This window comes from Bubalus kerabau, chromosome 21, assembly GCF_029407905.1.
Source record: "Bubalus kerabau isolate K-KA32 ecotype Philippines breed swamp buffalo chromosome 21, PCC_UOA_SB_1v2, whole genome shotgun sequence".
In the NCBI taxonomy this organism is placed as follows: domain Eukaryota; kingdom Metazoa; phylum Chordata; class Mammalia; order Artiodactyla; family Bovidae; genus Bubalus; species Bubalus kerabau.
Window position 1 is genome coordinate 10,243,210 of NC_073644.1, and position 72,089 is coordinate 10,315,298.

The following is a 72,089-nucleotide window of genomic DNA, read 5'->3' on the forward strand; positions in this document are numbered from 1 at the left end:
GAGGTGGCAAGAACAAAATAAAAGCAAATTAATAACAGGATGTTTTCCATCCAGAGCTAATTCATCTACTGACAATGAAAGGGTTGGAAAAAGTTCTCTTGGTTATGGGTTGGGTTGGCCCAGAACTTTTAAACAACCAAAAACACTGCTACAAATCATATGTGCTATGAGAAGCACTGTTACAACTAAACATTTAACTAAATGGAAAAAAAAGTTCTGCCCTTTAGGCAATGCTAAGTTCTTAACCTTGTTATAATAAAAGTTGTCCCTTTAAATAATTCAATAAAACAAAAGCTTTTCTTTATTTCCATAAATGGGTCAAAGGTATATGCAGGAACTGATAACGTTCTATATATAGAGTAAACGCTCTGAGCACAGCAGAGTCTTCATACCCCTGCAAACAATTCTTTTAGGGAAAAAAAAGAAAACAAAAAATAGAAATAATGTAGAAAATTTCATTCTAAGGGAATCTTGTATCTATTCTGCAGCTAATATACCTAAAAATTATTAGTTATCAAATGATTGTCAATCAGAATTATTTTTAATTCAGTTCAGTTCAGTTCAGTCACTCAGTCATGTCCAACTCTTTGCGACCCCATGGACTGCAGCATGCTAGGCTTCCCTGTCCATCACCAACTCCTGGGGCTTGCTCAAACTCATGTCCATTGAGTCGGTGATGCCATCCAGCCATCTCATCCTCTATTGTCCCCTCCTCCTCCTGCCTTCAATTTTTCCCAGCATCAGGGTTTTTTCCAATGAGTCAGATCTTCACATCAGGTGGCCAAAGTACTGGAGTTTCAGCTTCAGCATCAGTGCTTCCAATGAATATTCAGGACTGATTCCCTTTAGGATGGACTGGTTGGATCTCCTTGCAGTCCAAGGGACTCTCAAGAGTCCTCCAACACCACAGTTCAAAAGCATCAATTCTCCTGCACTCAGCTTTCTTTATAGTCCAAACATCACATCCATACCTGACTACTGGAAAAACCTTAGCTTTGACCAGACGGACCTTTGTTGGCAAAGTAATGTCTCTGCTTTTTAATATGCTGTGTAGGTTGGTCGTAACTTTTCTTCCAAGGAGTAAGCATCTTTCATTAATTATTTTTAATTAAGATACTTCAAATTTTTTTTAATGTTTTAGTTTAGGCAATATTTATTAAAGTCAAAATATAGAAAAATCAGAAGTGAAATTCAAATAACCTCCTCTCTGTTCCTCATTTTAATGAGATGACTTTATTCTAAGAGGATTTTCACTTTTCTTTGATCTCTATCAAAACTCAACATAAACTGACTGATGTCGGTAGACTTACAAGGTTCATAAATGGTAGCTGGAGAAAACTAACAAAAGAATTTCTGACTAGCGGAGGGAATCTCTTAGAGTGAGCAGAAACTTTTCAGTCAATGAAGTTCATCTGCCACTAATGGGTCAATAATTGTGTGCACTTAGTCATTTCAGTCATGTCCGACTCTTTGTGACCCCATGGACTATAGCCCTCCAGGCTCCACTGTCCGTGGGATTCTCCAGGCAAGAATACTGGAGTGGGTTGCCATTTCTTTCTCCAGGGGATCTTCCTGACCCTAGGATCAAACCCATGTCTCTTACGTCTCCTCCATTGGCAGACGGTTCTTCACTAGTGAAACCTATGGAGTGATAGTTGCTCAGTCATGCCTGACTCTTTATAATCCCATGGACTGTAGCCTGCCACACTCCTCTGTCCATGGACTTCTCCAGGCAAGATTACTGGAGTGGGTTGCCATTTCCTTCTCCAGTGAAACCTATTAGAGGTTGTTTATTTTTAATTATAATACAAGGCACTGAAAAGATTTCAAATGTTTTCACATAATTTTCCAAGAAATGATCAACACTGGTATACTGTCCCACATCTATGCCTTCTAGATACTTTATTATCTGATGGGGACGAGTTAGCCAGGTAATCTCACTGTTCTACAAAATAAATAAATAAATCTAATCATGCCTACAGTAGGTAATCCTACCTGATTACCTCATAAAATAGAATGTGAAAGATGTACATTAAAATGTGCTTAATTAAAAGTGATCATATTTAACACACAGCTAACATCCTTATGGCAGAAAGTGAAGAGGAACTAAAACCCCTCCTGATGAACGTGAAAGTGGAGAGTGAAAAAGTTGGCTTAAAGCTCAACATTCAGAATACTAAGATCATGGCATCCAGTCCCATCACTTCATGGAAATAGATGGGGAAACAGTGGAAACAGTGTCAGACTTTATTTTTGGGGGCTCCAAAATCACTGCAGATGGTGACTGCAGCCATGAAATTAAAAGACGCTTACTCCTCGGAAGGAAAGTTATGACCAACCTAGATAGCATATTCAAAAGCAGAGACATTACTTTGCCAACAAAGGCCCGTCTAGTCAAGACTATGGTTTTTCCTGTGGTCATGTATGGATGTGAGAGTTGGACTGTGAAGAAGGCTGAGCGCCGAAGAATTGATGCTTTTGAACTGTGGTGTTGGAGAAGACTCTTGCAGAAGACTGCAAGGAGATCCAACCAGTCCATTCTGAAGGAGATCAGCCCTGGGATTTCTTTGGAAGGAATGATGCTAAAGCTGAAACTCCAGTACTTCGGCCACCTCATGCGAAGAGTTGACTCATTGGAAAAGACTCTGATGCTGGGAGGGATTGGGGGCAGGAGGAGAAGGGGACGACAGAGGATGAGATGGCTGGATGGCATCACTGACTCGATGGACGTGAGTTTGAGTGGACTCCGGGAGTTGGTGATGGACAGGGAGGCCTGGCGTGCTGCGATTCATGGGGTCGCAAAGAGTCGGACACAACTGAGTGACTGAACTGAACTGATTCATGGGAAAGTGCTCACATTTTTATACATATTGAACTATTTTGATTTCATTAGCACATTTTTTGGTTCATTAACATAGTGAAACATTAGGTACCACCTTCCCCTCTGTAAGCAAGAAGGGGCAGGTCCTATTGGAACAGACTCCTGTCTTCCCACCGTGGAGTAGCCATGTGACCCCGCTGGACGTATCTGAGAATTTTATTATTCTGGCCACAGAGATTGGTTCAAGAAGGAATATATGATCCAGTTTAAGCAATTTGGAGTCTTGGCTAGCATCTCTCTGCTGTACCTGAGAGGAAAGAAACACCTTTTCTCCACTGATTACAAAACTATAACAATGTGTCTCGAGGGCTACCAGCAATCAGGCCCCTCATCATATGGAAAGCTTGAGAACAGAGCTGACAGCCAGAGACGACAGGCAAAATGAAAAGGTCAGGATGGCATGGAATCCCTGGTTCGAGTTCTGGGAGCGAGCCACCCACCAAACCATGAAGTTATCATCTATGGTTTGGGGGAGTAAAGGCATTGCCTATTTAAAGATGGAATAAACCATCTTCAGTTCCTTGATAATCACCTCCCTCAAGATTACATTAGGTCTTACTGAACCCTACCTTTCTATGACAACTCATCTCACTTATAATTACTTTTGCAGTTTGGACACATAATAGAAGCTCAAGAAATACTTTCGGAATCAATGAGTGAACCAATGACTAAAGAAATTCATTAGCAGTGGAACACGAAAAGTGTGAAAGTGTTAGTTGCTCAGTTGTGTCCGACTCTTTGCAACCCCATAGACTATAGCCCACCAGGCTCCTCTGTCCACAGAATTCTCCAGGCAAGAATAGTGGGGTGTTTAGCCATTCCCTTCTCCAGGGGATCTTCCTGACCCAGGGATTGAAGCTGCATCTCCTGCATTCTAGGCAGGTTCTTTACCTCTAAGCCACGGGGGAGCCCATAAAGCAGGTATAAATTGTTATTTCCCAGAAATGTGGAGGGGAATATCCCTTAGATTGATCACAGCATTTATCATATGAACAGGTGGTACATTTTTCTACCCATTTAAGTCCAGGCAGAGAAGCTAAAGACAGGGTTTAAGTATAGCTAGAACTTCTTCTGTAAAGAAGTTCTTGCTCAGGGTGTGGAAAGAGAATTGGCTGAGCACGGGTAAAGGAAATGAAAAAGGTGGACAACCAAGGCTACTAGTACAATAGGGCAATGTCATTATTTATTAGCAAAAAAAAAAAAAAAAAAAACAGAATTAACGCTTTTCTTTATGCACCAAACATGTGGAGAAGTCCTCCCAAGAGTTCATCTTCACTGAATCTTGTTCCTATGTTAGTATATTAGGTAGTTAAAAGAAAACTTGATGAGGCCGTACAAAGGACAGCAGTGGTCACCTCCCCCAGTAATAGAAGATAAAGTCCCCCAGATACACCACCAGCCAGGCCTCTGTCACAGAGTTTTTCTGCCATGGCTTAGACAAGAGTATTTTTTGTTTAAGCGACAGAGTAATCCCCTAGAGAAGATAGTAGGTCATTCATTTACTTATGCTACAGTTCTTTCCCAGACAATCACAGATAGAAATGCTCCAAATAATAGAAAGCCCTGAAGAAAGGAAGGAAGTATATCCTACTGGCTTCGAACATAGATTTTCGGAGCCAGACCGTGTGACTTTAAAACTGGTGTTTTTGGTGTTTTGTTTTTTTTTTTTTGGTATGTGTGTGTGGCTATGGGAAGGTTCACCTCTGTGCTTCACTTTCATTTTTGATAACCCTCAGGTGTCTGCCTTGCATAGGGCCTAGGAAATGCGAAATAAACGTCAAGCATTAGAAGTATTAGGTATTAGAAGTATGACTTAGCGGACACGACTTAGTGACTGAACAACACTGAAGCCCAATTCATTTGCTATTATAATTGAGAAATGGTGTAAAATCCAGCTCTCGTTTCATCCACTGATTCCATTAACTGCATTCTGGGAGAACTCCCATTTTTTCTTTTTTGCAGAGTAATGGATTCTTCTGCCTTTAAAGATATATCAATGCATCTATTGATGTTCTAGGCAAGTGTCACACCCCATAGTCACAGTTAGGCTTGTAATTCTCAGTCAGTGCCAAATGGGGCTAACGATTTGCCAGCCACAAGAAAAAAGGTGCCAAAGACTACAGTGAGAAACGGGCTGCAGTAAAGCCCATTTAGGTGAGCAGGAGGCTTCACAGTACACTTCTCAGCGGAGAGGACCAGAGACTCTGCGTCCTGAAGCTGTTAGACGTGCACTGGGGACAGAGGACGGATTATTTACACAAGGAGGAGAAGTTCTCTTTAATGAGACTCTAGGATGGAATCCCATATACTTTAAGAGAACATTTTATGGGCTTCCCAGGTGGCACCAGTGGTAAAGAAAAAGAATCTGCCTGCCAGTGCAGGGGATGCAAGAGACAAAGCAAGGAGACGCAAGCCAATGGCAGGAGAAGCAAGGGTTCGATCTCTGGGTCGGGAAGAGCCTCTGGAGTGGGAAATGGCCACCCACTCCAGTATCCTTGCCTGGAAAATTCTATGGACAGAGGAGCTTAGCAAGCTACAGTCCATAGGGTTGCAGAGTCGGACACGACTGAGCACACACACACACGACTTATGACCTAAGGTGTTATCAAAATCTAGCGTGTATTAGACTTCCATAGGGTCGCAGAGAGTTGGACATGACTGAAGTGACTTAACACACACACATACATTAGACTTACAGAACAGAGACCAGAAAAGGCTAGCTTCCTAAAAGAATCTGTGCTTCCTAAAAACTTCCTTGGTGTGAAATCCATGGCTTGTGATCGGAGTCTCTTTCCAGCTTGAGATGTACCTTTATTTGCAAGCCAGTTACCAAGGACAGAATTTGACAGCCCCAAATGACCTCTACGCAAAGGCAACTGGCCCTGTTCATAAACCCTGTAAAAATATTGATAATCCCTGCTCTGGTCAGCCTCCCCTGAGCTTTTACAATCTGGAGGAGCCTCTCCTAAGAGGAGACTCCTCTAATTCTTCTGGAAGAGGTGGGAGGCTACCTGGTATGAAGTAGGGAAAATGCAATTCAAAACAAAACTCCAGGAGTCTAATGACTACAAATTCAGCTGTGCTCAGAAATGGATTTAATGTAGATGCCGCTGCTACTGGGCTCTTTGTCAGTGTCAGGCTCTGGTGCTATCAGGAGGCCCTGGATTCAGGGGAGGTAGCTTGGTGAAGGGGGATGGGCAAGGCAGATAAGGCAAAAACATCTATTCATAAGTCATGCAAAAACAGCAGGAAAAACAGAAGTCAAAAAATTTTAAGATGTTACAGGTTAGGAAGCCCTTAAAACTGGAAACTGGAATACAAATACACTAAAAGAATTAAAGGATTTTTTTTTAATGACGTTTAAATGAAACTAAAGAGTTGAAAAAAGATTGGAGATTAAAATAGCAGACAATAAGGACTAAATTCAAGTGAAATAAAAGTTAAAATATTTTTGATTCAGAAAAGTTGAAAAGCTTAAGTAAAACCTGTGGGGTTAAAAAAAAAAAGAAGAATTTAAAGATGAGGTGGCAGTGAGTTCTGTCTGCATGACCATCAAGTAGGAGCTTCATCTATATTATTTCATCTGATTGATGACTGTCATTTATCACTTTACAGATACTTCTGTCTCGGGTATTCTTTTGGAAAAGGTGTACGGATTCATTACATATTCTAATGTATTGTCTATAGATTATAAGATAAAGTCAAGCATGTATCTGCTGATACTTTTTAAGTTGACCTGTCTTTATACTTAGAAATGTCTCTTAATAGTAAGCTTCCCTGGTGGCTCAGATGGTGAAGAATCTGCCTGCAATGCAAGAGACCCATGTTCTTCTATCCGTGGCTCAGAAAGATCCCCTGGAGAAGGAAAGGGCAACCCACTCTAGCATTTTTGCCTGGAGAATCCCATGGATAAAGGAGACTGGCAGCTCCAGTCCAGGGGGTCGCAGAGTCAGATATGACTGAGCGACTCTCTCTACTGTAGTAACAGGTCTGCTGTTTGAATGAGAGTCTATGGGCTAGGCTGTTAAGCCTGTCAAGTCTAAACTTCTACATAGTTCTTGAGGCCTGACCATCTCTTTTCCTTAATTTCCCATTTCACTAGCACCACCATCAGCAAAGTCTGACACTGGAATCAGTGCTGTCAATTGATACCAGTTCTAGAAAATGTGGTTACAACAAGACATTATTTGCATTCTATGAAAGTCAAAATTTGTGATATATTCTCAACCAGGTCATTTAAAAATTTATCTTTCTATTAGCCAGGATAAAAGACCTGTTAAAACGTAACTGAACGACAAATTTTCAAGTGAACATTCAACCCGATATGGTGTTTTAAGAACTTCAAAACATATAAGGCAACTCAGTGGCTATTAGATATCATTGTCTATGAAAGGATTTTTAAGTAACTCCTACAGAAAGATCAGCTGATTCTACTGAATACCATGAAGTAATAAGGGGCATATTTTTTAAATGTCAAAATCCAAACATTTTTTATCATTTGGCCTAACATTCTGTTAAGAGAAGTTTTATTATTACTGTGTTCATTTTAATTAGTCTTTGTTTTGCAATGTTCTGCCAACTGGCTCCAGCCTTTGTGCTGAAGGCTTTAGGGTATTAGCAACACTGGCTGTCTCCCCGTCACCATTTCACTTTTCCTGTTTTACTAAAACTTGTTGGTCCCTACCTCCAGTCTCTGCCCAGTTTATGGGACATCCAGAAATAATCTAGTTAGCCCTATACTGATTACAAGTCAAACTCTGCATTTGATTATTAAATAGACCACAAGGCAGATCTTGTGAACGAAATTTTTATTTACATGTTGTATCTAGAAGCAGATACATAAATTCTTTATACGATTAATCTCCAAAAATGTGCAAGAAATTACTATAGTTTGTTTACAAACCAAAACACGTATTAAAATCAATGGACTTTGGATAATTCATTCTGTGGTGTTCTCAGTACAAATGGTACACACCTGATTCGAAACATACAGAAAAAGTGTAAACTACAGCAATCTGGATTGCAAGTATTAATTCCATGGCACTCTGACGACTAAAAAATTTCTTTAACCCAACATGTATACTTATTACAAAATTCTATAAGAATTTTTCATCATCTCTGGAAGTAGAGCTTGGATCACTTTTCAGAAACAGCAACTACACATTCGCCATGTTATGACTGATTAATAAAAAGGATGTTTATAAAAAATCTTTACAGGATTAAAAAAGTATTAAACCGAATTTGTGATTACTAGCGTACCAATACTTTGTTTTAGAATTTTAAAGTTACTTATGGAACTGGCAAGTGTTCCTTATTAGAGTTTTCAACGAAACTGTCTATTGCTGGTAGTGTGATTTCAAATTAAGACTTCACATTGGATGAAAAGCCATGAAGATTTAAAACGGATTATTTTGAATCATTCATAAAGCAAATCTCTCTCATATACAATGTGAACTGTACAATGATCAAAATTGGCATTTCTGAAAGCATTGTTAAGAAAGAGATTCGGACTGGTAGCACTAGCAGGGACACTGAATATAACCTACTGAAGATTTCAGTAACTTTTATCCTGTTTTAGTAATACTGGCTCAGAAATTATCCTGTATACTGTACTTGGGTTTTATTTCCTATATTCCAATGGTTTAGCCTTTTGGCACGATTTCTTTTAACAGCAAGATGGTTGCCCTGTGTAGCCGGTTTCCTTAAAAACTATTTTAAATTCTGTGATTGTTTCCTGTGACATTTTTTGACCTTCTAAAATTTTCAGATTATTGCACCAAAATGGGGCACAGTTTTCCTTAGAGAAAGGAGACTTCTTCAAGTACTTTCTATGCTTTCTTATTATTTGTAAAAAAAAATTTTTTAAAGCACAATAGTGTTCTAGGAAGCCTGGAAATATCTTCTGGCTTCCATCATGTTTCTGGGATGAGATATTTGATAAAAAGCAACTCTGATTCATTTCGTACGGCAGAAGGATACAGCTTTCCTGTGGTCTTTCTCTTGCCTTGAGCTCAGATTTTCAGAAGCAAACATTTAAGAAATCACTTACAAGCAGCACCCATGTCATCTAAGCCACCATTCAGCGGAATTCAGAAATTCACCCAAATGCTACCTGCACAAAAACTACAGGATCAAGACTTCTCTTTTTCTCCTTTCCACTTTTAACCAGACCGTTTTACTAGCCTATAAAGCCAATTGCTCACATTATGTTGTGCTGCCTCAGCCAAATGGTTCCCTAAACAAAAGCAAAAAACTTTGTGATATTCCTCTGTTTGTAAATGATTTCTTTGCAAACACTTTTATTTTTATTGATACACTATCAGACTCTAGAAATCTGAAATTGGATTAGAATAGGGCATTTTACTTAAAGGAATTTTATATTATGAACATACAGAAGCACACTACGAATTGGCTTTCTGAATTAGAACAGTATCAAGACTTGCCCTCCATAAAAACACAAAATACAATTTTCAAGACATTTATATGGAAATCAGGATGATCTTAACTTGAAACCAAATGGCTCAATCTTAAACACATGGTTATCATGAAGAAGGTGTGGGGAACAGGCTATGCCCACATAAGACAGGGTTCAGGGCAGTCCAAAGACCTCTGTGCACCACGGTCTCACAAAGAGTACATGTCAATGCTTCTAGAAACACGGAGAAGCCATCTCAACACTTATTATTAATACACAGTGACTCTGTGACAATACCTGCCATCTAATATAGATGCACAGGGACTTTTAACTCACCCTAGATATATTTTAAATTGTTTAAAAATAAATAGTTTTGCAAAAAAATAGTTTAAATGTCTTGCATTAATTTGATAACAAGTTTACAACTCTGTAATAGTTCTTAATCCAAATAGCTTATAATGAACACTTAAATTATATTATTACAGTATACTCCATATTCAATCTTATTAGGTGAAAACATATCAGAAAATGAAAGAGGAGTCTTTGCAACAAGGTACAATCAAACATTCCACCAAAATTAAGTACCTTTTCCCCTTTAAGTCAAATACCATAACACAGGTATTAATACACTGGGCCTTTTCTTGGTAATTCTCAGCTGACTCTTAAAAAAAAAAAAAAAAAAAAAAAAACAGAAAAAAAAATGGGGATACTGATATGTCTGGATGACAAAGCTATTAAATTTGACCTAAGACCTTTACTCTGTTTTTTTTAATGAGGATAAGAGATAGGAAAAGGAAGAAATGTCTTAAATTACATGTTTCATTGGAAGGGGAAACATTTCCTTTAAAGTTATGTAGCTAGAAACATCTTCTGGATGGAACAATTTCAAAACACTAAAGAATCTGCAGTGAATAAGCACTGCATTTCAAAATAACTAAAAAGTATTGGATATAACATACTACCCCCACCCCGCAAAGGACTGGATCAAAAGAAATGAAAAAACTAATGATGCTAATTTACTTAAGACTTAGCTAAATTAAAAATAGAAACCCTATGGATAAATGGCAGTATATATGGTAGGTAAATGCACACACCTGATTCGGTATTAACACTTTTGTTACACTGTACGCCACAATTTCCACAATTTTTAAACTAAAGTCACTGGGATTTTTTGGTTTTGTTGCTTTTCTTTTTTTTTTGGTGGGGGAAGGAAGTGTTAAATCTAGCACATTTTAATGGTGAATACATAAAAGAAAAATATAAACCCAACTTTAAAACATTTTCTTTCTCTTCAGATCAATTTAAAACTCTATATAGACTTTAATGTTGCAAGAGGATCTAGTCCATTTATGAAAAGCATTTCTACATCAAGTTCACCCAAGAAAATGTTGTCTAAGCTAAAGAAATCACAGATAAAACATTTTACCAGAGGAAAGTATAGATAACAAAAAATTGCTTATCACAGGAAACTAAGGTCATCTAATAATTTCTTTAATAGTTCTAGTTCCATAGGTCTTTATACGTTATGCCAATTTGTACCAGAGTTCAATGACAGAAAAGGCAACAATTTTTAAATTGGTGGTATACATTTCTTTACAACTTTTTAATGTAAGGCCATTTATTAAAAACAGACAAACCACAAGATGAAAATGAAGGCAACAGAAAAATCCAGCTTCTCAGAACCAAAAGACAGCACAACCTCAAACATAATTTAGAAACAAATGTGGCAGAAAGATATGTCGCAGACCTGCCTTCCATTACCCAAGGTTATGTCAGTTCACAATTCTAAATAAATCTTTGTAGAGCATGAAATTAAAAATCATTTTCAGTGTAGGTGTAAACTCTTGTGATTAATCACACAGCTATGCTGACTCAACACTATCTTTGAAGATGGGCCATTGAAAGAGAGACATAACAGGTTCATTCTGCAAGTTTCATTCAACTTTACTCAGGATTGGATACACATGAAATGTGCTTTTAATGCATAAAATCACAGTGGATAGCAGCAAAGGACTGGGGGTGGGTGGGTAAGGAGAATCTGATCATTCACATTGTGATTATTCTGCACGCTGATGGAAGAGACTTCACACCTCCTCAAACCTCCAGACTTCCCTTTTGTAAAGAACGAAAATGAACCCGACACCTCGCGGACGGTTCCCCACCCCTAAACGGACTGGACACTCTTTTACACATAAAACTGAAATAAAGAATATGGCAGCAAAAGATTCTGATGGCGATGAAGAGTCTGTAAACTGTATCTCAGTCTCTCTCTCTCTCTCACTCCCAAAGTGCACGATGCCGGGCTGCGGTCCTGTCAGTAGTGCTTCTCCTGTAGGTAATCCTTCATTTTGTTGGGCAGGGGCAGCTTCTGGATCAGGTCTATCCGGGTGTACTGGCGGATGACGAAGCGGCACAGGTACTGCAGCGAGCGCACCTGCATGAAGCGCGACACTGGGTTGGTGAGCCGCACCGGGTAGGTGGCGGAGCCCGGCAGGCGCGAGCGCGAGTAGCAGAAGGCGCCGTTCTCTGAGTCCCTGATGGAGTGCTCGATGAGGTCCACAATGGACGTGTGCCCCTCTACGTCCGGCTGCTCGTAGAAGCTGAACCGGCCGTTCGAGTGCTCGATCCGGGTGTGCAGGGTCTTGCCGTGCGAGCGGAAGCTCAGGCTGAGCAGGTAGCGGTCGTCCGAGCTGTCCCGCACCAGGAAAGAGCCGTCGGGCACGTTGGCCAGCTTGCCCTCCGCCTCCCAGCGCGTGATGGGCCCCCAGTACCAGCCCTGCTTGGCCAGCTTCTTGAGCTCCTCCGTCAGGCTGGTCACCGCCAGGGGGCCGCTGCTCTGCACCGAGTCGTACACCCTGGCCACCCCGGGAGCCGAGGTGGGGTCAAAATTCAAGTGGCAGCGCACGCTGTCGGCCGCGTGGGCATCCGGGCCGGCCAGCCCGGCGAAGGTCCTTTGGCTCGGGTCGGTCTGCAGCGGAGGTAGCAGCGGGGAGAGGGGGGGCCCGTCGTCGGGGCCTGCCCGAGGGCTCGGCAGCACCCCCGCCGCGGGGCCCGCCAGCAGGCCGCCCACCGGCGGGTCGCCGAAGAGCTCGGGCGCTGGGCGCCCGGCGTCCTCGTCGCGGCGGGCGGGGCAGGGGCCCCCAGCGGACGGGGGCGGCGGGACGGCCGAGACCTCCATCGGGGAGGAGCCGTCCAAAGGCACGGTGTACGGGAGGTAGTCCTGAGGCAGCAGGCCCAGGACCACAGGCACGTGCTCGCCCAGACGCAGGCGCAGGTCCCCGGCCGCGGGCGCCGGGCTCCCGGGCGCGGCGGGTGGCTCCGGGCACGGGCAGGCGGGCTCGGCCGCCGGGCGGAGCTCGCCGAAGTCCTTGCGCACGCCGTTGAGAGCCGGGCCCGTGCCGGGCGAGTGCACCAGCGCCTTTACCCGCACCTCCATCCGGATGCACGTCTCCTCCGAGGCGGTGGGCCGCAGCGGCCAGGGCGTGGGGCTGTAGTGGTGGCTGCGCAGCGACGTGGAGCGCATGGGCCGCGGCGCCCGCGCGTCCTTAAACACCAGCGGCGCCGACGACGACGAGAAGGTGTCCTCATCCGCCGCGCCCCCCGCCGCCGCGCCACCCTTGCCCTTGGCCTTCTGCTTGGCGCTCAGCCGCCTCTTCAGCGTGCCCATGAGGCTCTCGCTCTTGGCCCGGTTCTTGCCGCCGCCTTTTTCGTCCTCGCCGTGCAGCTCGCAGCCGGCCATCTCCTTCCCGTAGCAGCTCCCGAACAAGGACTCCTCTTTGCCAAAGTCGCCGGCTAGTGCTGGCTGTTGTACGACCATGAATTCCGCGTCTTCTTTGCTCTTACTCAAATTGAAAGATTTCCGGAAGGTCTTAAGGCTGATCTTCTTCATTCTGACGAGCTACCTGATCCGAGGGGCTCAATTTCTCTCGGGGAGATTATCCGCGAACATCTGGGCAGGCTGCAGGCGAGGCTGCATCCATGCGTTTTTCCAGCTTCATTCCCCTCTAGAGTCACTGTCTAAAAAAAAAAAAAAAAAAAATTTAAAAGGTCACATTAAATAATGTCTCCACAAGTCTTAGTTTTAATTCTTCAGCTTCTGAACAAGGATGCCTAAGTATAAGAAGGTAAGCTCCATTTGGACAGATTTTTTTTCCCCGTTTCACGCGGCACAGTAGATCACTGCCTATTTGACCAACATGTGATAATGCTTCAGGAACAAACCCTAATCCTTTTCTCCCTGCACCTCGCTTTGATTTAACCCTAATTATGGTCCACGTGCCTGTCCTTCCTGAGTCAGTCGCCCTTTTCACAATGACCCACACCGTCCCAGCCACCAGCCTGTGTCCTGCAGACAGCCAACACTCAGCAAACAAGGCACCACGTCCATAACAAGCCCAACCGATTCTTGAACAACCTAGGTGTATTTTTAAATCTTTAAACAGCTGTAAAAATGAATTAAAGGAAGTCCATAATCTGTGACAAGTTATCTGGGGAAAGCCTAGACATGCCCTCCATAGCCACGAGTCTACTGAGAACAGGGTCTGTCCACCTGCATGATCCCAGAGCCTGGCCAGCCCAGACCTCCCAAGACAGGCACTTTCACCTGCAGGGGACACCAGTAACAACAAGTACAGTTCTTCACAGTAGGAGAAACTGCATTATTAGTCTTAACAGGCAGAAAATGGTGATGTGAAAACTAATAAAAACCTCCCTGTGTTAAGTGATCATTTTCTGGCTCACTAGCAACAAATCCAATTTTGTCCACCAAAAAAACCGACCATCAATTTACAGAGATTAAGAAAACTTAATTACCAATATCCATAAAACTAGAGGCCGTGAATACAAGGAGAAAACAAACATGTTTAGCCCCCAAAACAGGAATGCTGTAAAGAAAGTACCGTTTATAATAATAACTGAAAATCAGCAAATTCTTGATAAACTAGATCAATGGCTCAGTATCCAAAATGGATTATGTCTGGTGTGTCTGGAGTGTTACCCCAATATCTCCCAAACCCAAGCAGGTAAACCCACTACACTTAAAGCTTGACCTAGTGGGTCAGGCCCCATCGGCTTTCTATGAATGGTATAAAATGTTAGTTCAGCCCTCTATTATTAAAAAAAAGCAAATCAAAACTACAACGAGGTACCAGGTCAAACTCCTCAGACTGGCCATCATTAAAACCTCTACAAATAACAGGTGCTAGAGAGGATGTGCGGAGAAGGCAATGGCACCCCACTCCAGTATTCTTGCCTGGAAAATCCTATGGACGGAGGAGCCTGGTAGGCTGCAGTCCATGGGGTCGCTAAGAGTCCGATATGACTGAGCGACTTCACTTTCACTTTTCACTTTCATGCATTGGAGAAGGAACTGGTAACCCACTCCAGTGTTCTTGCCTGGAGAATCCCAGGGACGGGGGAACCTGGTGGGCTGCTGTCTTGGGGGTCGCACAGAGTCGGACACGACTGAAGCGACTTAGCAGCAGCAGCAGCAGCAGCAGCAGAGAGGATGCGAAGAAAAGGGAACCCTCTCCTACACCACTGGTGGGAATGCAAATTGGTACAGCCACTATGGAAAACAGTATGGAGGTTCCTTAGAAAACTAAAAATAGAATTACCATATGATCCAGCAATCCCACTCCTGGGCACATATCCAGAGAAAACTCTAATTCAAAAAGATACACGCACCCCTATGTTTATAGCAGCACTATTCATAACAGCCAAGACATAGAAATAACCTAAATGTTCATCAACAGATGAATGGATGAAGAAGATGAGGTTTATAAACACAATGGAATACTACTCAGCCATTAAAGAAGAAAAAAATAACACCATTTTTGGCAACATGAATGCAACTGGAGATTATCATACTAAGTGAAGTAAATCAGAAGTAGAAAGACAAATACCGTATGATATCACGCATACATGGAATCTAAAATATGACAGAAATGAACCTATCTGTGGAACAGAAAGACTCACAGACACAGAGAACAGACCTGTGGTTGCCTGTGGATGGAGGGTGGGGAGGCACAGACTGGGAGGCTGGAGTTGGCAGATGTCAACCGTTACATACATAACGGATAAACAAGGCCCTACTGTGTAGCACAGAGCACAGGGAACCAGTCAATATCCTCTGCCAAGCCATAATGGAAAACTGACTCATTTGAAAAACAGATGAACCGTTTCTGAATAAAATGTAAGATATTAAAATGTTAAAAACAATCGCCTGGAGTCATTTGGAGTGCTCAGGGAGGGCTATCCAAGCTTCCCCAGCAGGCCATGTTGCCTCTAAAATTTTCTAACAATGGATGGGCAGGGAGAGCTCGAGTTCAACATATAAGCACTGGAGAGACTCAAATGTGAGTCAATTGCATATAGAGGTTTTATTCACAGCTAACTTCCATTTGCAAGTAATTCTTCATAAGGTCCCAATTTTGTGACATAATTTTAGTGACATTAAGTAACATTCAGCCTCAGTTCTGGCAGGAAACAGCTGCAGTTGCAACCCTTCTAGGTCCACCAGTTACGGACATACTAATCACTAGAAATGGGTGTGTGCAGACACAGTTAATGATCGAGGAACACACACAGACTCGTCCCAGGGCTGGAGGGAAAACACCCACGGCACGTGCCACATGCTGTAAGTCCAAGCTTCAGAGATGAATAAGGAGGTTAAGTCCTGAAAAGCAAGTCCAGAAGATGAAGAAAGATCCAGAACACGATGCAGAAAGAAGGCCTGACTAGGAGAGAATCTGCGGCAGGATCTGGACTGCCTGATCCTGCCTACAGGCACTCCGGTCTCCCCCATATCCTGCCTGCCCCGCTGCAAGACGACAACAACCTGAAACAGCTTCTCAGCTCCCTCAGTGAAGGACAACAGGGGCTGAGGCTCCTGTCCTCACCCCGTTCCTCCCGGGCTCTCTTCACTCGCCTCCCGGTGCTCTGAGAACACTGTAAACACGCTGCCACTGAGGGTCTGGGAGCTGGCTGCAAACGTCATACAACCACCCCCTGCCCCCAGCTTCGGTCAAGTCTTCCCGATGTCACTGTCTCGATGAGACCTGCCCTGATCATGCCATTCAGGCTACACCACAAACGTTCTTACCCAGGACAACAGAAGTGTCTTGCTTTAACAGGCTCTCTGTCACCCTCGCCTCTTCCACTCACTGATGTGTCCCAGGCATCCAGGACTGTGGCAGGGGCCCAGGAGGTATGGTGATCAGACACCCCACCCACCTCCACTTCCCTCACACCTCACCTCAAGAGGTAATTCATCATCATAGGGAAAGGTTACACAGCTCCTTAACACAGTCAATAAAGTTCTACACAGTTTGGCTGTCCTGGGTGATTTCTGCTCCATTCATATTCACCATATTCTCACTCAACACAGAACTTTTTAACATACTGCTCCTTGGACCTGAACTGTTTGTGTTTTCCTTCTCCTCTTTGACTGATTCCTTTGAACCTCAGCTCATCTGTCAATTCCTCAGGGAATATAAACTGCTCTTCCTGATTAGGTGAAATCCTCCAATTAGGGGATCTGAGGACACTGCACACCTCTCCAGCTTCGAATTTCCATCTGGGATGTATGCTTACATCCATTTGTATAATTACTTGATTAATACCTATGACCCCAGAAGGCTATAACTGACACAAAAGCAGAGACTAGTGTCCATTTTTTCCTCAGTGTGTTATCCCAGCACCCATCATGGATCTGGCCCAAAGAAGGCACGCCACAGATAACTGCTGAATAAACAACAAAGTAAAATGAGTGAGAGCCCTCAAAGGAAAGGTCCACAGTGACAGACGACTTGATGCTGATGTATTCAACTGCCTCAGCAGCAGAATCAGTAACTGACTCGGATGTGCGGATGTGCAAGTATCGTTTTTAACTCTGGTCTGGCTTCTCTCGGAGCTCAGATGGTAAAGAATCTGCCTGCAGTGTAGGAAACCCGGGTTCGATCCCTGGGTCAGGAAGTTCCCCTAGAGAAGGAAATGGCAACCCACTCCAGTATCCCTGCCTGGAAAATCCCATGGACAGAAGAGCCTGGTGGGCTGCGGTCCATGGGGTCACAAACAGTCGGGTACAACTGAGCAACTAACGCTAACCACCAGGTCTGTGGTTCAAATGTCTCTGCTTCCCACTGTTGCATCCATTTCACTGAAAACAAGACTGATAACTACAGTAAAATTACTTGGTAATTATCCACTTGATGACAATTCCTTTTTTCAACTATAAATCCATATGCAACTTAATAACAACATTCAATAAACAAAATTCAATCCTAAACATGAGAAACTACACAAAGTTCTATCAGGCCATATGGTCTTTTATCTTTTCCTTTCATTTTCTAGGCAAAGATTACTCTGGAATTTTTAAGAGTATCTGTTTTTCTGTTTGCACTTCCAAAAATATATGCCATCTTTTTATAGGACTACCATCTGTCTCATCATGCCTAAGTAAATGTTCTGAATTAGTTTCACTGCTTTTCTAATTGTAAAATTTTAAGTTTACACATGTATTGGCTTGGCCAAAAAGTTCACTCGGGTTTTCCCATAAGTGCTCTCAAGAAAACCTGAACAAACTTTTTGGCCAACCCAAAATGTGAATAAAGGTTCACATTGAAAATGTGCATAAAGGTTCAAGGGGAAGTTTTAGATGTGAATACGCCACCCAGGCAGAAGATAACATCTTCAAATAATTTCACAGTCTCTTTTTAAAGAAATGAGTGGTGGTAGTCATGCTTGGCATTTTAACACCTAATGAAAAAACTTTTAAAAGACAACATCAAAACAACTACCTAAACCTTCAACGAACACAACAGCTTTATTACTGTCAATTTTTACAAGTAAGGAAACTAGAGAGATAATATTTGCCCCAACAGATTAGATAACATGCCTCTAGGAAAAACAGCAGATGCAGACCTTAAAGCCAGCTGCTGGCGCCAAAACACACACTTTCCCCTCTGGCAGCGGCCCTGCTGGTCGTGCTAGCGCTTAAGTCAGTGGTTCCCAAACTTTCGGGTCTTGGGACCTCTCTGCCCTCTTAAACATTACTGAAGATTACAAAAAGCTCTTGTCTATGAAGGTTATACAGAAATCATTTCTTAATAGTCAGTTGCTCTGGGAAATCTGAAAGCTTTTTTTTAACCCTATTACATTCAATTCCTATTAGAAATTAAAACTGAGATTTAAAAATATTAATTCATTTAAAATGACAATGTACTCATTACACGATAACATAAACCACTTTTCAAGAAAAATAGATACGTTTTCCCAAAGAACTAAAATTCAGAGAGAAGAGGCACTGTTTTACATGATTGTAAATCTTTTCCTGTCTGACTTTATTAAGACAACTGGACTCTCATTGGTGTTTGCATTGAATGTGTTACAATATGTTGTCTTAAATTAGAAGAAGAAAACCCAATCTCTGATAGAAGCAGAACTGGAAAGGCAGGGTACTTTAATAACCTTCCGTGTAACTGTGGGTGGTCTTCTTGTGCTAACAGAACAAAGTCAAGGGATAGTTTCTTAAAAGTCAGTATTGCTGAGAAATCTACAGCCATATCACTTTTTTTACTCTATTACATTTAAATCTATTGGTCTAGGTTACACTTTGAATGAATCTTTTATACATTCCCAAGTTCTTAACATCATGTATTAGTTATTTCATCATACAATATGAAAAAATTACTATCACCACTGATATAATAAGCAAAGTCTTTAAGTATTGCGAAGCTGCGAAGCCAAGAGTGGTAGGTAGAAGAAGTTCTGCAGTTGATTTTTGCTTGACAGCTTGAATTTAACGTGGGCAACAACACTGTCAGTGAAGTGAAAGGCTGTACTTTGACCATTTATGAGAAACCGTCTACTAAACACTCAAGATGATTAAGCATATCTGTCGATTGTTCTTTTAGGTAAAAGCAGCGCATCATGACAAAGCAGCTAGTTAAGCCAATTGCTCACACACGGCTTCCCTGTGGACACCTTCTCTAGTAGGCGGTAAAAGTGTTTTCTACACACTTCCAATTCATCATAAGCATTTTAAAAAGATGTGTACTCAGGGTCAAAATTTGATAAAATTAATAATTTTTATAGCTACATCAATGACATTCTTAAATGTAACTGGAATCTTCTTACCACAAGTGCTTGGAGGTGAAGAACATATGGCCATCATGAAAGTTTAATACTATCACAGTTGGTGCCCCAGCCTTGTTTGTGAACAGGCACCATCATTTTTATTCACGGCACTTTTGCACCCTCAGCAGAAATGGCAAAAACAGTGGAAAAGGCAAATAATGTTTTAGCATTATGATGAAAGGAGATCCACAGACCATATTTTGAGGATTGATAAGTTAAAACTATCTGTGAAGACAGTTTAAAAGAGAAAGACTTTAAATGTAGGCAAAGCATCCACATAAAAAGTCTGCAAGACAGGAGGCTGGTTCACCGTTGTAAATGTCTCTCTGCAGGTCAACACCCAGCCGGTGTTCCCGCATGCTATGGCTCATGCCCGTCCAGGTCAGTGCTCCCACTCCCTGCTCCTGAATCTGTCAGCTCACTACCTGTCATCACCTTTATCTAAAAAAAGGGAAAATAAACACCAGATACTAAAGCCTTTCCATGAAGGGAGAAACAGAAATGAGAGAAAGGAACAGACCAATAAAAAAGAAAAGAAGGGTAATGGCCAATGTAAATGAGATGCCATGGAATTTAGGGCCCAGTGCTTGTTGCAACAATAAATATGAAGGGGATACACCCAACTATAAGAAGAAAACGACTTTCAGAGCTGCTTTTTAAAACTCCAGTCATGTTATATTTTTTTATCGGTTGCATTATATCTGCTCATTTACTGCTTTACATCTGGAGCACTATCACTTGGTCACTAGTTGGACCCCAATACCTGAAAAACTTCGTGGGCACTGCTGACAGTCATCCAAACTTTACTAAACTTAAGACTCTTTTTTTTTTTAAAGTTCTTTTTATTAAAAAAAAAAAAAAAGTTAATTGATTTGTAAACACTAAATAAATGCAGACAGCTAAAATGTTTTTCTGTGGAATTAGATGTAAACAAAACCACTCTAAAGAACTATGAAAACAGTACCTTAAAAAAAAAAAAAGAAAAAAAATCTAGGCCTTTGTATGAAGACTGCTTTGCAAATGTGATTAACTTCTAATTTTACTTAAAAGTTAAGTGCCAAACTGGAAAATCATAGATGACGCATTATGTAAAGCCAGAGATGACATAATTCAAACCAACTTTAGTCACTGAATATTTAAAGAAAGACATTGGTCCTACACTTGGAAACAAAGAGTGCATATTTACTTCTTTTAATTTAAAATAAAATGTTTAAAAGTACAAGAGTACATGCTTTCAGGCAGTTTTTCAATGAACTAGTAAATATCAATACTAATTATTTTCGGAAAAGATCCTCTAACAGAAAAGAACTTTTGAAAAAAGGCATATGGTAATAACAACTGGCTGTGAGTATCAGGAAAAAGGGGAAAATGGATTTACACAAAATAGAAATGCAAAGAGCTGCTGCTGCTGCTAAGTCGCTTCAGTCGTGTCCGACTCTGTGCAACCCCATAGATGGCAGCCCACCAGGCTCCCCCGTCCCTGGGATTCTCCAGGCAAGAACGCTGGAGTAGGTTGCCATTTCCTTCTCCAATGTGTGAAAGTGAAGTCACTCAGTCGTGTTAGACTCTTAGCGACCCCATGAACTGCAGCCCACCAGGCTCCTCCGTCCATGGGATTTTCCAGGCAGGAGTACTGGAGTAGGTTGCCATTGCCTTCTCCGAATGGAAAGAGCAGTTAACAATAAATCTATATGAAATCAAAATATGTAAAAGTATGTGGAGATGCTATGAAAATTAAGCTGAAACTCAGATGAAATGGAAAATTTTATGGCTAATATATATTATTATACCAAAATTCTATCAGAGGAGGCAGGAACCCAAAAGAGGCTGACAGCTGTGAAAGAACTTGAGCGAGTGCCCATGAACCACCAAGGCCTTCTCTTCCCGAGGAGAAAAAGTGGCGAGTCAGTGACGACATACGTCCAATATTCCAATACTAAACCATGTCCAATACTCACTAAACTACTTCAGGGCAGAGAGGGAAAAGAATGGCTCCCAAATTTATTTTTGAAGTCAAAAGAACATTGATACCATAACTGGACTAAGACAACAACAACAAAAAAAACCAAACAACACCCAAAACACCAAATCTAACTTATGAATACCAAAATAGAACTCTTAAATATCAGCAAACATTGAGAGTGGTGGGGGGAAACAACTCAATACGATACATCTGAGGTTTGCTGGTATGACTGTGTATTTGTAAATCTACTAATATAATCTACCATAGATCAAGAAGAAATATTATGATCACAGCTGTAAATAACAAGAAAGATTTGAAAAAAATAACATTAATTCTTGATTCACCTCAAAAGTAGTCTTTGCAGAATAGAAACAGATGGACATTTAACACAATAACTATAACAAAATTATGAACCATAATGAATAAATGCTGACAGGCGACAACAAGGACGCCAATTATCAATACTATTAATTAGCATTATTTTAACTGAGTAGCCAGTTAATCTGTCAACAGTAAGAAGCATAAATATTGGAAAGGAGGAAACAAGTTGTCATTATTTACAAATGACATGATTGAATGAATACTTGGAAACACAACAGATGCAGCTGAAAAACTATTGCGGGGGGAAGAAAATTCAGTCAAGTAACTACTTAAAAAATGTATACATAAAAATCAGTAGTAATTCTATATTTTTTAAAAAGCTGATAAGAAAATATAATAAAAGACTAGATTCTACTTATAATGGTTTTTAAAAGATGGAGGGTCAGGATGGGGAACACATGTACACCCATGGGAAAAAAAAAAGATGAAATTAATTTTTTAAATGTCCCAAACTTTATGAAAAAAATTCTCAAACTCCTCAGAAGGGACCATAAAAGACCTAAAGACACATTATGTTCTTCAATAAAACAGTTAAATCCTGTCAAAATACTAGGTTCAAGACCCCATGAAAACATCAATGATGTTTTTGCAAGAAACCTGACAAGATGATGTTGAGCTCAGATGCACAAATGATGAAAAGAGAACCAAGACAGATGCTACAGGACAAATGAAAGGGATGAGCTGCACAGGATCACCATGCACTGCTGGGGCTCAGACCCGACGGAGGACTGCCAAGTCAAGAGACAGACACGGCACACGGAAGGATTTGGTGACAAGGAGGACAGCTTGAACTACTGGACGGAAGGCGGGCTACTAAGAAAGCGATGAGAGAAGGCTGGAAAACCACTTGAGCATGGTGGGGAAAGCAAGACTTTGACTTCATTCCTTATGCAACTATAAATCTCAGAAGGATCAGATTTGCAAACAAAACAGATAAATGAATGAAAGTTGAAAGAACCCTTAAAAAACTTAAGACGGCAAGTTTCTATGCATAACATAAAACCCTGACTCCATAAAGGAAAAGATCAACAAACATTAACAATGAAAATGTACGGCACAAATAAACCCAAAAAACAAGCTGGAGGAAAACTGCGAACACATATGTTGCTGTCATTTAGTCTCTAAGTCATACCTGACTTTTTTGTGACCTCCGTGGACTGGAGGCCACCAGGCTCCTCTGTCCATGGGATTTCCCAGGCAAGAATACTGGAGTGGGTTGCCATTCCCTTCTCCAGGGGATCTTCCTGACCCAGGGATCAAACCTGAGTTGGCAGGCAGGTTTTTGGGTTTTTTTCTTTATAAAACACACTAAGCTATCAGAGAAGCCTGTAAACACACGTGACCAAGGATGAATTTCTGTCACATAGACCATGCTCTTAGCAATCAGCAAGACAAAGGTATACAGTTCTAGAAGCAAATGAGCAAAATATAAATGAAAATGAAAAATTGACACAGAAAGGACAGAAGGAAAGTAAAAAAACAAGCAAGAGAGAAATCAAGCAAGCAAGAGAAGGAGACAAATTCAAGTGGCCAGTTAACACCCTAGAAGATTCTCAACTCATCTACCACAAAGACATTAAACGAATTTGGGCAAGATGGAACTCTACTGATACACTGAGATTGTGGTGGTAGCTACATGACTGAATGTATTTGTATAAACTCAACAGATTGTACACTATAAAGGATGAGTTTCACTGTATGTAAACTATTAAAGAGATGGGAATACCAAACCACCTTACCTGCCTCCTGAGAAATCTTCATGCAGGTCAAGAAGCAACAATTAGAACTGGACATGGAACAACGGACTGGTTCCAAATCAGAAAAAGACTACGTCAAGGCTGCATCTTGTCACCCTGCTTATTTAACTTATAATGCAGAGTACATCATGCGAAATACTGGGCTGGATGAAGCACATGCTGAAATCAAGACTGCTGGGAGAAATATCAATAACCTCAGATAGGCAGATGATGCCACCCTTATGGCAGAAAGTGAAGAAGAACTAAAGAGCCTCTTGATGAAAGTTAAAGAGGAGAGTGAAAAAGCTGGCTTAAAACTCAACATTCCAAAAACGAAGATCACAGCATCCAGTCCCATCACTTCATGGCAAATAAGATGGGGAAATAGTAAGAGACTTTATTTTCTTGGGCTCCAAAATCACTGCAGATGGTGACTGAAGCCATGAAATTAAAAGACACTTGGCTCCTTGAAAGAAAAGCTATGACCAACCTAGACAGGATATTAAAAAAGTAAAGACATTACTTTGCCAACAAAGGTCCATCTAGTCAAGGCTATGGTTTTTCCAGTAGTCATGTATGGATGTAAGAGTTGGACTATGAAGAAAGCTGAGCATAGAAGAATTGATGCTTTTGAACTGTGGTGCTGGAGACGACTCTTGAGAGTTCTTGGACAGCAAGGAGAAAAACCAGTCAGTCCTAAAAGAAATCAGTCCTGAATATGCATTGGAAGGACAGATGCTGAAGCTCCAATACTTTGGCTACCTGATGTGAAGAACTGACTCATTTGAAAAGACCCTGATGCTGGGAAAGACTGAGGGCAGGAGTAGAAGGGGATGACTGAGGATGAGATGGTCGGATGGCATCACCAACTCGATGGATATGAGTTTGAGCAAGCTCTGGGAGTTGGTGATGGACAGGGAAGCCTGGCATGCTGCAGTCCATAGGGTCGCAGAGTCGGACTGATTGAAACTGTATGCTAACTTTAAAAATTCACTAACAAGAAAATTCAAAACAAAACAAGATAATATCCTTCACTGGTGAGTTTGAAAAAACTAAATAAAAAACAACGCTGGCAAGGGTATGGGGAACTGCTGCTGCTAAGTCACTTCAATCATGTCCGACTCTGTGCGACCCCATAGACGGCAACCTACCAGGCTCCCCCATCCCTGGGCTTCTCCAGGCAAGAACACTAGAGTGGGTTGCCATTTCCTTCTCCAATGCATGAAAGTGAAAAGTGAAAGGAAGTCGCTCAGTCATGTCTGACTCTAAGCGACCCCATGGACTGCAGCCTACCAGGCTCCTCCGCCCATGGGGTTTTCCAGGCAAAAGTACTGGAGTGGGGTGCCATTGCCTTCTCCATGGGGAACTAGCCCTGACCATTAACTAACTGCTCAAGTGTAAACTGGTACAACTTGTGGAGGATTACTTGAAAATATTTATCAAAATTGTAGAATTCACATATGCTTGAGCCAAGTAATTATGCTATTAGGAATTTGTCTTTTAGATATATATACATGCCAAAAACAGGGACATATGGAAAATGATGTGCTGAAGAGAATTAAAAAAAAAACAAAAACAAAAACAGGAACTAATACTACTTCATCATTTGCCTAGTAATGACCTACATGTGGGCGTGCTTAGTCGCTTCAGTCATGTCTGACTCTGTGACCCCATGAACCATGGCCTGCCAGGCTCCTGTGTCCATGGGATTCTTCAAGTGAGAATACTGGAGTGGGTTTCCATTTCCATCTCCAATGACCTACTATTAGCAAATATAGGCCACATATTGGCCTTATGTGCCGAGCCTTGGAATATACTGCATCTCATTTAATCCTCATAACCCAGTGAGTTTAGTTCTAGGCATAAGGAGTACCGAGTCTGACACAGCAGGAAGCACTCACCTGGAGCTAGACTGCTCCGGGTCCCCTGCATCCCAGCTCCAACTTCATCAGCTGTGTCATCTTAGAGGTATCGGTGTCCATCACACAAGTTAGCGGTGAGGTTTCAAAGTGCTCATAAATGTGATGTCCTTAAAAATGCCGCCCACAGATTAAGCTACACAGGTGCTTGAGGCTAAAGGCGGCAAGACCAAGAGTAACGCCCGCTCGGCACGAGTGGGGAAGCTGAGGCAGGAATCACAGCACTGGCCTCCGATCACACCGATTCTGCAGGATGATCCACTTAATCTAAACTTCGCGAGACTTCTGCTGCATAATGCATTCTGGTCAAAATGTAGAATGGATCTGGATATCAGGGAGCAACAGTGAAAACACATGTCAAAAGCTAGTGAACTGGCACAGTAAGTTATAGTCCATCCACATGATGGGGTATTATATGCATAAAGAAAGGGGTCCAGGAGACACTGGAAAAGGCAAGCTACAAAAGAAAAGGCAAATATGATCCCATGTGTGTATTTATATGGCTAAATATATACAGTAAAAGTCTCCGGGTATCAGTGACCACACATCCAGAGGCGGAGGACACGGGATCAGGAAGCCACACCTGCAAGGAGACGTACGTCTCCCACAGAGGACCTTGCAGGGACCATTGAGCAGGTTTTACTTTACACAGAGCCACCACCAGTCCCCCCTCCCCTCGGGCTAGGTAAACAAGTGTCTGTCTGTGTGTTTTCGCCACCTGGGGTCACAAAAGCAGGACGCTGATGCCCTCGGGGTCAAAGGTCTCAACAGCTTTCCTGAATCACCCATCTCTGTGGACCCTCTTGAACTGCTTCCAATCCTCCCCAGCTTCCAAACTCCTGATGTACCTGCCCCCCGACCCCAGGCCTGGCCTGGTCTCGCCCCCGGTACCTCAGTCTTCCGCTTCCCACTGAGACTCACCCGGGCCTCCACTCCTATAAACACCCGACCGAGGAAAGCCCTGGCGCCTAACAACCCCAGGACCTGAGCTCACCCCGGACAAGGCCTCCTCACCACTCACTACCGTTCTGTAAGCTCCTTAACTGCACTCACCTCTTTGCCTCCCTCTCCTACGGTATTATCACTCCAGCTCACACACATGTCTTCACACTGATAAAACACTGCACTTCCTCCACCAGTGTGAGGAGAGAGCTGCAAACCAGAGTTGGAAGATAAAGTCCTGACCCTCCAGGGCCTTCAATCCTAGTGCTGAATGTAAGTAAGCAAACATGTGCAGAAGGATTGTAAAAGACACACATTTACAGCCCAAATGACGCTCTCATCCTTGAGAGGAGAGACCTTGCTCACTCCAGGAGGCAGAGGCTTCTTGTCACCCACTGTGATCACTTCTGCTGGTAGACTTACTTCCACCGCCACTGCAACCACCAACCCCAGGGGGATTACTGTGCATAAAAAAAATGCACACTAATCTTCCTGAATCCTCACAATAACCCTATTTTCAAGGTTCCAGCTTTACTTCTATTTTATAGAAGAGTAAACTAAACCTTAGAATGTTTAACAGTTGGCCTGAAGTTGCAAAGGAATTTGCCAAGCGACAGACACAAGAGCTGACCGTTGGCAGTTTCCGATGACATGTCATTTTATCTGACTGCGTTAACCCTGTATGGAGCTGGGAGGACAAAGCCTTGTGGTTCTGAGCAAGACTCTGCAGTCACCACTGCCTAATGACCCTGGGCACTATGCCTCAGTTTCCTCATCTGAAAATGAGAATTTAAAAGTATGTACCAAGGGGGATCCACTTCTGGCATGATGGAAAGGGAGACTGATAAATCTTCTCTGTAAAAAGCAGAGGAAAACTCTACAAAAACTATAAAGTTTTTTCTCTGTAAAAACTATAAAGCTGGGCCAAACTGTCAAGAGCAACCATTTCAGCACTTCAGAGATAAACTAACTGCATACAACCGAGAACTTACTCATAAAAACCACTAAGCACTGGGATTTCATGAAAATTAAAAATTTCCGTGCTCCAAAATGCATCATTAAGAGAAAAGAGAAGCTACAGATTGGGAGGAAATACTTGCTTACTGTGTGTCTGACAAAGGATTTGTAGCCACAACAAATATATAAAGAACTCTTAAAACTGAATGATAAAACAACCTGTTCTTAAGTGGGCAAAAGATTTAAATAAGACCTTTTACCAAAGACATACAAATGGCTAGTAAGCACATGAAAACGTGCTGGACACTACTGGTGGTGAGGAAAATGTAAGTGAAAACCTCAATGGGGGACCACAACCCACCCCAAGACGGGCAAGACCTAGAGTCAGCAAGAAGGGAGAGAAAGTGGAACCCTCCCACATTGCTGGTGGCAACGTAAAATGGGCTGGCTTTTAAACATTCTTCTTTTTTTCCTTATTATATGGAAAATGATTAAAATGCATAACTAGATGTGCACACCACAAAGACTTATGACAAGGCGGGTGCATTTCAGACCCCCAGGAATCACCCCGTGTCAGTTTATACAGATCGTCTCCTTTCTTTTTTCTACACTGTATAGCACTTGTGTCTTGACCTTCTCCTCTTCTTGTGGTGTCCTGAGGAGCTGAAGCTTCTCAACGTATTTCAGTCGAATCTGTAAGTTTTCTTTTATTGTCCGCTGCTTCTATTGTCTTAAGAAACACTTTCAACACAGAAAGCATGGTATCTCCTGTTATTTCCTATAGAAAAGTATTAAACGGTTTGCCTCTCACAGGTAAGTCCTTGGTTAATACTTGGTTAGTACTGACTCATGTGTGAGGAAGGGATTAATTCATATTTTTGCACAGGGATAACCAATTGGCTCGACATATTCAGAGAAAAATATTGACCCTCTAAGAATCCAAAGAAATGCAAATTAAAATAGCAGTGATTTTTCACAAGCCAAATCAGCAAAGATTCTTCTAAATAATGATATTCATTAGTTGAAAACATCTTAATATAGTTGTAAAACATCACTTGGATATACGCAACTCTTAAAAAACATACTCTTTGACCCAATAATGCTATTTTTATAAATCCTGAATATGAAAACAAAGCATAATAACATCCCCTGCATTTATAATGTAGTGAAAAGATAAATTTAAATTTAAAAAATCAGAAACATTCTAATTTCCAACATTATGAGAACTGTAAACAAAATTCTTGCACATCTACACAATAGAACTTTAGGGAACCACTAAAACTGATATTTATACAGAGTTATAAATAACATGGGGGAAAAGTTCATATTGTTCATTTGTTACGTGCAAAAACACAGGAAATGAAATCTTATGTAAAGTGTGGCCTCGATTATGTAGAAAGAATAGGGAGGAAAATCAGACCAGAAAGAAATACAACATAACTGTCAAATGGATAACAGAAGACTTTGTAAGTATTATTTCCAGTACCTTATTTTCAAAATATTCTACAAAAAACATGGAGTGTTTTCTTCAGAACAAGGTCTGTAGGCTTGTTTGTTGGTAAGGCACTGTTTAGAAGGGGATGGCTGAGTAAATCCATCAAGTCAAAGCAGAGTGCAAAGCCTTTCCTCGCTTTTCAGGCACAGCATGACCACCAAACAAAAAAGCAGGTCAACAGGTAAAAACACAATATTTTTGCTGTATTAAGAACCTATACAGCCTCCTCCTTCTCCTCAGTCCACTTAAAATAACTTTTTGCCAATCTGACATTACATTTTATTTAGTGTATATGTAGTCTGGACTGAAATATTCCAAGTTTAAACGTTAAGAGTAATAACCCCACCAGCTCTTCAGTGGCTTGTATTCCACGGTTAATCACCGTCATTCCATAGAACATTCCTTCAATTCCCTTTCCCCATTCTCACTCGGAAAAACTCTCCTGGTGGAACCACAACCCTGGGGACACCTGCCTGCACCCTCCCCGGGAACGTGGCTGGAGAAACACCGGCCGTCTGGCTGGTTTCAGTCTGCAGTCGTCTCCGCGAGCCGCAGGGGCAGCCTGAACGCAGCCTGTAAGTCACGTTCCATCCCCTGGTCCACTCAGCTCTCCCCTTCCTCGCCAAGCATGTCTCGTCTTCCCTCAGACCTCCTACATCTCCCCCAACTTCAATCTCAGCTGAAGGCCCGGCTTCCTACTTCCCGGAGACAATCGAGACCTTCAGAAGCAAACGTGACACTGCAGCGCCGCGGCAGCCCACGCCCACCCGGTTACCATAAACCACCGACCTTTCCTCGGGCCGCTCCGCTTGTGCGCCCGTCTCCTCCACCTGCCAACGAGTCCCCTAAGCTGGGTCACTCCTCAAAGATACAAACCAACCTCCCCCACCCCCACCTATGCTTCTCTCTCTTGCAGCCTAACACCTTGGAGGAACCACGCGTGTATGTGAGGACCCCCTTGCCCCCATTTTTCTTAAACTCCCACCCGAGACCTTCTCCCCCGCGGTTACAGGGACCGCTCTTGCCAAGGTCACTAAGGCTGGCTGTGCTGCGCTGACCTCTCACGGACCAGCAGCGCCCCCAGGCACGCTCGGCCGGCACTCAGACTCCAGTCACTTCTCCGTCTGCATTCACCTCCCTCATTCTCACGCAGGAGATAACACTGATGTGCAGCCCCCTCCCGAACCGCGCCTCTGTGCAGTCCAGTTCCAGCCAGTTCCTCTCTGGACTCTGCCGCTGCGCTGTCTTATGGATACCTGAGACTCAAGCACTTTCAAAATGAAAATCTGCATTTTTTTTTCCTCCCCATCCCAGCCCTAAACCTGCTCAAGCTGCACTCTTTCCCACTTTTATTCATGGCTACTCCATTCTTCCAGTTGCTCAGATCAAAACCTTCAGCACCATCCAGGGCTCTCCTCTTTCTCTCACTCCACATCCAATCTCAATCCCTATCTTCAAACCATAGGCAGAGCCCTCTCACCTGTGGGTCCCATCACCACACTGGCCATCCGCATCCCTGCCGCAGCCTCCCCACTGCTTTCCTGCTCCATCTCCACCCCACCCCCCACCCCCACATCTTCTCTCAATATGGCACCGGTGCTCAGGGAACTGGCAACAGATGCCTGTTACTATCCTGAGTAATAAAGTCCTGTATCTCTGACCCAGGAGTCTCATGTCTTCTGGCAGCAGCAATGGAGCTGTTTTTGGTTAACTTGGTAGCTTGCAAGTAGCATAAAATCTCTGACTCACTAAATAAGTGAAATGTAGTAAACATAATAGAATCGCTTTGACTTCTTTTAGAGTCTCTGATCTTTGCACAATAAGCTTTAAGAAGTCATATGAATATTTGCATGGCTATAAAGGTAGATAAGTGGGTTTCCCAGGTGGCTCAGTAGAAAAGAATCACCTGCTAATACAGGAGATGGGGGTTCAATCCCTGGGTCGGGAAGATCCCCTGGAGAAGGAAACGGCAATGCACTCCAGTATTCTTGCCTGGAGAATCCCATGGATAGAGGAGCCTGGCAGGCGACGGTCCATGGAGTTGCAGAGTCAGACACAACTGAGCATGCAACACACTGTGTTGACTTAAGTCGCTCAGTGGTATCGGATAATCAAGTTAAGACGAATGGACTTAAGTTGCCATATAATTTAAAATTAAGAATGATGTTTATGAGTACAACAAAAGCTCTAATAAATTTTCAAGTTCCAACTCCCACTTTGTGGGCTAGATACAAAACCATACCGTGGCACGAAGTTTTCTATGTGACACAGGGCATCTCCAGAGTCTCAAACTCCCCATATGCAATGAAGACGCTGATCTCTAAAACACATGAAGCTCTAAAATTATCCGATTCAACGAGAACAAAAATATGCAGAGACTTAGAAATTTAACCTGTAGAAAACTTTTATGTGAGCATTTCTAAATACATTTTCCTATTACCGTGTCCAAAACATTCCTATTAAATTGAATATAGAAAAATTCATAAATTCAGTCATTTAAACCATCAATGGAGCTAGTTTATAAGATTTAATTACTTAAATAAACTCGCTCCTCGATTTTTTAACTGAGATTTTAACACGTTGGATTTGAAAAGTGTGTGTGCGCTCAGTTGCTCAGTTGTGTCCAACTCTTAGCAACCCCATGGACTGTAGCCTGCCAAGCTTCTCTGTCCATGGCATTTTCCAGGCAAGAATACTGGAGTGGGTTGCCATTTCCTATTCCAGGGGATCTTCAGAACCCAGGGATTAAACCCGTATCTCCTGCACTGACAGGCAGATTCTTTACCACTGCACCACCAGTTACCCATTAAAAAGTAGTATACCTATTACCAATTCATTACTGTCTCTATATACAGGCTAATTTTTAAAGTATTTATTTTTATCATTTATTTTCAAATTAATGATATTCTATTTATTTTTAAACTGTTTATGGTGCTGATTCTCTGTTGCTGCTCGGGCTTTCTCGCTAGCTGAGGACAGGGGCTCCTCCCCAGCTGTGGTGTGTGGGCTTCTCGCTGTGGTGGTGTCTCCTGTTGCTCTACAGCACAAGCTCAGGAGCTGGGGCGCGTGGGCTTCACTGCTCCACAGCACGTGGGATCTTCCCGAACCAGGGATCGAGCCTGTGTCCTGCACTGGAAGGCAGATTCTTTACAACTGAGCACCAGAGGAGGCTGATCATTTTCTAAATGTATACATTTCTATACCTTTCCAGGCACTTACCAATGTTTTAGCTAAAAAACAGCAACTTCCCAAATAATCTCACCACTTTCACTGCCTACAAGGAAGTATTAAACTATTGGTTAAACTACCAAGTAGGTAAGATCCTTTGAGAATTTTTGACCAACTGTTGACAATTAAGCAGGGCCCAAGTATCTGTCTGTCATTTACTTTCATTCAGGGGCAGGGGTGCTGTACCAAACAGTGTAATGATTGAAGTTCTTTCACTACCTTTCATTTTTCAAGATTTGTTTATACACAAGGTCTCTTAAATATACTGAACTACTAAAGCAAAAATTTTTAACTCCTAGTGGCAACATGCACATAAAAATAACTGAAAAGTAAAGCAACTGCTTTGACTGCTTTCAGCCTTTAGGTCTTAACACAAAGCTCCAATTTAAAAGGCAATTTGTCAATTATGTGTGCAAATTATCTGTGCAAATGCTTTTGCACAGAACATTTAAGTTTTTCATTTGATTTGCATTAAAGAATAAGAGTTTTTAGCTATAACAATCTTTTCCTCATTTTATGTAAGTATACACAAATAAAGAATAGCACATTTGGGATACAAAAAGTAATCCACGTAAGATTTACTAGATGTATATTAAGAGTGAATGCAAACTTCATTCATTGATAATTAGCAATAAAGGAGATCCCGTAGAGCAATAATTATTCAAATGAATGATACAGCCCTATTAAGCAAATATAAATATCTTATAAAATGGAAAAGGTCATACACATTGTAAAATGATAACTTAATTGTCAAAAGTAATCACTAATTCAAGGCTGCCAAACAGGGGACCTCTAATACTTGTAAAATGATCCAAGTGAAAACAATTCATGTTGCCCACTGCAGATCAGCAGGTATTTCGTAAATTAAGTTCCACCAAGTTCAGTGGCATGGGTGTGGCTTCATGACAGCACTGACTGAAAACACAATGAAAATCTTTATTTAAAGAAAAATCAGACTCGGGTTTCCCCCAAAGTAAAAGACTTTATTATTCCCTGATGCGGGCAAAACAAACACTTTGGACAAGCTTCTGATGAAACATACACTTCTTTATCACCACAAAAAAACCCACAAGGAATGTGGAATTTCCTGGCGGTCCAGTGGTTAGGACCCTGAACTTCCACTGCAGGGGGCCTTGGTTCAATCCCACCAGCCACTCAGCCAAAACATTAAAAAATTTTTAAATAAAATAAATAAATAAAAACACGAGGACAATGAAAACTGGAATGCAAACAACAGCAGATGACAACAGTGTTAACCAGCTCAGACAAATGAAAGAAAGCTGAAATTTAAGCCTGCTACAAGGGCAGGCAACAAAAACAAACCTAAGAAAAAATATCACAAATCTGAAACAAGAGTCAGATGCTAGCCATTAAAAAGTGGGAGTGGAAAACATAAAACAAAAACTCTTACAGCCAAAATTTAAATTCAATAGAAGAAAAACTGAGAAAATCCTCCCCCCCAAAAAAACCCCCAAAATAAACCGACTTAAATATTTGAGAAAAAGCTAAAAAAAAAAAAAAATTAATACATCAATCTAGGAGACCCAACACCCAACAAAGAAGAGCTTTCATCAGGAAAAGAAAGCAAATGAAGGGGGGAAAAGAAATTATCAAAGAAAATTTTAAACTTTTCCCCAAACTGAAGAACGCAGTTTACACACTCAAAGACCATGGAATGCTCAGTACACACACCCAAGAAAATAAATAATAATCAGGCACATCGTGGTGAAATTTTAAAATTTAGGTGATAATAGAAAAGATATTATAAAGCTTCCCGAAAGAGAAGAAAAAAAAAAAAAAATCACGCACACATGACAGGGAAAGAGATGGCAGCTGACACAGTGGTAACACTGAAAGCTGGAAGTCAGCCTTCAACTTCAGGAGGAAACCCGCTTCCAGTGCGGCCCACGTGCACATCAACAACTCTGCCTGAGCACAGCCCCCGCACCGCACCCGCACCGCCATGTGACGGCTTCCAGCCAACGGACTTCCAGCAACAAGGACGCGAGTCACTTCTGGGCGGGACATCTCGTGCTAACTTATCAGCGTACCTGCTGGGGTAACCTGGGGCCACCAGGTGATGCGACGGGGAACTGCAGGAAGACGCCAGGGGAGCCCCCGGCAATGGACTTGGTGAAAGAGAGCAAGAAGCATCATTTACACACTGAGGTTTCAGACATTTATCTGCCATTGCAGCGTAACTATCCTGTGCCGACCAACACAGGGCCCTTGTGATTCTCCAGGCAAGAACACTGGCGTGGGTTGCTGTGCCCTCCTCCCGGGGATCTTCCAGACCCAGAGACCCTGGTCTCCTGCACTGCTGGCAGATTCTTTACTGTCTGAGCCACCTAGGAAGCCTGAACACAGCCAGACAACAAATCAAATATTTAGAACACGGACATTTTCTGACATATAAGATCTCACACTCCATCACCTTTCTAGGAAGTTATGAGGATGAGCTCCGTCAAATCAAGGAGGTAAACCAAGAAACAGAGACCAGGCAAGTCACCTGGAGAGAGGAGAAAGCAGCCTCTAGGTTGGCAGCTCCCGCCGCTCAGCCTGTCTTCGATATTGTCCTTGCACCGACAGCCCTGCCGACTGCTGTCCCAGAGTCAGCGCAACAGTGACATCCTCCCTGAAGACACAGTCCACGTTCCCTGGCTACCAGAAGTAATACACCCTGCATCGACAGCCAGGGGAGCTGCATTCTGAAATCTGCCAGCAACGTGGTAAGCGACTCAGGCACGTTACATAAGCACTCTTAGCTGCCTCCTCATCGTCTGCATGAGGATAAGGTTATCAGAAGGTGCCCTCTAATTCGAGAAAGGCAGTAATTCTTCAAATGAACAAAAGCACTAAAATCCTAATATAATTCTTTTGTTTGGTATACGTTTATACACTCTGACAGTCAGCGATACTTGCTAGTAATGTTATTCCCTAAATATATATACCTATATTTTTATGTTAAAAGCAATGTGAATAGACAGAAATGACTTTAATCAGAGGGATGATACCTTCTTTAAAACCAAAAACACTTTCATTATTATTATAAACATCAAAACAAAAGGGAAATCACATGAAGTGACAAGTCTACCAGTAAAAAATTCATCCTCCGTTTTTTAAGAGTATTTATTAACCCTGCTGCCCCCACCACCCAACGTGTTGCTGATGTGGCCAGAATACCTCCACATAAGAACAACAGCAGGCAGCACCAAATGACAATCTGCAGCACCTGCTGCATACACCTTTTCCAAATAGTTCTAAAGAGTAACATTAAACTGGTTTTGCCAGAACTGTTATCTAAGAGCAGCTATATATTGCATTGCCTTCTTGGAAGAGACACTTTACAAACAAGTGTGTACATAATCTCACGCTGCCACTAAACCACTCCAGACAGACAGACGTCTCTTCACACAACCAGACTCACCTGGTGGCAGACTTCAGGATGGCATGGTGACGCCGGCAGGGGTTTTCTGACGCTCGGACAGCTTCGGCTTCCAGGCCTGCAGAGATTTGGTCTCGTCTTCTGCGTTCCTTGTTCTCTACTACGCAAGAGTCGGCTCCCCGGGACAATGGAATAGCCACCGCTCCCCAAACATAGTCTCCAAGTGTGATGTCCTTTTAATAATTTTAAGAAAAAATTTCAGTGGGATGGCTGTTAAGAGTGATAACACAATATTAAAACACACAGTAGGAGAACAAGTGCCAGGGACCTTGCGGGTGGCCGTGTGCGGTATGTTCCTGCTCAAGATTTCCCACCAACCGACCACGATGACCTGGGGCCAGTTAGCCCACCACTGCTCACACTATCAAAGTGTCAGTTGCCCAGTCGTGTCTGACTCTTTGCGACCCCATGGACTGTAGCCTCTGTCCATGGAATTCTCCAGGCAAGAATATTGGAGCGGTTGCCATTCCCCTCTCCATGGGATCTTCCCGACCCAGGGATCGAACCCAGGTCTCCTGCATTGCAGGCAGGTTCTTTACCAGCTGCGCCACCAGGGAAGGCCCACTGCAGCCATGTGTAATCCTCAAATTCTAGTAGCTGTACCAGCGGCACTTCTGTAGACTCCCATTCCCCTTCCTCTTTCATCTCCATTTTTCTCTTCTTCGTTTCACACCCTTTCCCCACAGAAGGCTTCTTCAGCAAGAAAAACCAAGTCTTATGCAAATACTGCAGGTTAATCAGAATACTTCTTTTAACTAATCACAGTATAAGTGAAGTGAAGTCGCTCAGTCATGTCCGACTCTTTGCAACCCCATGGACTGTAGCCTACCAGGCTCCTCCATCCATGGGATTCTCCAGGAAAGAGCACTGGAGTAGTTGCCATGCCCTTCTCCGGGGATCTGCCCAACCCAGGGATCAAACCCAAGCCTCCTGCATTGCTGGTGGACCATCTGAGCCACCAGGGAAGCCCCTTACATGCATTATCTCACTTAATTTTTACACTGATGTGGAGGAAGGCACACTATTATTATTTTACAAGAAGATAAATAAGATTTTTATTTTATTTAAAAAATCACTGCCCTATAAAATCACAGAGCTGAAATTTAGGCCTCGATCTGCAGCCCTATGAGAGCGTGCCTTCACCAGCTATGCTAAGAGTCACCTAGGTCTCTGGCTGGTCTAATTCCAAATGAGTTCTTCCTTCTTGCTGCATCCTGAGGGTGCCAGAGGTTCCAGACAACTGAAGTCTCATCCCACCAAGTTCTGTAAGGCGACTTCAAGGGAAACGTGTCCTGGGGCGGATCTGTGATTCCAGATGAGATGGATCAGCCAGCCAGGTGTGTGAGTGAATTCAGACAAACACCTTGGCCCGACAGGTAGAGGTGACTCTCCCTACGTGCAGCTATGTAGGCCATGGAGTTTCAAGAACTCAGGCCTTATTAGTGCTATGATTTATCCAGCTGAGCAGATCAGCATAGCCAGGGGTAAAGAAGAGAAACACAAAAACCAACAGACGTCCAAGACCCAGGCAGCACACCTCTGCCTTTACTGTGTGGACAACCACGTAGAAACCACAGGAACTTTCTGCACCCCACGGCCCCACTCAGTGGACAGGAAGTATGATGAGTGTGAGGAGGGCAGAGGAGAAAGACCACAGCCCCGGCACTCCCCAAGGAATTCAGTGATGAACCTTAGATCAGAAACACACGAACTGATAAATGGGGTTCCTGAAGGAGCTATGAGGAAGTGGAGCCAGGGAAGGCTTCCCTGAGACGGTGACCCTGGCATTACGATCCGAGGAAGAACCAACCCCAGGAGGAGCCACTGAAGAGCAGCCCTGTTCAAGGTGAGGACTGAGACGCAGCCTGGAATGCCGAGGAAGAGAAGGGCTGGACCATGACCGTGCTGAGGCAGAGGGAAGATTCTTCAAGACCAACTGAGGAGTCGGGCAGAAGTCACATTTGTAACAATGGTAAACAGCTTGGATGTCACTTTACACAAAACATCTGCGAACTCACAGTAACTCTGTCAGATGGATTATTACCCCCATCTTAGCCCCAAATGAGGAATAAAACTCCGAGGGGATATACAGTGTATTCAAGGTCACAAGCTAGCAACCTACAAGCCCTACTAAAGACTTAACACCTCCAAAACATCCTCCATGTACAAAGGGAGAGTGGAAATCCTCAGAGACTTATCTCCAACTATTCTACGTCTATTCTTCAAACATCAACAAGGCCGACAGTCACCCAAGACAAATGTCACAAAGTATATGTAAAGTCTGTATGAATCATCAAAGACGACCCTGACTCCGGTTTAACGTGAAATGTGCCCTTAGTCTAAAAGTCTTCCCTACTTAACACATAAAGCAACATGTTATGCAGCATAATAAATTAACCATAAAAACACTAATGGCAATTTCACTCTCAGTACACTTTAGAACACGTCCCAGTGTTGTTTCTCTTTTACTACCTGGATAACTCTTTCAATCAAGCTAGTCATACAAGAAAGTTTCCCCTTATCATGACACACTAATATTATAAATGTCTCCCTTACAAAATGACTTTCACAATTTTATGAAAGTAACCGGACACCACAGATGTGCCATGTCCAGAAGTGGAAGAGGTTAGGAAAGAGGGCGGAGAACTAAAATAGACAATCTTCGTTTCCCATAAAAGATGCGACAAGCAGAAAACAGCAAAAGGCGATCTTTTTACCTCCAGGTCATTTACCTACCTGCCCTTTTTAAGTATTAAAATAGATGCATACACATCCATTAGTTACACCAGATTATAACTAACATGGGGAATCTGACCCCATGTGTGTGTGTTAGTTGCTCAGCCATGTCCAACTCTTTGCAACCCCATGGATTACAGCCTGCCAGTCTCCTCTGTTCATGGGATTCTGCAGGCAAGAATACTGGAGTGGGTAGACATTCCCTTTTCCAGGGAATCTCCCCAACTCAGGGATTGAACCTAGGTCTCCTGCATTGTGGGCAGATTCTTTACCATCTGAGCCACCAGGGAGGCCTCACACGTCAACATATTTGGTGAATACCTGACCTCATACTTCAACATATTTGTGTGTATCTTGTGTGTGTGCATGACCCATTTTGCATGACTGCATATTTATGAGTGAATAATAACAGTAATTGACACAAACTCAGAAATGATCCTGACAGTTTCCTTTTTTTTGGAGTACTGCATTTGTCGCTCGGTTGTGCCCAACTCTTTGCGATCCCATGGACTGTAGCCCACCAGACTCCTCTGTCCATGGGACTTCCCAGCCAAGAACACTGGAGTGGGTTGCCATTTTCTTATACAGGGGATCTTCCCGACCCAGGGATCAAACCCGGATCTCCCACATTGCAGGCAGAGTCTTTACCACCTGAGCCACCAGTGAAGCTACGTAATAACTCTGAAATAAGATCACACGATTACTTCCATGAGCCAAATAAAAGAAAATACTAGTAAAAAAAAATCAGCTTCTTGAAAACTGATCACAAGGGAGAAAATTACCAGAATTTTCTCTAAAGAGTGACGGTTACCTAACAAGACAGGCTTTAAGAAGATGCTTGCTTCTGTTCCCTAAAAAGAGGGCCATTAAAAGGAACCTGAGATGATTAGGAATACAGTCAGCACAGCTGAGTTTTCCTCCCAGGGCACTGCCCAGCCCAGGTTGGCTGTAGCCCAGGTCAATGGCACCCCAACCTCTGCTTGGTCACTCCCCTGCAAGGTGCTACAGGGGAGGGTGTCAGGTGACACCCAAGTGTGTGCCCCTGGGTCCTGGGGAGGCCATGTCTAAGGCTTGCCCACCTTCCCACTAAGAGAAGGGAAAGGGGCAGTGCCAGGTACTTCCCACCAATTCAGGAGGTATTTAAAGATCATAAGGGGAAAAAGTGCTTCAAAAGAGATGCTGAAGGGAGGCCCCAAAAAGGTCAAGGTTCCGGTGAATAAGGTGGGGGATCCTACCCAGACCAGTAGAAAGTACTTGCCAGGTCACAGGTGAGCTGAGCTCTTCTAAGAATCCCAGTTAAGTCCAAGGCCAGTCTGACAGCTTCGCCAAAGGCAACAAGAAACCATGAGAGACACTGTCAGAACCAAAGGGTTGGTCACATATTCTGCTTGGAGCAGGCGTGGCCTCTGAAACTTAACCATATCCATGCTACCTGATGCAGAAATACTGAGAAATAAGACAGCACCGGAAGCAGATCACAGGCTGTTTCCAGGTTTTCTCTGTGAAACTCGATAAACAGCGCCATTCATGTTTTTAAATAAAACATTCCCCACAGCACTACATATTCCACTGAACATTCATTCATTCAAGTAAGCTAAGTAGATTTCATGTTGTGATATTTGTTGCGTTAACCAGAAAAAGGAAAAAAAAATAAAAGTCAAGATCACTGCACACCTACTGCGACTGGGAACACCTCGGCCGTTTCATCTTAAAGGAGAGGGCAGTTTACTTTTGTTTGATGACAGACATGTGTGCAGCCAAGGACCGCAGTCCATGAAGAACGTATTTAGGCAACATTTTGTGTCTCATTCACATCTAACTGTGATTACTACGTTCTCCATCCTCATCCACAGTAAAGTGGCAGGTCGTCTTTTCCAGGGCAGACGTTTCAAGAAAACATTCGTGGAACTGAATCCAACATTATTATCTACCGGAAGCCTAAGGTCTGCCCCCATATGCCCCCCAGGTGGGAACCTGGCCCTGAGTTCCAAAAAGTGGGGCTGGGAACCCCGAATTCCACATGCCGACTAAATGTGAAGTTGGCCTGCAGACGACCGCACACGTTCCAAGTTCTGGGCCGGGACCTGCCCCGGGACAAATGTCAATAGATGTGACCCAGAAGGGAGGCACCAAGGTGTCCGCGAAGCGAACCGAACGCCGCGGCCCGGCCCAACCCCGGGGGCGGGCTCAAGTACCCCCGTCCCCACGGCCACGAGGGTCCGGCGGCGCGTCCCCACGCGGAGCCCACCGGGGTCCCGGCCACGCCGCGGCCCGGGCCTCCCGCGCGCGCCCGCCGGCCGCCGGCCACGGGGTCCGAGCGCGCAGGCCCCGCGCCGCCGCCCCAGGCCTCGCCGAGCCCCGGCCTCTCCCCGCCGGGCTGCGGGCAACAAAGGCGACGGCCCGGGCCCGGCGCGCGCGGCGAAGGGCCGGAGGCCGCGGGGTCGGGCCGGCGCGCGCGGCGGAAGCAGGCCTCGGGCCTCCCCGGCCCGGAGCCCCGGCCCGGCTTCCCGGACGCCGCTCCCCGCCGGCCCGGCGCCCGCCCGCGGACCCGCCGAGGCCTTGGCCGCTCCCCGGCCCGCCCGCGCCGGAGCCGCCCCGCGCCGGCCCGCGGAGCCGCGGCGCCCCCTGCGCCCGAGGGGAGCGGGCGGACGGCCCAGCCCCGCGCCGCAGACGCTCACCCGGCGGCGGCCGCTCCGCGTCCTCGCCCCGCGCCGGCGCGACTGCCGCGCTCGGCCCTGCTCGCCCGCAACTCCGCCTCCCGCCGCCTTCCTCCTCCTCTTCCTCCCGCCTCGCCGCCTCCTCCAGGAGCGGCGCGCCGGCCGCCGGCCCGAGCGGAGCCGCCGCCGAGGAGCCGAGCGGGCTGCCCCGCGCCCACCTCTCGGCCCGCGGCGCAGGCGGGCGTCGGCGCGGGGGGCGGGCCGGCGGGGCGGGGCGGGGCCGGGGCCGGTGCGCGCCGGGGTCCGGGCGCCCGCACCCGCCCTCCCGGCGCCCCCGGCCCCTGCGCGCTGGCCCGCCCCCTCGTCCGCCGCCTTTGCAGCCTCGCCTCCGCGGCGGCCCGGCGGACGCGGGAAGGACCGTGTTCACGGCCCTCGGGCGTCGGCCCCGGCCTCGTCCCCTGCGGTCGGGGGTCCGCTCACCTGGCGCGGTGACCGGGACCACCCGACCCCCGCGGGCAGCGAGACGGAGTGGCCGAGCGCGCGCGTCCGAGCCGGGCCCTTCCCACACCTTTCTCTAGCTTAACCGTAAGATGTGCGGATTAAAAGAAAAACTTACTCCTTGTTTCAGCCCATCTGCTTTTCCCTTTAGTCCTTGTTAGTGGGTTTTTTTTTATGCATGGGTTTTTTTTTTTTTTTTTTTTTAATGCAGGAATAGTTTATTGTTTGTGCCGCCGAGTTCCGAGGCAGTGTGATGTCAAGTTGCGTGTTGGTAACTTGACTCAAACTCTGTGGATTCTTTGCTACCTGCATATAGAATTAACAGCAAATTGGACTTTTGTCAGCGAGAAGCTACAGAAACATTTATTTCTCTTTTCATCCGAAGAAAAGTGGTTAAAGATAAGTATCATTAAAGTCTAACTTGAGAATTAGTGTTGGCTTTGAAAGTTGTATTTCTTGAATAGCATGGAGCTTTTAAAAAGGAAACAAGGCTAGGGGAAAAAAAGTCTTATTAAAGTTTTTCCAAAGTGAATGTATATCTGAGTTATACCTCATTAAAGCTGTTAGTTTTTAAAAACTTTAAGTAATTGATCTTAATTCTTATTAATGTTCGATATATAATTCTCATCTAAACACCAAACCCAGATTAATAATTTAAAAGTTGCATTGTCAGGTGATTCAGCTGGTTCGTATGACTGAATAGTATATATATAAGGTTGATGTCATCTGGTACATGTGATTCACCAGACCTCTGTCATCTTTAGTTCTTATTTCAATTTGTTATTAAATTCCTACAGGGACTTCCCTGGTGGTCCACTGGTTAAGACTCCCTGCTTCCATTGCAAGGGGTGCAGATTTCATCCGTGATCTAGGAACTAATAGCCCGCATGCCTGGAGAGAGGCCGAAAAATAAATAAAAATAAACTCCTATTATTAGTGTTAATCTGATTTAAATGCAACTCAGTTCTCAGATGTCCAATCACAGTGAATGTTGACTGAAATAGACCAGTCAGGTTAGTGAAAATAGTACTTATTAATTAGAGATGAAACAGGACAGAGAATGAGATGGTTGGATGGCATCACCGACTCAATGGACATGAGTTTGAACAAACCCTGAGAGTGAAGGACAGGGAAGCCTGCTGCAGTCCACGAGGTTTAAAAGAGTCAGACATGACTGAACCACTGAACAACCCCAACAACAGAGATGAAACAAACTTTTCAACCCACCCCTCTTGTGGTAAGCCCATTCAGAAGAAGACGCGGGACAGACTGGAAATTGGACTGGTGTTTCCTTACCTGATCTGAAGAAGGCCAGTAGTTGGAGGCTGGGGAGCAGTGCTGATAAGCATGAAGGTGGCAGTGGGCTGGCTTATAAGCATGATAAGCATGATCCAGGAGACAGGATCAAGACCCTGGCTTCTGAGTCTGGCAGAGCTGGTGTGGTGTCTCAGCCTTGACAATTCATACAGAGGTGTGAGCTTAACCAAGCTTCTTAGTTGTAACCTCAGTTTCTTAGAAGAAGGGGGGTGAGAATGGGGGAGGCGTTTTTATATTTTTGTATTAACTCTATTAAATCAGTTCATTCCCAGCTCTTTGAGACCCCATGGACTGTAGCCCAGGCTCCTCTGTCCATGGGAGTCTCCAGGCAAGTATGTTGGAGTGGGTTGCCATTTCCTCCTCCAGGGGATCTTCTTGACTCTATATTAAACAGTGGTGGCGATTGCTTGAGATAATGCTCAAAACCGTTTAACTCGGTACCTGGTCCATAATGATTGCTATTACTAGGTAATATGTATTTTACAAGCAAAGTATGCAACTATTTGGGGGCATATATTATCTACTTTTATTTTAACAGTCAGTTTGTAAGATCTGTATTATCATCATCCTCACATTACAGGTGAGAAAACTGTGCCTTCTTGATTATAAGTAGTAAGTAACTTTCCCAAGTCACACCCTGCTAGGAAGCAGAGTTGGAATTCAGACTTAGGTCTCTCTGACTCCAAAATATGAGCTCTTAACCATTAAAATAATAGTGATATAACAGTATGAATAATACAACAACTTTAGGGTAGAGATACCCCAGTGGATAAATTAAAGTCTCCATGCTAATCTAGAAAAATGGTACTGATGAACGTGTTTGCAGGGCAGGAATAGAGATGCAGACGTAGAGTACCGACTTGTGGACACCGTAGGGGAAGGAGAAGGTGGGACCAGCTGAGAGACTAGCATTGACATATATTAAATAGATAGCTAGTGGCAAGCTGCTGTGTTACACTGGGAGTTCAGCTTGGTGCTCTGTGATGAGAGAGAGGTGGGAGGGAGCAGGGTGGGAGGGAGGTTCAAGAGAGAGGGGATATATGTAGACTTATAGCTGATTCACTTTGTTGTGTAGCAGACACTAACACAACTTTGTGTAGCAATTATCCTCCAATTAAAAAAAAACTTAAAAATGGAAATAGTGCTGTAGATAAGAAATAAATAACACACTAATTACTACTAAAATTTTTTAAAAGAAAGTCTCCATGTTTGGCTGAATTCCAACATTTTGGCTTTAGTCATCACTGTCTGATACATCATATGCTTAGTCGTGTCTGACTCTTTGAGACCTCATGGACTGTAGTCCGCCAGGCTCCTCTGGCCATGGGGTTTTTCAGGCTAAAATACTGGAGTGGGTTGCCATTTCCTCCTCCAGGGGATCTTCCTGACCCAGGGATTGAACCTGTGTCTCCTGTGTGTCCTGAATTGCAGGAGGTTTCTTTACCACTGAGCCATCCATTGAGGAGGCCCCCGTCTGATAGACACACTTGCTAAAAAGGCGGTCCTGACAAAGGGCCCTTTGCCCTTTGGAAGGAGCTCAGCTCTTCCTCTTCCTCCTGAAATCACAGCTTGTAGAGCCAGAAAGAACCTTCAGGACCATGATTGGCATCCTCATAGTATGGAGGAGGAAAGAGATTCTAAGAAATCATATGACTTGCCCAAGTGACAGAGTTAAAAGTAGCTTGAGTCATGACTTCAACTGCCCTCTCCCAGTTTCAAGTCTGGCTTGATTTCTAGTATTAAAGATCTTCTTTCCTCCAGAAGAGAAAAAATGTGGACCTTGGACTAGAGAAAACTGGATAGAAGAAGTAGGATGGGACATGGTGGGTAGCCTTACAAACTCATCCTGACATTGCAAGTCCATCCTCGGTGCTAAAAGTCCTGGGGGAAATTGGCCCAAGTAAGCAACACTGCACACTTTCTACATCCCTCTTGCTTTCCACGGCCATTCTGCTGCCTCTCACCTTCCTGTCTTTGAGGCTCATGAGAGGTCCTCCACTCGTGCAGAGTCCCCTGATCAGGATTTGTACTGGATGGAAGAGTGTCCCCAAAGATACATGTCCTTCGCAGAACCTCTGAGTGTGACCTTGTTTGAAAGTGGTTCTTTGCAGATGTCATTAAGTTGGTACTTGGTCATACTGGAGTAGAGAGGGCCGTTCATCCCATTTGATTGTTGACTTCATAAGAGGAAAAGAGACACAGGGACAGGCATGCAGAGATACTCAGAATCCCAGGAAGGCAGAGAGGGCAGCGATGTGCCCACAAGCCAAGGACTGCCTAAACTGCTGCCAACACCTGGAGCTGGAAAAGGCAAGGAAGGATGCTTCCCTACAGCTTCAGGGAGAGCATGACCCTACAGGCAGCCTGATTTTCTGCTGCTTTATCCTCCAGGACCAGGAGAAGAACTACTGTAGTGTTAAAGCACCCAGTTTGTAGAGCTTACCCAGTGGCTCAGTGGTTAAGAATCTGCCTGCAATGCAGGAGACTCAGGTTCAATCCCTAGGTTGGGAAGAGCCCCTGGAGAAGAAAATGGCAACCTACTCCAGTATTCTTGCCTGGAGAATCCCATGGACAGAGGAACCTGGCGGGTTACAGTCCATGGGGTCGCAAAAAGAGGTGGACATGACTGAGCAATTAAACAACAACAACCCAGTTTGTGGTGCTTTGTTGTGACAGCCGCAGGGAGTCCTAGGCCTGCCCACCCCTCCGCCCTCCCCCCAACCCCTTCCACCCTGAAGGCCTGTTCTCTGGAATGAAGTCATTGCAATCGCCTCCCAGGCAAAGCTTCTCCTTGTAGAGCTTCCCAATTACTAGAGTCTCCAAATGTCCCAGTTTGCCCAGGATGGCACCAGGTTATAACTATCAGTCTGGCACAAATGTGAACGGTGCCACCTTTCATCCCGAAGTTGTTCCTGTTTGGAAAATAAATTCTGTGTTCACCCTGCATTCTCCATAAAAGCACAGAAGAGTGACTCAGTTACTTGGCATTCAAAGAGAGAGGTGGACCCAACCCACTTCTCCAGCCCCGCCGTCCACTGTTTCCTCATATTACACTTTGCCCGGCCAAGCCGCGTAGCTCCATCTGCAAGCAGTCCCGCCCTGTGCTTTTCTCTTCGCCTAGAATGTTCTTCCATCTCACCACACCGCCACCCCGCCAACAAACACACCCTCTGATTACTTCTATACATTGAAAACCTTACTCATCATCTGTCAAGGCTCAGATCCACCCCATCAGAAAAGACGTCATGCTATCGAGAAAGCCCACGTTGAGTTTTACAGCACCTATGCTCTACCCTGAATTGTAGCAATTCTCCTTTGAGTGCAGATACGTTGTTTTATTCGTCTTTCTATTATGCTACTAGTACCTAGAATGAAAAATGTTCACACAGTAGGGCCTCAGGAAATCGTTGATGAATAAATTTGAATATTTCATCCCTCTCTTCATCTATTTGAGAATAGCCTGGTGATAAACGAGTTTTCAAAACCCTTTTAAAGATCCACTTTAATATAGAAGAGTGGCTAGTTTGTGCTTCAGGAAATGATAGGTACCTGATCTCCAGAGCATAATTATGTGGACCCCCCCAAAATATTGCCTGCCACGTCAGTAAACGTCCAACAAGTTGCCCACTGTCAAGCCTTCGGCCACAGTAGCAGCTCGGAAGGTGCACCCCGAGGGGGATTCAGGATGAGAAACCAAGATACTGCCACTGGATAGTTGAGATGCTTATCAAAGGAATCATCGCAGTGAAGCCAGACGCTTGCATCTTCCCATACATGGAAAGGCATTGGATCATTATCTTGGGATGCCTGGATGTTTTGGTGTGATTAGCAGTAGCTTTTTGATGTTCAACTACATATGTTTGAAGCAAAAACTGCTGTATATCCTTGTGTGTGTGTGTGTATGTGTGCACACATGTGCGTTCAGTTGTGTCCAACTCTTAGTGACTCCATGAACTGTAGCCTGCCAGGCTCCTCTGTCCATGGGATTTCCCAGGCAAGAATACTCAAGGGGGTTGCCGATTCCTTCTCCAGGGTATCTTTCTGACCCAGGGATCAAACCTGCGTCTCATATGTCTCCTGCATTGATAGGCGGGTTCTTTACCTGCAAAGCTTCAGTATGTCCTTACTCCTCCTCTAACTCTTTGGAACACTTCCTCAGAGCTCTCCACGAAGCTGAAGCTCAGGTTATTGTCCTCAGAAAGCCACTGAATAAAAGATAATTCTCGACTTCTAGCTTGTGCAATTTTTTCAGTTGGCAATTATTAAGAGGAAGTGCTGAGGTCCATGGGGTCGCAAAGAGTCTGACACGACTGAGCGACTGAACTGAACTGAATACTTTTCCTGGGCTATTTCGATCAGTAGCTAGATTCTGCTCAGTGGGGATATGCTGACTGTAAAGGAATGGTGCCTACCTCCCAAATGATGAAATCTGAGGGTTTTTAAGACCTGGCAGGAGGTATGCGGGAACCTATTTGCTCAGAAAGGTGGCACTTCCTCAGATTATCATCCCTATGTGGTGACTGTCCCTTGTAGGCTTAGTTTCCTATTTATTCTTCATTTTCCTAGATTCCACATATGTGTTATTTTTCTCTTTCTGTCTTACTTCACTCTGTATGGCAGTCTCTAGGTCCAGCCAGAGAATCCCATTTGTTAAAGAACTCTTCTTTACAGCAAGATAACGCACTGAATTCAAAAGCCAGAAATCCAAAGTAGGATCAGCATTTTATAGAAAAGTAAACCTCTACCTATGTTCGTAATTTTAAAGCATCAGGAAGACCTAACGATCCATAAAAAAAGATAATACTGTACCTTCTATGGATGGATTAAAATTCTCTATTAGAGCATTATTCCATTATATTTGGAGTCATTAAATTAAAAATTTCTCCCTAGAAGCAATATAACTTTTAGACATCATCAATTGTTTATATTCTGTAACCTAAATATTACTATCACATTGTTATTTGATTTTTGCATCATTTTTAACTTTTCATATCTCTGTTTCCCCATTCACCTATAGTTTATATGAAATTAATTTTGCTCTTTTTAATTAACAGCAGACATTTAAAAAGTGTGAGATTTCTCCGAGGGCAAGAAGAAATATTGGTCATTCAAATGTCTTGTCACATAACAATAATGAACACACCTGGAATTGGCATGCACGTATTTTCCATCCTGAGTCACATGTTCGTGGCTGACAGAGAACTTGAGATCAAAAGGCACTCTCTTTGAAACAACACCTGCCATAGAATTTCCTGTGAATGACTTTCCAACAGGATCCATTTGAATGTCTCCCTGGACTTGAGTTTTGCTGGAGACTGGGAATCATAGGTGTTAAGTACCCTGAAGTTAAGTGCTAATCTAATTGCAAAAGGAGTGACTTCAAAACCTGTTTTGCCTGAATTAGCCCACCTACATAGCTTCAGGGTGCAGAAGAGGCTGTAAGCATCCCATCTTCCAATGAGGGAGGAAAGGGGCTGTCTCCTTCCTATTTGAAACCATGTAAGGGAAAGCTTCAAGAAAACCAGAGCTCTGGACCTATGCCCTTGGAGGACGTGCTGTAGGACAGTAAAATGCTGAGAATATAGCCTGACCTGAGCTGCCCTCCCCCAGCAAGAGAAAGAGGAGACCGGCCCACATTCCTAGGCTGGCAAGCCAAGGAGGCACCCTTGGGCTGTGTAGGCTACCCTGGTGGCTCAGTTGGTAAAGAATCCACCAGAAATGGGTGGATCCCTGGGTTGGGAAGATCTCTTGGAAAAAGAAATGGTAACCAACTCCAGTATTGCCTGGAGTATTCCAGGCAGGATTCTTGCCTGGAAAATCCCACGGACGGATGAGACTGACAGGCTTTACCGTCCAAGGGGTTGCAAAGAGTCAGACAGGACTGAGCATCTGAGCATAGAGAAATAGAGATATGAGCTGGAGGCAGGAAATCACAGGGGACTTCTTTCTCTCCTAAAAGGGTGCTAAAGAAGGAAATACAGTAAGTCCCCTACATACAAACATTCTGAGAGTGCCTTTATAAGTCAACTTTGTTCATAAGTCCAACAAAGTTAGCCTAGGTACCCAACTAACACAATCTGCTGTATAGTATTGTAATAAGTATATAATACTTTTCACAAAATGTAGTACATCATTTCAGTTCAGTTCAGTCTCTCAGTCATGTCCGACTCTTTGCGACCCCATGAACTGCAGCACGCCAGGCCTCCCTGTCCATCACCAACTCCCGGAGTTCACCCAAACCCATGTCCATTGAGTCGGTGATGCCAACCGTCTCATCCTCTATCATCCCCTTCTCCTGCCTTCAGTCTTTCCCAGCATCAGGGTCTTTTCAAATGAGTCAGCTCTTTGCATCAGGTGGCCAAAGTATTGGAGTTTCAGCTTTAGCCTCAGTCCTTCCAATGAATATTCAGGACTGATTTCCTTTAAGATGGACTGGTTGGATCTCCTTGCAGTCCAAGGGACTCTCAAGAGTTTTCTCCAACACCACAGTTCAAAAGCATCAATTCTTCTGCACTCAGCTTTCTTTATAGTCCAACTCTCACATCCATACATGACCACTGGAAAAACCATAGCCTTGACTAGACGGACCTTTCTTGGAAAAGTAATGTCTCTGCTTTTTAATATGCTGTCTAAGTTGGTTATAACTTTCCTTCCAAGGAGTAAGCGTCTTTTAATGTCATGGCTGCAATCACCATCTACAGTGATTTGGGAGCCCATAAAAATTAAGTCAGCCACTATTTCCACTGTTTCCCCATCTATTTGCCATGAGGTGATGGGACCGGATGCCATGATCTTAGTTTTCTGAATGTTGAGCTTTAAGCCAACTTTTTCATTCTCCTCTTTCACCTTCATTAAGAGGCTCTTTAGTTCTTCTTCACTTTCTGCCATAAGGGTGGTGTCATCTGCATATCTGAGCTTATGGATATTTCTCCCGGCAATCTTGATTCCAGCCTGTGCTTCCTCCAGCCCGTTTCTCATGATGTACTCTGCATAGAAGTTAAATAAGCAGGGTGACAATATACAGCCTTGATGTATTCCTTTTCCTATTTGGAACCAGTCTGTTGTTCTATGTCCAGTTCTAACTGTTGCTTCCTGACCTGCATACATGTTTCTCAAGAGGCAGGTCAGGTGGTCTGGTATTCCCATCTCTTTCAGAATTTCCACAGTTTATTGTGATCCACACAGTCAAAGGCTTTGGCATAGTCAATGAAGCAGAAATAGATGTTTTAAATAAAATAGATGTTTTAAATAAAGCAGAAAGTAGTACATAAAAAATGCAAAAAAACAAAGCATTTTTAACCTTACAGTGTGGTACCTTGAAAAGTACAGTAGTACCAGCTACTTCCCTGGTGGCTCAGTCAGTAAAGAATCCGCCTGCAATGCACGGGAGACCTGGATTTGATCTCTGGGTTGAGAAGATCCCCTGGAAGAGGGCATGGCTACCCACTCCAGTATTCTTGCTCAGAGAATCCAATAGACAGAGGAACCTGTCAGGCTACGGTCCATGGGGTAGCAAAGAGTCAGACACAATTGAGCAAGCAAGCATAACAACTATACCACTGCTGCTTTTATGCTTGCTTCTGGCTATCCTGGGCTTGATATAAAGATACTGTATACTACTATAGTCTATACAGTACTGTACAGTAGAATACATGGACCACAACCACTTGCAGAGAATGCATGCATATGACCATGCACACCAGACACATGAACTAACTGATGTGATTGGACATGAAGACACATGTTTGCATCTTTGAAAGTTCTAAACTTGAAGGTTTGTGTGTAGGGGACTTACCGTACTCTGACACTTGTTAAAACGGTAAGGAGGGCTTTATTTTCATAGGTGTCAAGACTACAGCAATAGGGCAAAGTGATTAGGCTTTAACTCTGGGAACAGTGAAGACAGCGATTTATAGTCAGTGAGCAGGGTGAAGGGAGTCAGCGCACGGAAAATTATTAAGAGGAGGCATGAGGGGCAGGAGGGTTCTTGCTAAACTACCCCCATCTTGTGAGGGGACTCAAGCAGCCCGAGGGGAAGAAGCCCATGTGGACGGGAACAGAGGCCCTCTACCCAAAACCCAAAACCCAAAACCCGCACCACACAGGTGAAAGTTAGTGGGAACCCTAGCTGCAGACAAGCCTTGGAATGACTGCAGCCCACACCTTGACTGCAACTTCGTGAGACCCTAAACCAGAATCATGCAGCTAAGCTGTTTCTGAATTTTTGACCCAAAGAAACTGATATAATAGAGTTCATATCCTGCCTTAATCATCACATACTATATCTCTGCCACTGAAAGAATGGGAAGTGCAATGTGCAGCCTGGGAACAAATAGGATTTCTAACTAGCCAATAGCTATCTGAGTATCCCAATGACACTATTGTATTTTATGATTTTTTTTTCAGAATTTTAAATAAACTTTAGAGAAAAATAGCTGATTATTTTTTTAATCATCAAGGCTTTGCAGATATTTGAACGTACTCAGAAGCTGACAATGCTTGATTCAATGTTTTATAATAAGGATATTTTGGCGGGGGTCAGATCTTAGTTTTCTGACCAGGGATCGAACTCACACCCTTTGTGTTAAAAGTGTGGAGTTTTAACCACTGGGCCACCAGGGAAGTTCCTATAATAAAGATTTTTCTGTGCTTTTTTCATTAACTTTTGTGTGTGTGTGGGTGAGTGGAGGGAATATGTTTCTTTTACCCTGATTAACCTCCCTTCTCCATTCATATGAGCCTGGATTATAAAATTTAATTTGTGATAGACTGAATGTTTAATTTAAATAACCCAATGAAATATAAACATATTAAGAAAATAACCCTCAACATCTGCTCGTGAGAGTTCAAAATATAGAAACTGCTTACTTTAACTCCATGTTCTCGTTAAAAAACCAACCAACACCCCTACCACCACCAAAAACCCCCCACACCCTCACCTCATTCTTTTTTAATCTCTCTCCCTAGTTTCTCTTTACTCTTGACGTCAAGATTAACCCCCTGCTGTGCCCATGGTAATCATGTTTTGCAGGGAAGAAATGATGCAATAATTATATGAAAAGTGGGGGGAGGGGCAAACCAGTTTTCAGCGTCATCTTATTGCTAAAACTTTTGCTCCAGCGGCATTGGGAGTAACTCGAAAGTAGAGCTAACGTTTGGTTGTATTTTAATAATAATCACAACTCGGTAAATGCTGAGTCAGCCACCTAGGCACCTCTTTCCTCTCTCCTTTTCTTACCCCGTGGTGGTCCTCATGAAAAAGCATGACTTCAAATGAAACCCAGAAGTAGAAAAGGCCTTACAGTCACTTAAGAATAGCACTTTGCAAAGAATTCTTCATTATGCAAGGAACTAAGGCAATGTCTAGCAATAAATACCTATTTGACTATTACATTTTCATTAGCACACAGTGCGTACTTTAGTATGGTAGCAAACTAACACCAGTTAAAAATAGTCGATGAATAATTTGGACCCAGATCTTCAGAAATAGTCTTCTCACAGATTCGCCCTTTAAAATAACTGCTGAGTGTGCGTAAACTCAGGAAAAATCTGGCACCTCCAGGATTTAACTTGAAAAGAGAAAGCAGCAGAAGACCTGGGGAGCTATTAAGGAAACATCAGTGTGATTCAGACTTCCTTCTGTCACTGACTATTTTCAGGTTCAGTTTTGTTTGAAAACAATTCTCCTGGGATGGGGAGCAAACAATAGCCGTCCCAGCACTTAGCCGTTCCTTTTCAGAGGACTCGCTGGAGCCCTGACAGGTCACCACCACAGAAACATGCCTCAGCTCAGTCACTGCTAAGCTTGAGAGGCAGAAGTATAAACACTTTATTCCCGACAAATGGCTGGAGAGTATTTAAGTCTTTATTTCCGGCCAGTGCAGAGAAGTCGGCTTAACTTTTGGACAGGTTGAGGGTAGGCCAGACACACACAGGGAAGGTTGAGAAAGCACACAATGATAGATCTGAATTCAAGATTCTTCCTACATTGGCCCCCAGGTTGTTCCAGGGCCTTCCTGAGGGCAGGCGGAAAACACCCTTTAATTTTACCCCTGCTCCGTCATTCTGACAGGCAATGAAGTCCCAGAGTTCAAAGTCGTGCTTTAACATGGCAAAAACTTTTACCAACTAAAACGTGTATAAAGCAACACAAAACTCAGACATTTTCTGTGGGATGACATAAATTCTCTTTGTATTTCCTAAGCTTCTGGTTGATTACATCCTTGAGTTCCCCTTCTTATTTTGAAACAGGAGTTGAGAATCCATATAGTAAAAATGAAGAAATACCCATGCGGGTTTAAATAACACCTAAATTTCAAAAATACTCTGGTTAAATATTTTAACACGAATGCTGCCCGTTTAGAATGACTCATTGTTTCAAAATATTTTGGTTGAATTTTAATTTTGGTTTATTTTAAACTAGTGAATAGAAGAATCCAAAAGGCAATTTCCTCTCTAATCTTATTTATACCTTTTAGTTTCCTGCATCAGAGGCTTTAAAATAAATTACCTAATATATATATATGATATATATATATTTAATTCCATCTTGTAATTCAAGACTGTTACAAAAATGAAGTGTTTCCTAAGTAATTACTACAAGAAAGGAAGGAAAAAACTAAAATTATTTTACTCTAATTCATACTTTATAAGGCAAGACCAGAGCTTTCTTGTTAATTTCTCAAACTAATTAAATATCATATCAAAGAACAGAAAGAAAAAAATTGACAATTCCTTTCAGATCATCAAATCAGTGGAAATAGACACATTGAAATGGACATTCAGTTCTAATTAAATTAATTGATACCAGTAGTTTAGTTTTGAGAAACTCAGGTAGGTTTCAGAAATGTTTGCATAGGATTTTCTATTTTTAGTGTTTGTCTGTAAAAAGCAGTCAAATGTTTGTCCAAGAGTAGTAATGCTCTTATCAGTGTCAGAATAAAAATTCAAATTTTTAACATCCAGAAAGAAGCAGAATAATGTTGTTGCTTTTTTTTTAACTGAAAATTGAAACTGTAACTCTATAAAAATACCTTTAGCTGTTTATCAAAGCTAACTTGAAGCCTAGGTGTCTCTCAAGATAAAATTTTCCTCATCCTATGTCAGTATTAAACATTTCTTGTTATTGACAATATAGCCACATTCTAAGAAAGCATCGATCAATGAATAATTAACAAATAGAAAACCCCACCACTAAATTAAGAAGAAAAAAAAGAACAAAAAACTTTATCTCAAGGTCTGAAACACTCAACTAAGATGCCTCATTTCAAGAATATTTGCAAGATGTTCCAGCCACTAGGGATCGCTTCAGGAAACTGGCTTCATTTGAACTATGGTTAAAGTCCTTGAGAGAATTTCTTAAAGAAAAAAAAAAATTACTGTAAAGGCCATTCTGGGCTCGTTTCATGGGCTTGGGACCAGCGCTGCAGCTTGGCATCCAAGTCAGAAGGTCCCACAACTGTCGGTTAATGCTCTGTCGTGGAATTCAGAGTGGCTATCTTTTAGCATTTGAGTTTTTTAAGTGAAGCGTGCTCTAGGGGCTTGGAACCTCAGCTCACACGTATTCCAGCTTCCACTGTCTCCCAGTCAGGTTCTAAGTCACTTACTCCATGACCCTGGCCCCAGGCCCTGCTGTTCACCCGGCCTAGTCTCTGCCCGAGGTCCACCTGCGCGGTGATGCAGGTGGGAACTGGGGCCAGAAGCGCATGCGCAGCACATCCTGGCGGGGGCCGTGACTCACCCAGTGCTGGCCGCACCTTGGTTCTTCACGGATGATGTGCAGTACTAGGCTCTTGCCCTCTTCCTTCCAGGTCCCTAGAGCATCCCTCAGAGGAAGTTGCAACACCCTTGGCCTTGGGCAGGGGGCAGCCGACCCAGGGGTAGGAGAGATGTCACCTCTGCTTCCAGGCAATGAAGGCAAGGCATGATGGTTTGATGCCAGGGGGCAGGAGGCTCAGAGAGAGAGCAGGGACCCAACCGTTGATAACCTGCACCCGCACCAAGTCTGGGGTAGTGGCATCTGTGAGGGTCTGCACTAGTTCTGCAAGTGTCCTGGGGCCCAAGGGAGCATGGCATCAAACAGCAAATTAAAACACACCAATATGGCAGAGAGACCCTTAGGAACAAATATCTTCTAAACAGTATTTCTGAGACATTTGTCAACCTTAGTAAAATTTACACAATTCTGTTACTAATTTGTAACTTCAGTGGGATAGGAATGAAAAAGTGAAGTCACTCAGTCGTGTCTGACTCTTTGCAACCCCATGGACTGTAGCCTACCAGGCTCCTCTGTTCATGGAACTTTCCAGGTGAGAATACTGGAGTGAGTTGCCATACTCCAGGGGATCTTCCCAACCCAGGGATGGAACCTGGGTCTCCCGCATTGAAGGCCGATGCTTTACCATCTGAGCCACCAGGGATAAACAACTATCTATATAGGTATAGATGTTGCTTATGAGGGGCTGCCCAGGTGGTGCTAGTAGTAAAGAACCCGCCTGCCAATGCAGGTAGATGTGAGAGACATGGGTTCGATTCTTGCATTGGGAAGATCCCCTGGAGTAGGAAATAGCAACCCCCTCCAGTATTCTTGCCTGGAGAATCCCATGGACAGAAGAGCCTGGCAGGCTACAGTCCGTAGAGTCGCACAGAGTCAGACGTGAGTGAAGCGACTTAGCACACACACATTTGCTTATGTCAGGGGGCCATTTTGGTATAAGTTGTCTTCGGCTCAAATCCACGCTAATGCTGCTCCTGTCTGTGCTGTGTTCAGGAGGCTGTCCTCTTGGGGTCCCCTTCTCTGGGCTTCCTTGCCCACTGGTGTCCAAGTAGGTCCAGCAACATTAGGAAAGAGGATGTGAGTAAAGACATGCAACAGAGAGAATTTGGGAGCTTGTTCCCCTGGTCGGTCCTTGCAGAGGCTGCCTTCCTCGGTTCTAGGTCTTCTAGACATGCCTCTTGGCCACCACTCCCTGGTTCACGGGGGTTGTTCCCTCTTCTCGCCATTTTGGGTGGTAATGGACTTCCGACTGTTGCCAATTCCTGGTGTCATTGTCCTGTGTTAGTCCTTAACCGTGCTCACCATGCTGTGTACTCTTCCTTGGTGTTGTTGTTCAAGTTGCTCAGTCATGTCCAACTCTTTGTGACCCCATGGACTGCAGCACACCAGGCTTCCCTGTCCTTCACCATCTCCTGGAGTTTGCTCAAACTCATGTCTGTTCATTAAGTGATGCCATCCAACCATCTCATCCTCTGTTGCCCCCTTCTCCTCTTGCCTTCAATCTTTTCCAGTGAGTCAGCTCTTCGCATGAGGTGGCCACAGTATTGGAGCTACTCTTCCTTCCTTAAGCTTTCTTTGGTGAAGCCCTTTGTGTTTTGCCAGTGCTCTGAGTGATACAGCACCTCTTATTGACACAGTGTCCAAATGGCTGCAGTTCAGCTATCTAGTTTGGAGGGGTTTTCCTGGAGCATACATCTTAGAAATGCTGTCATTTCATTTTCTGGATAATCTCTAAGCATCCTTTGGTGGCCTGGCGATATGCTAACTTGGCTAAGGCTAACCAGCAGTTCCCGGAATTCTCGTCCCTGTGTATTTCTGGTTAGGGCTGGCCACAAAGACATTTGAAAAGGGGAAGTGAAGTTGCAGTTATATTACTCTTATGCTGGGAGATCAGTGGAAAGGCCTATGGGGCAGCTCACTCCTAGTGTCGTGTACCTTCCAGCCCACCGCGTGGGTGTCTGCAGCTGCTCCGTCTCCCGCACATCCTGCTTTTCACTTTTGTGATACCTGGACCAGGGGTGTGTGTTTAGCTCTAAGATGAAAAGTGCCAGGTCCCCGCGTGTCTCTGTGGGCTCCATTTCAAGTTCATGCACCCAGTTAGTTCCTTTTCCTGTCCTCCAACCCTTCACCTTCTTCCCTTTCTGCCCCTGGCCCTGTGGGCAGAAGGTCAAGCACTGCCTAACCAGTTGCTAGGATTGTGGGAGGTCAATCTTCATAACATAACCATATATGAATGATAAAGAATATATATATATAGTGGTTCTATGTCTCTGCTAAATCCCTCACACAGTGACATTACTATTCTCTTATCTTCCCATATGTACATTAGATGTTCAAATCCTTTTGTTATATTTTTATCTCTCTTCTTCATTAATGCCATTTCAACTCATTTCAGAGACTCATTACCTTCTAAAATATCTTAGAAATAGTGCTGTGAGACTGTATTCTCTCTGAGAACATAATTAAGTAATTAGCATCAGTCTGGATGCCTGATTTGAGGCCATTAGCATCCTCACAGAAGCTAAGATTTGGACATTAAAATTCAAATTAGCTATTTTTCATTTTTCTCAAACTGTTGTATGATAGTTATTAGGTTTTTTAAAAATATTTTAAAAATCATTGACTTATAAATTTGAAATGTTGTGTGCATTTCACTTAGCTGTGGTAATCCCATTCTTTCTTATCTTGTCTCTCTTGTGTTTATGGATGCCTAAATTGGTCAGAAGTACTAGTGTATTACACCATAGTGGTGGTGTAGTCGCTCAGCCTTGTCTGATTCTTTCGACACCATGGCTGCAGCCCGCCAGGCTCCTCTGTTCATGGAATTTTCCAGGCAAGAATACTGGTTTCCTCCTCCAGGAGATCTTCCCCACCCAGGGATTGGATCCGCATCTCTTGTGTCTCCTGCACTGGCAGACAAATTCTTTACCACTAGCGCCACATGGATGTCTAATTTGGGCAGAAAATGGGTGTTATTTATTCTTTTATTAAACTAGTAAGCAGCATCCTTTCATTCGTATTTTACCAGTGGAAGGTAAAGACCTTCTATTATTGGACCAGTAAAAATCCATCCATGTAAACACATTTCTGATTGTGACATCCTTTACAATCACAGAAACATCTTTCATATTCCACAAATTTGAAACTCATTATTATGTCACCCATGCCCTTTGCGGGCATAAGAAACAAAGGATGCTAATAAGTGTACGAAAAATAAATTCTAGATGTGGCTACATTCCTATTTTTTTTTCTTACTTTGGAATTTATCCTTCAAAGTTAGGACTCAGATGCATAGTTTATTCATTGTCTGATATCCACATCTGATTAAAAAAAAAAAGGTGATATGATGTTAGGTAATAATATTCAGAACAAATTAAGTTGGGACTTTTTTTATGAACATCTTTGCTTTTATGGATTATGTGATGTTGTGGATTGCACCCAAATATTTTTGTATTAGAAAAGGGAAAATTTTACTTTTTCAAAGATAAATGTAATAAACATGATCAGCATACCTAAGAATCATAAGATCTTTTATTTCATAAAGGAAAGTGAGTGAGCAAAACCTGAATCTTAACTTGTTAATTTGTGAGGTTAGCTAAGTATAGCACAATCATTATTTGGAAAAAGTTATAATTTAAATATCTTTTTATATGCACCAGTCTGAAAAATATTATTTAATGTAACCACTTTTTTTTTTTACTATGTGAACTCTATCTTAAGAGATAAGTAAGAACATTCATATTAATAAGGACATGCATTATCCTATTTAATTAAATGCCATCCACAGTGGAACTCATCAATCTGAAGAGGATACTGCACTTGAGTAATGGTAGACCATTACAGAAACTAAGCCAAGACTTCGTTCTAATTTTAAAAATCATTTTCTAAATCCAATAGATATATTGGCACAGTGTTCATTTTAGTTAAAAGATGTTTATTTTAAAAGTGATTGGCACAGAACCTGGCCAGTGTTCTATTCCACTAATTTTATACTCCTGGGGTACTCACTTCAAAGAGATGAGAAGCATGGTCAGTTCTGAGCGAGAGCTAAGTTTGTAATTAACACAGAGTTTGTTTTGATGGGCTGAAGGAAGGACAGAGAAGTAAATTCATAATAATGGCATCTGAAATTAATATTAAACTTTCCATAGTAAAATATATTTTGTATAATTTACCACTAGCAAATTGATTTTATTTGTGTGATATATATCCCATAATTCTTTAAAATATAGACTAGTATGATCAACAATGATACCAAAAACAGTCATTACCTAGATTTTAAAAAATCATTGGAAAAGAAGCAATTTCTGTTTTCAATGTGAAGAGAAAGGAAGGGACATTTGCCTTATGCATTTTATTCCTTGCTTGATGGAACAATTATTGGACATTTTGAAGAAAAAGAAAAGATTAATATTTCAACAAAAGAAAATGACCACGTAATCTTAGATCCAGAATTCCTGGTGGAATTCCAACAGATAAATTAAAGTCCTGCTTTCCTTTTCAGGAAAACAGAGTAATTAAATTATCTTCTTTTAAATAAGACTGATTTTTTAAAAATTCCTTTTGCATTGATCTAAGGTGATTTCAATATTTTCTAATTTGCAACATTGAAATGATCCTTTCACATAGTGTGAAAATTATTAAGCATATTATTTTTCTTGGATTAGATGCCTAGCATTCTAGTTCATATTAAAGTTATATATTCACTTTCAATCCCCAGTACCTTACTCATGAATGGTAGTTCTTTAACTTTCTTAATATATTAAAATGAACAGAAAACCATTTAAGTGCATCAGTGTGAGCATGTTTACATGTCTGGAATTTTAACCAGATCCCTCACTCTGTTGGCTTCAGCAAGCACCAAGTTATAAGAGAAATTTTGGATGATGCCGTTTGGATTGATTTTCCTACGTGAATTCAAAGACAAAGATGGAGGTTTAATTCTAGGAAATTTTATTGCCAGAAACGCATCTTTAGTGTTCTAAGTCTATACAAAAAGAGTCACTGGACTTTTTCTCACCCGTATTTTAATGTTATGAAATAAATTACCTCAACTCTCCCGCACGGGTTTCTACTCCAGAATATAACTGCAGTGCTAAACCTTTAGTAGAGGCCAATCTATTTGCAGAATTGTCTGTCATGAAATTACTGATTGATCCCTTTGGTTGGACCCTGTTAACTGATTACTTCTCTTTCTTTTAGATAGATTTATAGACCTATTAGACATCACACAAAGCTAGTAATGTAGAAATGTTCCTCAACGAGGCTGCACAGACTGTGTTAGAAAGTATGATGTGAAAATTTTAAAAGCAGGTTTAGAGTGTAGGACCACCTTTAACACTTTTATTTTTCTTAGAAAATTGCAAATCCTTGAAAATAATGAGAACTTCTTAAAAATAAATTAAACTTAAACAATATAGTGCATCAAAACATACATGAAAAGCTTTCTTTTGATATTAATCATACACTTCTTGCCATTTTTATATTTTGATGCTTTTGCAAATTTCTTCTGTGGTCAGAGCGCAGTGGAAACTCATAAAATTCTAAATAATCAAGCGTTACAACTTAATATTTTATCTGAATTTCAAGATAATTCTAAGTGTGTTTAATTTTTAAAAGGATCTTTTGTTACATTGATGAATGAGTTGTTGATATCCAGCAGTTTGTGAACTCTTCGGGAAAAAAGCCAGGATCATAAGGCTATGGCATGGTTTCACTAAAATCAAGTCATGCTGCACTAACCTTATTTCTTTTTTAGACAGCATGACTAAAGGGGAAATTAAAGGGCATGCTATAGACCCAGGGTTTCTGGACTCGAGCAAAGCATTTGACAAGTTCTCTCACATAATGTCTTTGAGGATCAACAGAGAAATGCTAGCTGGGAGGCAAAGACACATTGCTGGAAGGAGCTCTAGATTAATGATCATCATCAAGGGCAAACTTGGTCTTTGGCCCTTTGCTGATCAAGTTTATTAGTGATTTAGCTAAAGAGCCCTTTAGATTTACAGCTTGTATGAAAAACTGAATAGAATGACCTGGACAATTGGGTTGAATTTACAAAAGTGGAATTTAATCCAATAAGTTCATAATCCTTGGTCTTTAAAAAATTTTTTTGAACAAGTGTGGTTGGAGGAAATTTAGCTCAGCAATTTTAGTGAATATATAAATCAGCCACATGATAGGACGTCGGCAAAGCTACCCTGACCTTGGGCTATATTACTGGCACTGTAATATCCAGAGTGAAGAAGACAATTGCTTCAATCCACTCAATCAGATCCCACTTGGGAATTACAATTTCTGTGTGCAAATTGGAGCCTCTTCAAAAGAAAGCAATCAAAATGGTAAAGGAATTCCAAAAGCATATGATCTGGGAAACAGCTAAAGAAATGGGGGCATTGAATTGGGAGACAAGAAGACTAGAGAATATAAAATCATGGCTTTACAGCATTTGAAGGATGGCCAGGAAAACGAGGATTAGACTCCTGTCTCATCCAAAGAGAAAACACAGATGATTCTCCTTACAGAAGAGGAGAAGCTCTTCCTGCAGATCAACCTTAGCTTACACATGAAGAAGTGTTAGTTGCTCAGTCATATCCGACTCTTTGCGATCCCATGGACTGTAACCCACCAGGCTCTTCTGTCCGTGGAATTCTCCAGGCTAGAAATACTGGAATGGGTAGCCGTTCCCTTCTCCTGGGGATCTTCCCGACCCAGGGACTCAGGTATCAAACCCAGGTCTCCCGCATTGCAGGCAGATTCTTTACAGTCTGAGCCACCCAGGGAAGCCCATAAATGTAAAAGGATTGATGGAATTAGCAAGTCAGCACTTCACCAACTGTGATTGAAATCACTGCCTCAATCCAGGATAATCAATGGACACTAAAACTAGGTAGAGAAAGGTTGGTGAGAAAGAGGGTATTCATACGGTGTCAAAAGGTTACTTTCTGCTATCACACTTATTTTAAAACCACATTTTGTGCAGGCATAGAGAACGTATTCGGACAAGGCAATGGCAACCCACTCCAGTACTCTTGCCTGGAGAATCCCAGGGATGGGAGAGCCTGGTGGGCTGCCATCTATGGGGTCGCACGGAGTTGGACACTACTGAAGCGACTTAGCAGCAGCAGCAGCAGAGAATGTACTTGTGGACACCGCAGAGGAAGGAGAGGGCAGGACGAATTGAGAGAGCGGCATTACATAGTGGATATTACTCAGCCATTAAAAAGAATACATTTGAATCAGTTCTAATGAGGTGGATGAAACTGGAGCCTATTATACAGAGTGAAGTAAGCCAGAAAGAAAAACACCTATACAGTATACTAACGCATATATATGGAATTTAGAAAGATGGTAACAATAACCCTGTATATGAGACAGCAAAAGAGACACTGATGTATAGAACAGTCTTTTGGACTCCGGGAGAGGGAGAGGGTGGGATGATTTGGGAGAATGACATTGAAACATGTATAATATCATATATGAAATGAGTCGCCAGTCCAGGTTCGATGCACGATACTGGATGCTTGGGGCTGGTACACTGGGACGACCCAGAGGGATGGTAAGGGGAGGGAGGAGGGAGGAGGGTTCAGGATGGGGAACACGTGTATACCTGTGGCGGACTCATGTTGATATATGGCAAAACCAATACAATATTGTAAAATTAAAAAAAAAATAAAATAAAAAACAGAAAAAAAAAAAAAAGAGAGAGAGAGAGGCATTGACCTGGGTCTCCTGCACTGCAGGCAGATTCCTTACCGACTGAGCTACAAGGGAAGCCCTATTGACATATATACATACATTCAAATTTGTTTACTAGAAAAAAATGAAAGTAATTACTGTCCAGTCAATATTATAGTGCCTGATATTCAAAAATACAGCCCCCTTCATTGAATCATGGGTTTCAGGGAATTATATTGGAAGGCCATGAAATAAAGAAATGGTTCATTTGTGTGAAACCTATGATGATAAGTCTCCCCTGGTGGCTCAGGCAGTAAAGACTTCTCCTGCAACATAGGGGGATGTGAGTTTGATCCTTGGGTTGGGAAGATCCCTCAGAGAAGGGAATGGCTTCCAACTCCAGTATTCTTGCCTGGAGTATTCCTAGACAGAGGAGGTTGGTGGGGTACAGTTCGTGGGGTTACCGACAGTTGGACATGACTGAGTGACTAACATTTTCTATGATGATAAGGCAAGAAGGGTATTCTGAGGAACAGTAGCAATGGTGTGAAAAAATAAGCAAAGACTTTTAGGGACCATTTGTTAAAGTAAGACAAAAGCAAAATCTACTAATATGTTGGCACAAACTCTTGATTCTAAAAGAATCATCGCGAGGTCTCTGTGCCTGCAAGTCTTGTCTCGGCCATAATGCATCAGTCTGCCCTACTGCTTAGAGAAGACTATGTCAGAGAAGCTACGGTCACAGAAGCTCATCTCAGGTAAAAGCCATCTCAAGTTTTTAATAAGACAGATTCTTTTTCAACTAGTAAAAAACATAAACTCATTAGGGAAAAATGTCAGTTATGTGGCCTATGTTATATAAATCTGATTTTACTCTCTAAGTTTTAGAACCAAGTGTGATAAACTGTGATCCCACTGTAGTCACCTGTGATTTATTACAGCTCTTCACCACTGACAGAGCTTTGCTTTTTTTAGACTTTGGCTTTTCTTTGAATTGTTCTTTTTACATTTTCTCTACTGACGGGAAGGAAGTCAATTCTATTTACATAAATCTAAGACTGTTTAAATATCAGCTTATTTCCCAAACCCGAAAATTGGGGATCAGTATATCAAAAGTGGGGCTTCCCTGGTGGCTCAGACAGTAAAGAATCTGCCTGCAAGGTAAAGAATCTGCCTGCAGTGTGGGAGATGCAGGTTCAATCCCTGGGTCAGGAAGATCCAGGTTGGGAAGATGCTACTCTCTCAATTCTTAACCCTTATTATGACTTCTGGATTCCCTGGTGGCTCAGACAGTTAAGAATCTGCCCACAATATGGGAGACCTGCGTTTGATCCCTGGGGTCCACAAGAGCCCCTGGAGAAGGGAATGGCAACCCACTCCGGTTTTCTTGCCTGGAAGATCCCATGGACAGAGGAGCCTGGTGGGCCACAGTTCATGGGGTCACAAAGAGTCGGACATGACTGAGAGACTAACACACACATGTATAAAAATTGGGGCTTCCCTGGTGGCTCAGATGGCAAAGAATCTGCCTGCAAGCTAAAGAATCTGCCTGCAATGCAGGTGACATGGGTTCGATACCTGAGTACGGATCAGGAAGATCCCCTGGAGGAGGAAATGGCAACCCACTCCGGTATTCTTACCTGGAAAATCTCATGGACAGAGAAGCTTGGTGGACTACAGCCCATGGGGTTACAAGAGTCAGACACGACAGTGACTGAACCACCACCATGTCAAAATTATAAGACAAATTGTTACCTTCCAGTTTTTTATTCAGAACAAAATTTTCATATAATAGGCTTGACCCTGTCTCACAGGGTAAAGCAAAATTAATTCTTATGGAGAAGAATACTGAGAAAATGGGAACTGGTTCTAGGTTCTGAATCCTGTGGGTTGTGAATGAGACAGAAAGTGGGGGAAGTGAGCCTGGGTTCACAATGGCCGCTCCAGGTAAGGGCTCTCTGTGCTGCTGCGTCTGACACCAGGGTGCTAGAGAAAAGAAAGAGGATTTGGAGACAACATCAAGAAGCCAAGAGGACTGGTACATTTTACACCTTGGTGCTTGCATACATCTTGGAGATGACTTTTTTGCATCATATTTTTTTAAAGGTCTTTTCTTTTGATGTTCACTATTTTAAAAATTACTTTATTGAGTCTGTTACAATACTGTTTGTGTTATGTGTTTTTTTTTTTGTTTTTGTTTTTTTTTGTCATGTGGCATGTGGGATCTTAGCTCTCTGACGAGGGATTGAATCCACACCCCCTGCTTTGGACGGAGATGTCTTAACCATTGGATCACCAGGGAAGTCCCCTTGCACCATTGTTTATAGTCAAAATATGTTTATTATTTTTGCATAACAGATAACTTGTCTCTTCCTCCCTGAAATCTGTAACTTCCAGAACTCTGACGTCTCAGTTTTAACTGAGAGCTGGCCACAGTTTACAATTTCTTTCTTTCTTTCTTGCCATGTTCTGAAGCTTGTGGGATCTTAGTTACCTGACCAGGGATCAAACCTGAGACATTGAAAGCAGCAGAGTCCTAACCACTGAGCCACCAGGGAATCCCCTACAGTTTTCAGGGTCTTGACTTCATGTTGGGAGCCCTCCCTAGACCATAGATACCATCCATCCTCTGTCTTCGATGAGCTCAGTGTTGGAGATGGGCAGGAGGAAAGAAAGAAGTTCGTTCCATTTTTTTCCACCTCATCTCTTTGTTGATTATGGCTTATTTGATTGGTATATATACTTACTCTACATGCTCCCACCACATTTCTAAAGCAGTCGAGGAAACTGTACCCTGCCCCCCACCCTCAGCGTTTTTGTGGCCTTGGTTTTCCCTCAAGGGAAACTGAAATTTATTTAACTAGATTTCAGCTGGACAAAATTGATAGTTAGGAAGAGAAAGAAGCATATAATGTGATTATGTGTGCCCCAATACTTCCTAGAAATAGCCCCGTGGACCAAATTCCCCTAAGGAGATGTTTTGCCCTTGTAAGGTCCATACAGCATCTTATAATTATATAGCCATTTATTCCTTTTCCTGCTCCCAATCTGACTGATTAACTTATCTAACCATGCCTTTAAAACCCATGTATCATTTTTCACCATTAATCAGTTATTCATGAGTTTTATTCATGTCTGAAGTATGTTCATCAGGAAAAATAGCCTCCATTTGCATTTTAATTGACCAATATATAGTGGGATCTGATAATACACATGGTGATTTCTGGCTAAGTAAAAGCTTATGTTTAGTAAGATTAAAATGATCTTTATTTGACAGTTCTCTGATGTGATTTTCATGAATGAGCTATAGTAAAAAGTAGGAATTGCTTATATGTTAAACTGGTTTTAACAATAACCATCCAACTAGGATTGCCAAATAAAATATAGAAGAATTTAAATAGAAAACAAAAGTTTTTTCCATTTTTTTCTAAATTTCTAAATTTCAGGAAAACAGCAAATAATTTGGTATATAAATACACATACAATATTTTGGGGACATATTTATAAGAATATTTGTTGTTTATATGATATTGAAATTTAACCGAGTGCTCTATTTTTATTTGCTAAATCTGGCAATCCTGAATACATATGTATATACAACTATGTACAAAATCAAAACAACCACATAATAGTCTACTGTTAACAAGGGTTTCCTATGTTAACCATGAATTCTCTTTAAAATATATTTTTGATAATTTTGAAAGTAATTGCTTTATTTGAAATTACTTAAGTCTTTTCAGATTTCTTTGTCTATAAAATATAAACAGCCTTATCTATATATAATCTTGAATGACTTTATCAGTAGCACCAGGAAACAGTGTTGACTTTCACTTTCTACAAGACCTTCTAGAACTAACACCAAAAAACAATGTCCTCTTAATTATAGGGGACTGGCATGCAAAAGTAGGGAGTCAAGAAACACCTGGAGTAACAGGCAAATTTTGCCTCGGAGTACAGAATGAAGCAGGGCAAAGGCTAACAGAGTTTTGCCAAGAGAATGCACTCGTTATAGCAAACACTGTCTTTCAACAACACAATAAAAAACTCTACACATGGACATCACCGATGGTCAACACCAAAATCAGATTGATTTTATTCTTTGCAGCCAAAGATGGAGAAGCTCTATACAGTCAGCAAAAACAAGACCGGGAGCTGATGTGGCTCAGATCATGAACTCCTTACTGTCAAATTCAGACTTAAGTTGAAGAAAGTAGGGAAAACCACTAGACCATTCAAGTATGATCTAAATCAAATCCCTTACAATTATACAATGGAAGTGACAAATAGATTCAAGGGATTAGATCTGATAGACAGAGTGCCTGAAGGACTATGAATGGAGGTTTGTGACATTGTAAGGAGGCAGTGATCAAGACTATCCCCAAGAAAAAGAAATGCAAAAAAGAAAAATGGTTGTCTGAGGAGGCCTTAGAAATAGCTGAGAAAAGAAGAGAAGCTAAAGGCAAAAGGAAAAAGGAAAGATATACCCATTTGAAAGCAGAGTTCCAAAGAATAGCAAGGAGAGCTAAGAAAGCCTTCCTCAGTGTTCAGTGCAAAGAAATAGAGGAAAACAATAGAATGGGGAAGACTAGCGATCTTCAAGAAGATTAGAGATACCAAGGGAACATTTCATGCAAAGATGGGCACAATAAAGGACAGAAATAGTATGGACCTAACAGAAGCAGAAGATATTAAGAAGAGGAAGCAAGAATACACAGAACTATACAAAATAGATCTTCATGACCCAGATAACCACGATGGTGTGATCATTCACCTAGAGTCAGACATCCTGGAATGCGAAGTCAAGTGGGCCTTAGGAAGCATCACTACAAACAAAGTTAGTGAAGGTGATGGAATTCCAGTTGAGCTCTTTCAAATCCTAAAAGATGATGCTGTGAAAGTGCTGTACTCAATACGCCAGCAAATCTGGAAAACTCAGCAGTGGCCACAGGACTGGAAAAGGTCCATTTTCATTCCAATTCCAAACAAAGGCAATGCCAAAGAATGCTCAAACTACCACACAATTGCACTCATCTCACAGGCTAGCAAAATAGTACTCAAAATTCTCCAAGCCAGGCTTCAACAGGATGTGAACTGTGAACTTCCAGATGTTCAAGCTGGATTTAGAAAAGGCAGAGGAACCAGAGATCAAATTGCCAACATCCGCTGGTCATCAAAAAAGCAAGAGAGTCCCAGAAAATCATTTACTTTTGCTTTACTTACTACGCCAAAGCCTTTGACTGTGTGGCTCACAACAAACTCTGAAAAATTCTTAAAGAGATAGGAATACCAGACCACCTGACCTACCTCCTGAGAGATCTGTATGCAGGTCAAGAAGTAACGGTTAGAACTGGACATGGAACAACAGATTGGTTCCAAATCAGGAAAGGAGTACGTCAAGGCTGTATATTGTCACCCTGCTTATTTAACTTACTTGAAGAGTATATCATGTGAAATGTCAGGTTGGATGAAGCACAAGCTGGAATCAAGACTGCTGGGAGAAACATCAATAACCTCAGATATGCAGATGACACCACCCTTATGGCAGAAAGCAAAGAAGAACTAGAAAGCCTCTTGATGAAAGTGAAAGAGAAGAGTGAATAAGCTGGCTTAAAGCTCAACTTTCAGAAAACTAAGATCATGGCAAATAGATGGGCAAACAATGGAAACAGTGACAGGTTTTCTTTTCCTGGGCTCCAAAGTCACTGCAGATGGTGACTGCAACCATGAAATTAAAAGATGCTTACTCCTTGGAAGAAAACCTATCACCAACCTAGACAGCATATTAAAAAGCAGAGACATTACTTTGCCAACAAAGGTCTGTCTAGTCAAAGCTATGGTTTTTCCAGTAGTCATGTATGGATGTGAGAGTTGGACTATAAAGAAAGCTGAGTGCTGAAGAATTAATGCTTCTGAATTGTGGTGTTGGAGAAGACTCTTGAGAGTCCCTTGGACAGCAAAGATATCCAACCAGTCAGTCCTCAAGGAAATCAGTCCTGAATATTCATTGGAAGGACTGATACTGACGCTGAAACTCCAGTACTTTGGCCACCTGATGTTAAGAACTGACTCATCTGAAAAGACCGTGATGCTAGGAAAGATTGAGAGCAGGAGGAGAAGGAGACAACAGAGGATGAGATGGTTGGATGACATCACTGATGCAGTGGACATGAGTTTGAGTAAGCTCTGGGAGTTGGTGATGGACAGGGAAGCCTGGCATGCTGCAGTCCATGGGGTCACAAGGAGTCAGACACAACTGAGCGACTGAACTGAACTGAACTTGCTGTTGAGATAATCATGTTCTGTCTTTCCAACTTTTCATTGTGTGTGACCATGGATACTTGCTATAAAATTTCATATCTAGCAGGTAACAAATACACAAAATTTTGCATAGCTAAGTCTTAAACATTTGTTTAGTTGATGTGCGATTTTCTTCTTTCTTAGAAGAGTTAAAAACAATCTTTTGAGTCAGTGTATGTCCCTACTTCAGAAAAACAATGAACATACTGTATCTAAAAATAATCATCAGATCACCATCTTAATTTTCATTTCTCATTTTCCTTGACTTCAAGGGAAATATATTAGTTTCCAGTTACTGCTATAACAAATTACACAATCTTAGTGACTTAACACAAAACACGTCTATTCTCTTATAGTTCTACATGTCACAAGTCCAAAATGAATCTGATGGGGCTAACATCAAGACGTCAGCAGGGCTGGCTCCTCTTTGGTGCTTCTGGGGAGAATGCTTTGTTTTACTTTCTCAGTTGCTAGAGGCCCCTGGCCTTCCTTGACTCGTGATCCTGTTTTCACATCACCCCCAGTTCCTGCTCCATTATCACACGTAGGAGGACTCACTCTGATTTTTCTGTTTCTTCTATCTGATCCTAGTGACTACATTGGGTTCACTCTGGGAATCCAGTATAATCTCGATCTCAGAATCCTTGATTTAACCACATCTGCAAAATCTCTTTACCATGTAAGGTCACATGGTCACATGTCTGGAGAACTCAGACGTGAATCTTTGCAGGAGGGGGCCAGTATTCAGTCAGGCTCAGGGAGGGATTTCCACAGCTGTTTTATGAATACATTATGTATATATACACACACATATATGTATACATGTTCATACTTATGTGTCTTATATGTGTACTGTATTTATGTTGTTTGGGTTTCTAAGATGGCGATAGTGGTAAAGAATCTGCCTACCAATGGAGACTCAAGAGATACGGCTTCAATCCCTGGGTCGGGAAGATCCCCTGGAGGAGGGCATGGCAACCCACTCCAGTATTCTTGCCTGGTGAATCCCATGGACGGGGAGCCTGGAGGGCTACAGTCCACAGGATTGCAAAGCGTCAGACACGACTGAGTGACTAAGCACAACACAAATATATATATATGTATATATATATATATTTTCAAGAGCAGTGCTTTTCACTCACAGGAACTCATTTGAATATTACAAAACACAGAAGGGTAGACAAGACAGGTATTGTTTTATTGATTTTCAAAAACTTATGAGTAATCATAATAGCAAACTTCTTTTCTAGGTAAGATTAAATCACTATGTATTCTTTTTCCACATTCAATTTAATGAATTATAATATTAATTCTAAATTATTTTTTAAACTGCTAAATAATAGCAAGCTTTTTTGAGTATTTACTCTGTGCTAAGCATAATGCTATATTTTATTTCCTTAGTATTTTATTCTAACTCATAGGATTTTACTATGAATTAGAATCTATTATTATTCTTATTCATAGGTGACAATAAAGAGGTATAGAGAGGTTAAATAATTTAGCAGTAACAACAATTTTTAAAACAGGAGCTTGTTTATTTTAAGTATTTACTCAGGCACTCTAGTACTCTCTCTGTTGTCCCATTTAATCCTTACAAAACTTTTACATAGTAATGATATTAATGTCCACGTTTAAAAAGAGGTTAAGGGATGTGCCCAAAGGCACACAGTAAAAGGCACAGCCAGTGTAGAAATCAAGGTCTATCAGATTCTGGGGCTCATATACCTTAAAAAAGCTGTCACCATGGAGGAGTTGGTAAAGAACCTGGCTGCCAGTGCAGGAGATACAAGAGAGGTGGGTTTGATCCCTGGGTCGGGAAGATCCTCTAGAGAAGGAAATGGCAACCCACTCCAGTATTCTTGCCTGGGAAATCCCATGGACAGAGGAGTCTGGCGGGTTACAACCCGTGGGGTTGCAAAAGAGTTGGACAGGACTGAGCACCTGAGCACACATACTTTAAAAGCTACCTGAGTGATTCTAAAAAGAAGTCATTGTTGGCAGATCGTTAACTTCTAGACTGTAGCAGGCTATGAGCCACAGGCAAAGTAGAAGGTAAGAATATTTTTCTGGAAGTCAATTATGTACCTTGTCACTGGTCATCAGGACGTTTGCTGCATCTGGCAGGTTATATGCAGAAGGTGACTGTGAGCCTGCATAGAGCTAATAACTATTTTTTTTTTTGATAGTCAAGTTTCTCCACAGAAGCCAAACCAATAAAACCAAGAGAGAGCTAGAGAGAGAGATGTATTATAAGAATCCGCTGATGTGATTACAGACTTCAGGAAGTCCCAGGGTCATGTGCAAGCTGGAGAATCAGAAAGGCTGATGATGTAAACTGAAGTCCAAGTCTAAAGTCCTAAGAAGCTGGAGTGCTGATGTCTGAAGGCAGGAGGAGGTGGACATCCCAGCTCAAACAAACATCAAATTTTCACCCTTTCCCTGCCTTTCTGTCCTCCAGATATTGGAGGACGCCCACCTGCAAGGGCAGGACAACCTTCTTTACTTAATCTACTGATTCAAATGCTAATCTCTTCCGGGTAACACCCTTGCACCTGTTCCCAGCAACACCCTCAGAGACTCACCCAGGTATAATGTTTCACCAGCTATTGAGGTATCATTTAGCCCCGTCGACTGGAGACATAAAACTAACCATCATGCTGTCATCCTTGAGTTTAGGGTAGGTTTATAATTCTAGGTTGGAATTTTTCCTCTAAAGGGTGACCGCATGGCCCCATGGTCTTCCAGCTATTGAATTCCCTGCCTTGACAGAGGACCTGTTTTTGCTTTGTTTTATTTTTTTTCCTTCTAGGAGCAAGTAAGATCCTCCTCTTATCCCCATTGCTTTGAAATTTCATAAAATAGTTTCTGTTTTATTTTAGATCTTTTTAAAGACTTAGAAAATTTTTATTTCTATTTTATTTTTTACTTGAGGCCATGCTGGGCCTCCGCTGCTGCTCGGGCTTTCTCTAGTTGCAGCGGGCAGGGGCCACTCTCCAGCTGCAGGGCTCGAGCTTCTCTTTGTGGTGGCTTCTCCTGCTGCAGAGCGTAGGCTCTAGGGCTGGCAGGTTTCAGTCACTGAGGCAGGTGGCTCAGCCATTGTGATTCATGGGTTTTAGTGTACAGGCACAATAGTTGCGGGACATGGGCTTAGTTGCTCCTCCACACGTGGGGCCTTCCCAACGAAAGGGTTGGAATGGGACTTTCTAATCCTTGTCTCCTGCATTGGCAGGCAGGTTCTTTACCACTGAGCCACTGAAGCCCCAGTTATTATTACTATTTTTTTAATGTGGACCATTTTTAAAGTCTTTATTGAATTTGTTATGATATTGCCTCTGTTTTATATTTTGGGTTTTGGTGCACAAAGCATGTGGGATCGTAGCCCCTCAACCAGGACTCAAACCTGCACCCCTTGCCCTGGAAGGGGAAGTTGCAACCACTGGATCTCTGGGGAAGTCCCACCAAGATATTCTTTGACATTGGTCTTTTCCCATTCATTGTCCTGTGCTGTTGATAGGGGGTTATTAGTCTTATTTTTCAGTCTGTGCGATGTTCTGTTACACCTTTGATAAGTCTATTTTCTCTGTTCTCTGTTTCTGGAATTCTTACCAGCTGGGTGTTGGGTCTTTATATTG

General features: G+C 42.7%; 1 protein-coding gene across 3 annotated transcripts; it reads right to left on the bottom strand.

Annotated features, from left to right (window-relative positions):
* Positions 1-7,674: 7,674 nt before the first annotated feature.
* SOCS6 (suppressor of cytokine signaling 6) lies at positions 7,675-41,130 on the bottom strand. Of its 3 annotated transcripts, XM_055558893.1 has the most exons (4): positions 40,914-41,130; positions 35,482-35,672; positions 25,415-25,756; positions 7,675-13,313 (listed from the first exon to the last, which is right to left on the bottom strand). In XM_055558893.1, the coding sequence occupies exon 4, from the start codon at positions 13,183-13,185 to the stop codon at positions 11,611-11,613; it is 1,575 nt and encodes a 524-aa protein (XP_055414868.1). In that variant the 5' UTR covers positions 13,186-13,313; positions 25,415-25,756; positions 35,482-35,672; positions 40,914-41,130; the 3' UTR covers positions 7,675-11,610. The 3 variants fall into 3 exon arrangements, with proteins under 3 accessions (XP_055414868.1, XP_055414867.1, XP_055414869.1); XM_055558892.1 differs by lacking the exon at positions 25,415-25,756; XM_055558894.1 differs by lacking the exons at positions 25,415-25,756; positions 35,482-35,672.
* Between the last annotated feature and the right edge of the window lie 30,959 nt (positions 41,131-72,089).

Excerpts from the sequence above, each read along its gene's own strand:
- SOCS6 (XM_055558894.1), bottom strand. The coding sequence starts at position 13,185 with ATGAAGAAGATCAGCCTTAAGACCTTCCGGAAATCTTTCAATTTGAGT.